This window comes from Melanotaenia boesemani, chromosome 2 (assembly GCF_017639745.1).
Source record: "Melanotaenia boesemani isolate fMelBoe1 chromosome 2, fMelBoe1.pri, whole genome shotgun sequence".
NCBI lineage: Eukaryota > Metazoa > Chordata > Actinopteri > Atheriniformes > Melanotaeniidae > Melanotaenia > Melanotaenia boesemani.
In genome coordinates, this window is record NC_055683.1 from 528,907 (window position 1) to 583,698 (window position 54,792).

General features: G+C 44.0%; 1 protein-coding gene and 1 long non-coding RNA gene across 2 annotated transcripts; one reads left to right on the forward strand and one right to left on the reverse strand.

Annotated features, from left to right (window-relative positions):
• The first annotated feature begins 13,214 nt into the window (after nucleotides 1-13,214).
• On the forward strand, nucleotides 13,215-34,392 carry LOC121650394. The gene is made up of 3 exons (XR_006012262.1): nucleotides 13,215-13,295; nucleotides 23,955-23,966; nucleotides 34,381-34,392. It is a non-coding gene; the product is annotated as an uncharacterized LOC121650394 (long non-coding RNA).
• On the reverse strand, nucleotides 16,725-48,219 carry rrn3 (RRN3 homolog, RNA polymerase I transcription factor). Its single transcript, XM_042001739.1, is given in 17 exon segments — nucleotides 16,725-17,262; nucleotides 18,373-18,457; nucleotides 18,794-18,946; nucleotides 20,960-21,068; nucleotides 21,624-21,811; nucleotides 21,898-22,028; nucleotides 30,942-31,067; nucleotides 31,187-31,321; nucleotides 33,859-33,942; nucleotides 34,027-34,125; nucleotides 41,690-41,759; nucleotides 47,036-47,099; nucleotides 47,186-47,245; nucleotides 47,323-47,452; nucleotides 47,538-47,627; nucleotides 47,697-47,753; nucleotides 47,852-48,219. Coding segments are annotated over 17 exon segments (1,818 nt in total). The 5' UTR covers nucleotides 47,948-48,219; the 3' UTR covers nucleotides 16,725-17,121.
• Nucleotides 48,220-54,792: the final 6,573 nt, after the last annotated feature.

Consider the following 54,792-nt stretch of genomic DNA (forward strand, 5'->3'; position numbering starts at 1 on the left):
GAAGCAGGGTGAAACAGGATGAAGCAGGGTGAAGCAGGATGAAGTAGGGTGAAGCAGGGTAAAACAGGATGAAGCAGGATGAAGTAGGGTGAAACAGGATGAAGCAGGGTGAAACAGGATGAAGTAGGGTGAAACAGGATGAAGTAGGGTGAAGCAGGGTGAAACAGGATGAAGCAGGATGAAGCAGGGTGAAAGAGGATGAAGCAGGATGAAGTAGGATGAAGCAGGATGAGCAGGGTGAAAAGGATGAAGCAGGATTAAGCAGATGAAGTCGGGTGACACAGGGTGCAGCAGGGTGAAACAGGATGAAGCAGGATGAAGTAGGATAAAACAGGATGAAGTAGGGTGAAACAGGATGAAGCAGGATGAAGCAGGGTGAAACAGGATGAAGCAGGATGAAAAAGGATGAAACAGGGTGAAGTAGGGTGAAACAGGATGAAGCAGGATGAAAAAGGATGAAACAGGGTGAAGTAGGGTGAAACAGGATGAAACAGGATGAAGTAGGGTGAAGCAGGGTGAAACAGGATGAAGCAGGATGAAAAAGGATGAAACAGGGTGAAGTAGGGTGAAACAGGATGAAACAGGATGAAGCAGGATGAAACAGGATGAAGTAGGGTGAAGCAGGGTGAAACAGGATGAAGTATTTCAGTGTCTGTCATAGGACCACCTAATAGGTCCGCCTGTTCAGGAGTCAATTTAGCTAGATTCAAATTGGTAAAAAAAAAAAAAAAACTGTAATTTCTTCCTGTTTGGGATTTATGTCTGAGGTGTACAATGCCTCATAATATTGTTGTAAAACTTTATTCATTTCTTTGGTTGCTGTCATTGTTGTACACCCTTTTCTAATGACTGCGATTAAGTTGCTGGAATTCCGTTGTTTTAATTGTCTGGCCAGCAGTTTGCCCGTTTTTTCCCCTTCTTCATAAAAGGATGTCCCCACCCTAAATAAAGCGTATTGTACCTTCTTGTTATATTTTTCCTGAAGTTCAAATTTAAGTTTACAAATGTTCTGATATGACTGATCCGGAAAATGTTGTGCCAGTTCCCTTTCGTGCACTCCAATTTGAGTCTCTAATTCTTTGATTTTGCCTATATCCTCCTTCTTCTTTTTAGATGCATATGCTATGATTTTTCCCCTAATGTATGCTTTTGACGCTTCCCATTCAGTTGACCTTCTGTCGACACTGCCCGTATTTATGTCTAAAAAAGGACAAAAGATCTTCTTTTATAGATGCTGTAAATGTCTCATCATGCAACAATGACGTGTTTAGTCTCCATCTCCCTCTCTTCTCTGTGTTGTTATTTATATCGATCTCCAGGTCTATGGTCAGACAGAGCTATTGCATTAATTTTGCAATACGCAACTTGTTTAGTAATGTTGTTTGATATCAAGAACATGTCAATTCTCGAGTAGGATTTATGACAGTGTGAGAAAAAAGTATACTCTCTTTCGCGTAGATCTGTTAGCCGCCTGATATCTACAAGACCGTTATCCTCACTTAACATATGGACCTGACCCAGACCTGATTAAAGTCTCCTGCAAGGATAATATCCCCCTCCATGTCCCCCAGTATTTTATTTACCTCATGAAAGAAATTGGGGTTCCCAATAGTTGGTGCATAAATATTACACAGTATAATATTGCTACCATTTATTTTGGCCTGAAGACAAATCATTCTACCCTCACTATCTTTCATTTGTTTAATTAAAGTAAAGTTGAGATTCTTGTGTATCAATATAGTGACCCCATTACGTCTGCTGGAGAAGGAGCTATGAAAAACATGCCCCACCATCCAAATTTCAATTTCATAGCTTCTTCTGCTCCGAAATGAGACTCTTGAATGAATGCAATATCTGCTTTGTGATGCTTAAGATACGCCATTATCTTCCTTCTCTTAGCAGGACTTCCACACCCCTTTATATTCCAACTTATAATTCTAATGCATTTTGTAACCATAAAAAGAAAGTAATAACCATACTGCAATAGCCCCAGTCGAAAATAACAAAGTAAAAGCCACTCTCTATCACAGATTTCTTTGTCATGTCTACGTTTCCTTTAGCACAAACATATATGCAAAAATAAGAACAAAAACTAAACTTAAAGTGTCCCCCTGAAACGTCAAGAGGGCCTTTTGGCCACTTCTTGGCCCAAAGAACAACAAAAATAAACAGGTAAAATGAAAAAGACTTAGGCTGTGTCCGAATGTGCACCCTACTCCCTACATAGTGCCCTATATAGGGGTCACGCCATTTTGTAGGGGTGTCCGAATGTCCAGAAAGAAAAAAGTAGGGCACTCAAAATTACCCACAATGCATCTTGAAAAGTAGTGAGCATCGATGGTCACTAGACGGGCTAATATAGACAACAATGCATTGCGAGCAGAAGCTCAACATGACACAAGGAGGCGAAAAAAAAACGAGGGGCGCGAAATGACCTATAAGCAAACAAACAACAAATAAAATACAGCATAAGGAATAAAAATAAAAATATTTACACACAACTTTGGATTGGATTAGTGTGCCTCTAGAGAGAGAGTGGCGCCATCTCCGTTCACTGCAATGGTTCAGTTTTTTCACAGCAATGGCGGCCTATGGAGCCCCTCAAAAGTTCCCGGAAGTTAGCAAAAGCTAAGCGACGGTCAATGTATTTCAATGGAGCAGATTGTCGGAGCTACACTTCTTCAAGGTAAGATGTTTTAATAGTCATATTTCCATATCAGTTGTGCACCCAAATCAACTTGACAGGAGTAAATAAATATGTTGACGGATTGTCACCGTCTAGATTAATATATTTAGAGATTATAAACCGATAAAAGTTTATGCTAGCACACTGATAGCAACAGATGCCACAGGCTGATGAATGTAAATTCTGTTCGTCAATATAAATTGATCCAACACCGTTGATAGCGAGGTTAATGTGTAGGGAGAGCGATTGTAGTTACATTTTTATTTAATTTTAATATATTTATAAGGCTGTGGAATTATGGACAAAGATATGAAGATGAATACACAGTATTAAATAGCACAATACTCTTAGTATATATGTTTACAATCTTTGCAACTATAAAACCTGTTAAATGTAACAAACATGTTAACCTTAAGAACTTAACAAAATATAAATATACAAAATAAGTGGCTGGTTGTACTTGAGTGCATTTGCTGCACTAGACAGCACTCGGCACTCTCCCAGTGTGCAGGATGAGAGCAGAGAAGCAGAGAGATGCTTAAGGGAAGTATATCAGTCTTCCCTCGTGCAGCATTGTCCTGAAGAACTTTCAGCAGTTCTGGGGTTGCCTGACGTTAACTGGGATACTGTTCTTCTTCACCTTCCTGGTTTGGCCACTTTTAAGTGTTGTTTCCTGTCTTTTTTTCTACATTCTGCAACCTCAACCATATAAATCTCCCTGTGATGTGTTCTCTGTGTTTAATTTAAAAATATTAAACTTCCCAATGATATGGTCTTTGAAAATGTGTAAATGCATTGTTTTAATATGATTACCTCACATATTTTTTTGTTTTCACAGTCCCTGATGGTGGTCAAATGTATCCTGCTGACTTTGGCCATCCATATTTTCCTTCTGTCCCTGCCTTTGGGGAAGCCATACATACGCCATCTTTCTCTGAGCGATTGGAGCATCCCCATGCAGCACAGCATACCATGGTGAAGACTGTATTCAAGGATAACAGAGAAAAGAAATGGCTAGACATGCTGATCTAGTCGAGTTTTATGCTATTGTAAAGGAATTCTTTTAGGTATTAAATGCATTTGGAAAACAAAGGGTGTTTGTCTGATTTATTATGTATATGTAGGGAGTAAGTCTTGGGATAGTTACAAATAGTGATAGAAAGCCATGTATTTTCCATGAATTGAAATCAAAATTTTATTTATTTGCCATGGATTTTCTGTAAGAACACATTATATTGTGAGTCCAGACTTGTGTAGTTATCAGTCTGCCTCAGTCAAAATAAGTCTTAAGACTTAAAAGCAATTCACACAAGTAGATACTAATAAGTAAGAATAGATAACCCATTTATTTGAAATGAATTGGGATCTAAATTTTATTTATTGGATATAGATTTCCTGTAAGAACAGTTATCATTATGCTATGAGCCTAGATTTATTGTGTAGTCACTTGGTAAATCATTGTCGTCACCTGTTGTTATGCCTCAGTCAAGTCTGAAAGATAAAGTTAAAAAAACAGAAAATATTACGATTTACATTGATGTTGATGTCATACAGGTTTAGTTAAGTTAACATGATTCATATCAATGAACACAACTATAAAAATATTGCAAAGCAAAGCCTTCATTGATCATTATTTGCCGATTATCGTAGTTTTCTTATTATTTTGTATTGGCCGCCAAGCACTTCCTGGAACTTTTGGAGGCTACATGGACCACGTGATCGGCAAGCGTTTTGAGCTTCCGGTGGCGCCACTCTCTCTCTAGAGGCACTCTAGATTGGATTTGGAACGACATCTTGACGCGGGTTGTGGTTGCCGTGGTGACGGCAGTAGTCATGTGATTTGCGGCAACGAAGAAAATAGGCAGCTCCGTGTCCGAATCGCCAAGAGAATGAGTCACTATGTAGTGTGCTATATAGTGCAGCCCTATGTAGTGAACGAGGGGTTAGGGAGTAGGGTGGACATTCGGACACAGCCATAGAACAGGTTATGGTCCGCGGGGTGTGCCCCGTTGCCAGGCAATAGACCGAGCCAGCTCAGCACTCACCCGCAAAGAGTTCTTCATACTGTCCACCCGTCCCATAGTTGTCATCGGTCCTGCGGACGAATATTATCCCGTAAGCCGTTCATCCGTTTTGACCGTGTCTGTTAATTAAGTTTTCCGCCTCCTCAGCGCTGGTGAAGCGATGTGCTTATTGATTTATTTTAATGAATTTAGCTCCAGTTGTTGTGAAATCTTCATCATTAAACAGCATCTTTATGGATAAAGTAGAATGAACATCTGTCCGTTCCCTCCACTCTCACCTGTTCCTCACTGTCAGCACCTACCTGAGGAGGAGAAAAGGGGGGGGGGGGGGGGGGGGGGGGGGGGGAGAGAAATAGTAAGAAAAGGGGGAGGAGGAGCGGGAGAAGGAAGAGGAGTGATAAAAGAGGAAATAGTAGAAGAGGGAGTATGGTAAGATAAAAAGGAGGAACAGGAGCAAGAGGAGAAAGAGGAGAAACAGTAAGAAGAGGAGGGGGAGAAAGAGGAGGAGAAGAAGGGGGAGCAGGAAAAGGAGAACGAGGACAGATAGAAGAAACACTAGAAAGAGGAGAAGGGCAAGATAAAGGAGAAACAGCAGGAGAATGAATAGGAGGAGAAAGATGAGGAGAAGGAGGAGGAAGATGAGGGGGAGGAGAAAGAGGAGGAGGAGGGATCAGAGGAGGAGAGGGAGGATGAAGCAAAGCTGGAGGAGGTCTGGTGTCCACCACCTCGAGCCCGACAGACCGCGAATACGCTGTGAGGATTTCCTGCAACACAGAAATCATTAAGCAGAAACTAAAGCAGGAAACACATCACACACACTCTCACTGCAGATTCATCACACTGACTGCAGACACAAACACATCACACACACTCTCACTGCAGATTCATCACACTGACTGCAGACAGAAATGCACAATCGCCAACCGCTGACCTCCCCAAGCTCTCCTGCATCCCCTGATTTTGGCAGCAGCCGCGTCCTGTATTCCTTGAAGGCACTGGGAATGACCCTGTGTGCCATCCATGTTGTGAACAGCCATGCGGGTTGTTCTCCGCGGGGATCCCAGTTTAGCAGAGCCTGCTTGCTAATCCTGTATGGGCCCGGCGCTGAACCATTCTTCATCTTATTGAGGTTTTCTGCCAGGATAGGGTAGGTGAACTCCCCGTTATCAGCGGTGTGCCTAGATTTAAAGCCACCGAGCCCTCCGAATGCCCCCCCACCTATCATGAAAGGTTTCATGAATCATTGAGATGGGAATCGCACACTCTGCGCCCTGGCTTCCGTTAAGGACGAGTGCTGCCAGTCTTGCGGGATCATTTGTGAACATCCGCTGGTGAACCCGATAATCCCGCCGCTTCTGAGAGAGCCGCATCTCCCACCCCTTCAGCACCCGTCCCGCTCCGTCGCCATTCCGCTAACTTGGAGCTCCACCACCCCCACCCAACCTCCTAATAAAATCTGAGGCTGTAGAGTCAATCAGACCAGGATCCTGATCTACTTCCCTCAATAATTCTGCGATAGCTCTCACCTCGTTCTCACTTTACTTGCCACCTCCCTCATCCAACGCCCTTCTTAGTTCAGTATGAACTAAGTGAGGAGGCGGCTGTGAGACGACCGATCTAATTAGCATAGCATTAGCATATTAGCATGTAATTAGCATAGCATTAGCATATTGGCATGTTATTAGCATAGCATTAGCATATTAGGATGTTATTAGCATAGCATTTGCATATTAGCATGTAATTAGCATAGCATTAGCATATTAGCATATAATTAGCATAGCATTTGCATATTAGCATGTAATTAGCATAGCATTGGCATATTAGCATGTAATTAGCATAGCATTAGCATATTAGCATGTTATTAGCATAGCATTAGCATATTAGGATGTTATTAGCATAGCATTTGCATATTAGCATGTAATTAGCATAGCATTGGCATATTAGCATGTAATTAGCATAGCATTAGCATATTAGCATGTAATTAGCATAGCATTGGCATATTAGCATATAATTAGCATAGCATTAGCATATTAGCTTGTAATTAGCATAGCATTGGCATATTAGCATGTAATTAGCATAGCATTAGCATATTGGCATGTAATTAGCATAACATTAGGATAGCATTAGTAGTGTAGTGTGGGTGGCGCTGGCGCTTGATGAGTAATGTGATCCACCTGTGGGGGGATTGATTGAATACAACGAGGGGGATTGAGAGGAGATAAACGAGAGGTGAGGGAAGAAGGAAGGAGGCAGGAAACGGGTGCAGAAAACTGGAGAGAAGCTGGTTGATTGTGAACTGGAGCTGGAGAAGCTCACCGTGGCGGGTGGGTGCTGTTCGCAGCTTATAGTGCTGCCGGCAGCGAAGACAGTTGAGCAGGGGAGCTTCGTCTTGCTGGCTAGGAGGGGAGGCTGGGTGCCTCCTTTAGACAGCGATAGGGACCGGGGATTAGAGTGTGCCTTGCCTGCGGGCTTAAGCTCCCTGCGACATCCTGATAATAGCTGCATGAGACACCGTCCAGCCTGCAGCCGATGTGTCCGACCTGACGCAGAGTTGATGACGCCTTCCTGCCCTGTAAGAAATTCCTGTATCTAGACCCTGTATCTAGTCTTGTCGTCAGACTGGGGGAGGATAAGTCTGATTCTTTTAACCATACCTTATTTTTATGTGTGTTAGTCCATTGGATATCCAAGCGATGTATTTTGATTATTTTGACTCTTTTAGGATTTATTAATTCACATCGTCTGAGTTGGCGAGTAGTCAAAAGAGGCAGCTAAACTGGATGAGCAGCGCTTTTCTTCCCCCTAGTGACCAAAGGGTTATTTTATTTGCTTGCTTATGGTTGTAGTGGCTCTTCTTGGGGTGGTGTGGGAGTGAATCCCCTGATTTGCAGTGTACTGCTGGCAGAAAGCCTTTTGTGCCGTGCCTTTTTGAGGGTGTGTGACCTGCTTTCGTTTTGTGTGCAGAGTTGGTGTACAGGATAGCGGAGAAGCTGCCTAGCCTGTTGAAGTGCCTCTGCTGACTCGCCAGCCCGGACGTCTTATGATAGATCTTGGTTTTGTGATGTTCAAATAAACTTTTGTAGTCAGTTATTCCAAGTGGGTTGTGGTGAGTGCTCCCTTTGCCTCTGAAACCGGACCAGACCGGAAAAACAAAGGTGGTGGCCGCGGAAATATTAAATACTAGAGAAAAATTATTACAGTATATTAGCATGTTATTAGCATAGCATTAGCATATTAGCATGTAATTGGCATAGCATTAGCATATTAGCATGTAATTGGCATAGCATTGGCATATTAGCATGTAATAGATAGATAGATAGATAGATAGATAGATAGATAGATAGATAGATAGATAGATAGATAGATAGATAGATAGATAGATAGATAGATAGATAGATAGATAGATAGATAGATAGATAGATAGATAGATAGATAGATAGATAGATAGATAGATAGATAGATAGATAGATAGATAGATAGATAGATAGATAGATAGATAGATAGATAGATAGATAGATAGAAGTACTTTATTCATCCCAAGCTGGGAAATTTAGGTGTTGCAGTGGTACAGTCATTTAGCAGTTGTGCTTCTTAAGGTAGGAAAAAAATAAAAAACAGTATAAAAATTTCAATATTTACAAGACTTATACAAGGAGATATTTAGCTATACACAGCAAGAGTGAGAATAGCCAGCAAATAATATAGTCCAGTGCAATGATTAGTAGTGAAGATGAGGAGTTTAACTGTGCAAGGTTGATCCAGTCAGTGCAAACATTCACCAGTTACAACTGTCACTCATATTGTTATCTCTGAGACCATGATGATGAGTTAAACAGTCTTATTGCGTGTGGCAGGAAAGATTTCCTAAAGCGGTCCTTGAGACAGCGAAGCTGTCTGAGCCATTTGGAAAAGGAGCTCCGCTGTCTGTCCAGCACAGGGTGGAGAGGGTGGTCCGGGTTATCCAAGATAGATAACAGTTTGTTCAGTGTCCTCCTCTCCACCACTGCTTCTAAAGTGTCCTGTCTGCAGCCAATGACAGAGCCAGCCTTCCTGATCAGTTTGTTCAGTCTGTTGGTGTCACTGGCTGCAATGCTGCCCCCCCAGCAGACCACAGATGAGAACAGGGCACCGGCCACCACAGACTGGTAAAAGATTTCCAGCATCTTGCTGCACACGTTGAACGACCGCAGCTTCCTCAGGAAGTAGAGTCTGCTGCACGCCTGCTTGTACACAGCTGTGCTGTTGGTCTTCCAACTCAGTCTGTTATCGATAGTCACTCCCAGGTATTTATATTCCTCAACTGTGTCCACATCACTACCCAGGATGCAGAGGGGCTGTGGAGCTGATCCCTTCTTCCTGAAGTCTAACACCATCTCTTTGGTCTTGTCCACATTAAGCAGCAGGTGATTCTTACCCGCCCACTCCACAAATCCGTCCACCAGCCCCCTGTACTCCTCCTCCCGTCCACCACTTATACACCCAACAACTGCAGAGTCGTCAGAATATTTCTGAAGGTGACATGACTCTGAGTTGTACTGAAAGTCTGTGGTGTATAAGGTGAACAGGAATGGAGAGAGCACAGTGCCCTGCGGGGCTCCTACATCACTCATCACCACATCAGACAGGACACCGCCCAGCCGGACAAACTGCGGCCTGTCTGTCAGGTAATCAGCGATCCAGGAGACAGAGGACCCGCCGACACCCATCAGCCGCAGCTTCCCACTCAGTAAAGAAGGCTGGATGGTGTTGAAGGCACTGGAGAAGTCAAAGAATGTGACTCTCACAATACCTCCACTACCATCCAGGTGCGAGTGAGCTCGCTGCAGCAGATAGATGACAGCATCATTCACCCCCACATGTGGCCGGTAGGCAAACTGCAGAGGGTCGAGAGAAGGTTTCACCAGTGGCCTCAGGTGGGCCAACACCAGCCTCTCCAGCACCTTCATCACATGTGATGTAAGGGCAACTGGACGGTAATTACTGAGGCTAGATGGAGATGACTTCTTAGGAACAGGAACCAGGCAGGAGGTCTTCCAAAGTTGTGGCACCTTCTCCAGGCTGAGGCTCAGATTGAAGAGGTGCTGGAGAACTACAGACAGCTGGCTGGCACAGGTCCTCAGTATCCTGGGGCTGATACCGTCCGGGCCAGCGGCCTTGTGTCTGTTCACTCTCTCCAGCTGTCTCCTCACCTGCCAGGCTGTTACAGTCAAGCCAGGGGAAGGGGTTGGAGCGGGGGGAGGTGTTATGGGTTGAAGTCCAGTCTGATCCAGTGGGCTCACTGTAGGGGGGGGGGGGGGGAGGGGAGAGCAGTGGAGCAGTTGGAAGAGGAGGGGGGAGGTGTGGGATGGCTGGAGTAGGGGCAGAGGAGACAGGGGCAGTCTGAGAGCTAAACCTGTTGAAAAAGGTGTTAAGCTCATTAGCTCTCTCCCTATTACCATCAGCCAGTCTGCCTCTCCCCCCACATCCTGTGATCTCCTTCATTCCAGACCACACCTCCCTCATGTTGTTCTTCTGGAGTTTGGCCTCCAGCTTCCTCTTGTAGGAGTCCTTACACTCCCTCAACTTGTCCCTCAGTTGGTGTTGCACCCTCCTCAGCTCCTCCCTGTCTCCAGACCTGAAGGCTCTCTCTTCTTGTTGAGTAGGGTCTTCAGGTCACTAGTGATCCACGGCTTGTTGTTTGGGAAGCATCTAACAGTCCTGGAGGACATGACAGTGTCCTCACAGAATTTGATGTATTCCGTGATGCTGTCCGTCACATTGTTGATGTCCTCCCCATGAGGCAGGCAGAGTGCATCCCAGTCTGTGCAGTCAAAGCAGTCCTGCAGGGCCTCCTCAGCCTCCTGTGTCCACCTCCTCACTCTCCTTGTGGGCACAGGCTGCTGCCGGACAATAAGCACATACTTTGGTGAAAGCAGAACCAGGTTGTGATCTGACCTGCCGAGGGGGGGAAGGGCGGTTGCACTGTATGCTCCCTGTGCGTTTTCATACAGTAGGTCCAGAGTTTTATTGTCCTGAGTGGAGCAGTCCACATACTGAGTGAAGTCAGTCAGTGTTCTGTCCATGCTAGCATGATTAATTGGCAAAGCATTAGCATATTAGCATGTAATTAGCATAGCATTAGCATATTAGCATGTAATTGGCACAGTATTAACATAGCATGTAATTGGCATATCATTAGGATAGCATCAGTATTTTAGCATGTACTTAGCATAGCATTAGCATATTAGCATGTAATTAGCATAGTATTAAAATAGCATTAGCATAACATTAGCATATTAGCATGTAATTGGCAAAGCATTAGCATATTAGCATGTAATTAGCATAGCATTAGCATGCAATTAGCCTAGTATTAGCATATTAGCATGTAATTAGCATAGCATTAGCATATTAGCATGTAATTAGCATAGCATTAGCATATTAGCATGTAATTAGCATAGCATTAGCCTATTAGCATGTAATTAGCATAGCATTAGCATATTCAAATTCAAATTCAAAGAGGTTTATTTGTCACATGCACAGTTATACAAGGTACAATTGTACAGTGAAATGTGTTGTTTTCAGTACAACCCATTCAAGACTAGACAAAACAACATATGACACAACAGGAACAGGCAGTCTGACGGAGCAGCCGTTTCCCCAGCGCTCCTTGTCTTAGATATAGGTGAAAGGTAACAGTAGGGAGTAAGATGTAGCTGGAGAGGATAAAAAAAGGCATCTCCACACTGGGCCCAAGGGCCCATTATTGAGATACAAAAAACACTCCTCAGTACATAAAGAACATAACTCAGACAATCACGACATCAGAAACACGTGGCGGCCAAGGCAGTGAATCACGGGGAGGTGTATCTGTAGTGGTGTACTTGAGTGTGGTGCGTGTGTGTGCGTAGAAGTGAGCATATGAACTTTGCCCCAGTTCTCCCTCACAGTCTCTGCCGCCTGATGATAGTGGGCATCCTTGGGAGCTGATCCAGGTTAAAGTCCATCGCCCGGGAGGAGGGAGGGGGGGGGGGGGGGGACTGAGCATCCGTCAACATAACATTCCAGGGAACTTTTAACCAGCCATCCAAGGCCAGTACAGGGAGCCGAATTTGATAACAGCATTTGTTTTGGTTCAGGCCAGAGCTGTTTCGTCTGCCTTGAGTCTCTCACTGGCTACTCCAATCATCCGAAATATGGGTCAATTTTCATCCAGCCGAGCCGACAACTTCTCCAAGTTGGTGACCATCTTACGTACAAGCTCAGAAATCGCAACCAGTTTGCCATCCAGAGCTTGAATAGCCTCCAGTTTACGATTCAGCTCCTGCACCGCCAAAGCCTGATTGTTCATAGCTCGGCACACACCAGTACAGAAATCCGGCAGCTTGCCAGTGACTGCCGACAGTGTCCGAATTTTGCGATATGCCAGGAAACCGCCCACTCCAAACAGCAGAAACCCAGTTATCATGAATCCGAATGTATAGATGTCTTCAGCGTCCTCAACAGAAAGGATCGACAGACACATGACTTTCCACACTCCCCAGGAATCCATCACATATCCAGCCGAAAACGTTCCGCCTGGACAAGCAGGCTCCCCTACACCTGTTTTCCGGTTCGAATAAATTTGGTCGATTGCATTTAGGGACCAGCTGATCAAATCCATATCTCAAGATTTGAGATGTAATTGGCATAGCATTAGCATATTAGCATGTAATTAGCATAGCATTAGCATATTAGCATGTAATTAGCATAGCAGTAGCATAGCATTAGCATAGCCTTAGCATATTAGCATGTCATTGGCATAGCATTAGCATATTAGCATGTAATTGGCATAGCATTACTACTTTCTTCCACCTACTCTATCCTCCATTTGGTCTGTCCTCCATCTACTTTGTCCTCATCTACTCTGTCTTCCACCTACTCTATCCTCCATCTTCTCTGTCTTCCACCTGCTCGTCCTCCATCTACTTTGTCCTGCACCTACTCTGTCCTCCATCTACTCTGTCCTCATCTACTGTCATCCATCTACTCTGTCCTCCATTTATTGTGCTCCATCTAATGTCCTCCATCTATTGTCTTCCATCAACTCTGTCCTGCACATGTTCTGTCATCCATCTACTCTGTCTTCCATTGTGCTCCATCTAATGTCCTCCATCTATTGTCTTCCATCTACTCTGTCCTGCACCTACTCTGTCCTCATCTACTGTCATCCATCTACTCTGTCCTCATCTATTTTGTCCTGCACCTACTCTGTCTTCCATCTACTCTGTCCTCCATCTACTTTGTCTTCAACCTACTCTGTCCTCATCTACTTTATCATCATCTACTGTCCTCCATCTTCTCTGTCCTCCTACTCTCCTCTGCCTTCTCTGTCCTCCATCTAATGCCCTCCATCTACTCTGTCCTCCATTTATTGTGCTTCATCTAATGTCCTCCATCTATTGTCTTTGTTGCAAATATTTTATAAGCATTCTTATTCACTTACTCATTTATTATTCATTTACTCATTTAAACATTATTGTTCATTTACTCATTTACATTTTATCCTTACATTCTAGTGACATTCATTAGGCTCTGCTTTTAATGAATAAGAGCTACATTATTATAGTGTTGCTGAGGTCAGACAGCTTAACTAACAACACAGCTTACAGACAGTGCATTCACAAACAGGACACAAACTCATACAGGGTTACTGAGTTCAATACTGGGAAAATAGCAAGGGACCTTGAAACTGTTCTGGGTGTTCAGCAAGGGAGTTGTTGTAAATATTGTTATATTCCCTTACTTATCTACTCACTCCAAGCAGAGCAGAATTTTCCAGTAACTCAGAAAACTTATTAAAGAACAGCCTTTGTGTAAAACTGTGGGAACAGGTAAAAGGGAGTCAGCACAGAAAGGCAGACAGATAACAGGGCAGAGCGAAGCATCTTCTTTCCTTTCAGCTCTGACGTACCCCAGAAGGAGGACCTGGAGGAATCAAATTCCCGGAAGAAGGAGGGACCACCTTGCAAAATACACATTCACATGAATGCGCACCACATGAACGCACATAGCCACAATGCATTGTATCAGTATAAATGAGGAGGATAACTTAGGTAGGCGGGTCTTTTGGCTGAACCAAAGGTCCCGACACTTCGTGTATTAGTGGACCAGAAGCTAAGCTAACAGACCTCCTCTTAAGAGATATGTATTGCTTTTTTATTACTGGCTCAACAAAGAATTGTCAATTCTACTCAATCTCTGGTGTTTTTGCCTTCTTTTAAAAATGTGGATTTTTGAACACTCTTCCTTCTGATACAGGTGGTGAACAAATATTTTTAAACCAAGAAAACCAACAATTTAAAACAACACCTTCCATCTACTCTGTCCTGCACCTATTATGTCCTCCATCTACTCTGTCTTCCACCGACTCTGTCCTCCATCTACTCTGTCCTCATCTACTGTCATCCATCTACTCTGTCCTCCATTTATTGTGCTCCATCTAATATCCTCCATCTATTGTCTTCCATCAACTCTGTCCTGCACCTATTATGTCCTCCATCTACCCTGTCTTCCACCGACTCTGTCCTCCATCTACTCTGTCCTTATCTACTCTGTCCTCTATCTATTGTCCACCTTCTGTCCTCTATTTACTCTCATCCATCTACTCGCTCATCTACTGTCCTCCATCTACTGTCCTCCACTTACTCTTTCCTATATCTACTCTGTCTTCCACCGACTCATTCATCCATCCACCTCATCTACTCTGTCCTCACCTACTGCCCTCCATCTACTCTCTCCTCCTACTCTCTTCAGCCTACTCTGTCCTCCATGTAATGCCCTCCATCTACTTTGTCATCATCTACTCTGTCTTCCACCTATTCTGTCCTCCATCTACTCTGTCTTCCACCTATACTGTCCTCCATCTTCTCTGTCCTCATGTACTCTGTCCTCACCTACTTTGCCCTCTATCTACTGCCTGCCATCTACTCTGTCCTCCATTCATTGTGCTCCATCTATTGTCCTCCATCTACTATGTCCTGCACCTACTGTCCTCCATCTACTCTGTCTTCCACCTACTCTGTTCTCCATGTACTCTGTCCTCCATCTACTTTGTCCTCATCTACTCTGTCCTTCATCTACGCTGTCCTCATCTACTCTGTCCTTTATTATCAATGATCTGATTTTAGATAATATCAATTGTCTCTTTTTAACTGAGACTTGGCTTGGTACAGATGCATCAGTTACGCTCACTGAGGTATCTCCCCCAAATTTGAAGTTTTTTTTTCTATAAGTGGAGGTAAAAAAACGCTGATTGCTCAACAATCAACATCAGCACAATAAATAACTTTTCTTCTTTTTAGCATCACTCATTTGTTTTATCCAGCACAGTTTATAGACCACCAAATTGTCCTAACCTATAGCCTGTCTATTGGTGCAGCCCTGGACCTGGTCCTAAATTATGACCTGTTCACTGGTGTGGCCCTGGAATTGGTCTTAACCTATGGCCTGTCCATTGGTGCAGCCCTGGACCTGGTCCTGACCTATGGCCTGTCCACTGCTGCGGCCCTGGACCTGGTCCTAACCTATGGTCTGTCTTGCCAGCACCAAGGTGCTGGTGCTTTTATTTCTAGTAGATTACATTACTGTAATGCCCTGCTCTCTGGTCTTCCCAAAAAGTCCATCTCAAACATACAGCTACTTCAGAACTTGGCAGCACAAGTTCCAATGAGGACCAGAGGGCAGGAACACATAAAACCAGTTTTAAAATAGCTGAATTAGCTACCCATGCATTTCACGATTGATTTTAAGGTTCTTTTAGTAGTTTATAAATGTCTTAATGGTCTTGGACCTTCTTATTTATCTGACCTTTCTCTTGCGTTTTATCCCAGTTTTTTTTTTTTTTATAAGCCAACAGTCTGATAATTCTCTTCAGGTTTTTATATTGGCATGACGTCAGAGGAATGTTCCTTTTCAAAAGATTTAAAGTAATTTCGCTCAGAGCATGAAGAAAGTCTGGTGAGCAGTGAGCCAGAATCTCCTTATGTTTCTGCGGCGCTGCGTGGTCTGAGTACAGCACATTACTTTTTATGCGTGCTGACATGTTGATGATGGTGAGTTATTTAGATTTGGGTACATAAACAGTCGGCCACTGACCTGGAAGAACGCAGACCTCAGCACCCAGATGACCCAAGAAGATTTAGTCCCCTCCCACCCATTCCCCCACCATCCACAGCAGAACTTGTAGACACAACGAAGAAGGGGTGATGGTGAGCAGTCCTGGAGTTGTTTATAATGCAAGAGCACTTTCAAAATGTAATTGTTTCCTTTTTCTCACCAATGTCCTTGTCTCACTTTACAGATGCTGTAAGACAACTGCGGGGGGGGGGGGGTCGGGACTTGATGTGCAGTGAACAGCTGACCCAGTTACTTCATATTTAACATTAACTTGGTCGGTGTTGGGGCGGGTCATGTCCTTAAATGCCAGATGTGACGTAAACATGTTCCTACCTTCTAAGAACCTCAATCAGCTGTTCATTAAGCTGTACAAGGAGACTAGTTCTCTTTCACAGGTTAAAAAATCCCAGGTGTTATGCTAACGTCCCGGACCTCTCTGGTTCCGTGTGTTGTTGTGTAGGTGAATAACTTCAATTTTCAGATTAAATGTTTGTTCTTGGATTTTGTGAAATAAATTTCTAAGTAAACGTGACAGATGTTTTCCTCGTCATGACCCATTTTATGACTGAATGGTAAATGGCCTGATTTATTTAGCGATTTTACCCTATTCAGTGATGCGACTTATAGTCTGGAGCAACTTCTAATCCAGATCATACGGTACTTATTTTTCATTTGTAAATTCACTTTTGCTACATAAACACTGCAATGTGAAATAGAAGCTCTGTGGCTGGATGTCGAACACATTTTAGGTGACTGGTTGGTTTTAATGGGAAAGTCTGTGAATGTAGGTTAAATCTGTGGAAACTGTAAAGCAGGTCCAAGTATTAAAGAGCTGACGTTTCCCCAAAGTTTTCAGCATAGTTTTCCTTCACATACATAACTACTGTTGAAATACAATTTTATTTCTACATTTAAAAAAAGACAGTAAAAGTCATTTACAGTGTTGATCTGTTAATTTTAAACTTAATGTGCAATCTCAGATCTCTAATTTAACCTAATCATCAGGTTAGAAGGATCAGGATCCTAATACCTGAAGTTTTCAATGTTTAGCTACAAACCACCCCCACGAGCAGTTACTGTTATAGCTCATCAGATAATCCTCTGGACACGGACTTCTCAGGCGCTCCTGGCTGCTGGTAGAAAGATGTGGAAGTACAGATTAATGTCTACACAGCCTGAAGCTGCTGTCAGGTCTGAGTAAAGGAAAGGACCGACTCTCCCAGAGCAGGCACTCCTGGTTAAACCGAGGTCTGAACTCAAAAGCTGGAGCCTGAACGGCTACTGGCGGGGGAAGGGAGGTGACCCGACACCGCTCGGACTGCAGATGTTTGAGCCGTAGGAGCTAGGCGTCATTCCTAGGATGCCATCGGTCTGCGGTGTGTCCTCACACAGGAAGTCATCCTCGTCCTCCTTTGAGCCCTGACACACAAAATAAACAATGAATCTTGATGCAGGTATGGAGACACCCAGGAAACTTATTTTATTAGTTTATATCTGCAGAGGAACGTGGACAGGAGCCGTCCAGAGTGAGTCCCTGAGTGCCTCCAACCAAACTGTTGTAAAGCACGGCGGTGAGGAAATCATACTGTTTCTCTAATAGCTGTTCAGGTGAGAATATTGAAATTCTGAAGAATAAAAAGTTATTTAGGAGATCTGGTAAAATTAAACCTTCCCTCATAACAAATAAGTCAGGACTCAGAACTCAGAATAATAGAAAATAATATTAATAATAATAATAATGACATTCCTTTAGCCTAAAAGCATAAATGCGTAATTTGCCCACTTGGAGAACCGCGTACACGGCGAGAAGCCACGCATACACGAGGAGAAGCCACGCATACACGGGGAGAAGCCACGCAAACACGGGGAGAAGCCACGCGTACACGGCGAGAAGCAACGCTTACACGAGGAGAAGCCACGCCCACACGAGGAGAAGCCACGCTTACACGAGAAGCCACGCCTACACGGCGAGAAGCAACGCCTACACGGCGAGAAACAACGCCTACACGGCGAGAAGCAACGCCTACACGGCGAGAAACAACGCCTACACGGCGAGAAGCCACGCCTACACGGGGAGAAGCCACGCTTACACGGGGAGAAGCCACACCTACAAGGGGAGAAGCCACGCAAACACGGGGAGAAGCCACGCAAACACGGGGAGAAGCCACGCGTATACGGCGAGAAGCCACGCCTACACGGCGAGAAGCAACGCCCACACGGCGAGAAACAACGCCTACACGTGGAGAAGCCACGCCTACACGGCGAGAAGCCACGCCTACACGGCGAGAAGCAATGCCTACACGGCGAGAAGCCACGCCTACACGGCGAGAAGCCACGCCTACACGGCGAGAAGCCACGCCTACACGCCGAGAAGCAACGCCTACACGCCGAGAAGCCACGCGTACATGGCAGTAACATGCAGACTCTACACAAAGGATGAATAATTCACAATCGCCAGAACAGAAATGGGACATGAGGCTTAAAATAAATAAGTAAAATAAAACCTCATCTATTTTTCCATCATCTCACCTGCTGGGTTGCTCTGCAGGGAAGCAGCTCCGAGTCTGCGACTTCCTCCCAGACCTGGTACAGTGGCTCAATCACCTGACCGGACCTGGGATATAAAAACAGCTTTGTTAAGGTTCGGGTTGGGGGTTATATGTTTAGTGCATCTGGAGAATTTCAGAAAAATCTGCAAGGATCATGTTCAGTGAAGTTCCACTGAAAGACTGTCAGCCTGGATGACTCCTCTTTGCCACATTTAAAGTGATTTCTGGTACCATGCAGGGAAGCTGCATGGTACACTTTCCTGTACAGATCGTCATGGTTTTAAAAAGACGAGTAAATGAGCGATGAGGAGGGCACTGTTGGATGATGAAGATATGTGGCTGATGGCCTGGGGTTACTGGTGGAACTGTTGACTATCTTCTCCCATAAACTATCTACGTACTTCTTAAGCAGGTAGGGGTCAAACGGGAAGAAGCTGTCCAGAGGGTTGGTGATGGTGGTCACCCCGTCCCCTCCTGCAGAGCTGCGAACCACCGGCAGCACCTGGCGGTTGTTCCTCTCAATGATAGTGTAGCAGAACACCACCTGATACTTCCTGAAACAAGCCCAGCAGAAAGGTGTTAATGTGGTTCGTCTCATCATCACTGCAGGTACACCAGCTCCAGCTCCAGGAAGTAAACGCTGCTCTACTTCCCTGCTACGGTTCTACTAACTATGTACTGAAGCAGTAGGATTCAGTGGATTCTGCTGATAATACCGACCTTAAACATGTTTATTTTAGGAGGATTTCACAGCCATAATGAGACAAAACAGATAAGCACAGGGTTAAAATCCATCTGAAGCTGTGCAGACACGAATAGTGGTCTGTCAACAGTGGTCTGAGAAAAATCACATGAAATGTTTAGTGTGTGACAAAAACAAGAGTAAATTCCTGATGTTTTTAATCCCAGTATAAACCAGTCTGTAGCAGCTTTTAATCCCAGTATAAACCAGTCTGTAACAGCTTTTAATCCCAGTATAAACCAGTCTGTAGCAGCTTTTAATCCCAGCATAAACTAGTCTGTAACAACTTTTAATCCCAGTATAAACTAGTCTGTAACAGCTTTTAATCCCAGTATAAACCAGTCTGTAGCAGCTTTTAATCCCAGTATAAACCAGTCTGTAACAGCTTTTAATCCCAGTATAAACCAGTCTGTAGCAGCTTTTGATCCCAGTATAAACCAGTCTGTAGCAGCTTTTAATCCCAGTATAAACCGGTCTGTAGCAGATTTTAATCCCAGTATAAACCGGTCTGTAGCAGCTTTTAATCCCAGTATAGACCAGTCTGTAACAGCTTTTAATCCCAGTATAAACCAGTCTGTAGCAGCTTTTAATCCCAGTATAAACCAGTCTGTAGCAGCTTTTAATCCCAGTATAAACCAGTCTGTAGCAGCTTTTAATCCCAGTATAAACCAGTCTGTAGCAGCTTTTAATCCCAGTATAGACCAGTCTGTAACAGCTTTTTATCCCAGTATAAACCAGTCTGTAGCAGCTTTTAATCCCAGTATAAACCAGTCTGTTGCAGTTTTTAATCCCAGTATAAACCAGCCTGTAGCAGCTTTTAATCCCAGTATAAACCAGTCTGTAGCAGCTTTTAATCCCAGTATAAACCAGTGTAGCAGCTTTTAATCCCAGTATAAACCAGCCTGTAGCAGCTTTTAATCCCAGTATAAACCAGTCTGTAACAGCTTTTAATCCCAGTATAAACCAGTCTGTAGCAGCTTTTAATTCCAGTATAAACCAGTCTGTAGCAGCTTTTAATCCCAGTATAAACCAGTCTGTAGCAGCTTTTAATTCCAGTCAGTATCATACATGCGAGTGAATCTCAGAAAATTAGAAAAGTGTGAAAAGGACCGGTGTTGTAGCCTTTAAGAGCCAATCAATCAACTCTAACCAGCTGATCCATCCAAACACCTGCAGAGACCTCCTGAGCATCTAGATGGTCTCAGTCTGTTCCAGTAGAGTCCAGCATCATGGGGAAGGCTGCTGACCTGACAGCTGGACAGAAACCATCACCTCCCTCCACCAGGAGGAAAAGCCTCAGCAGGTTCCTTTTTTTATTGATTTCATGTAATATTCTAATTTTCTGAGATTATGATTTTTGGGTTTTCATCAGCTGGAAGTTATAATCATCACATTTTTAACACAAATATCTCAGTTTGCATATAATGAGTATATATAACAGTTTCCCTTTTTAGGTTGAATTACTGAAATAAATTAGGTTTTGATTTATTTCCTAATTTTTTGAGTTTCACATGTAAATGCATTCACTTATAATATGTTAAATGCAATAAAGCAGATAACATTACAAAATTTAACCAATAATGTAATAAGTTTAATTAACTTTTGGCTGGATTTTACATCACTAGCCAAGGATGAAAAACTGGAGCCAACAATATAATACAGGACTGCAAGACCTGCTTCTCTGCCTAGTGGATCACATATCGTCCTCATATTGATCACGGATAGGAACCATGTGGTTTGATATAAATGACAGATTTTCAACTCTATTCTGCATAAATTTAAGACACAACGAAGGCGGAGTCAGAGCAGGATAGGGTTTATGTACCTGGTGATGGCTGCAAACATGCTGCTGACTGAAGGTAGACATACTTTCAGAGGATTCAGCTGACACATCACCACCCGCTCCAGGTTCAGGTTCTGCAGGTACTCCAGGCCTGACACAAACACAGAGACCACATTATGAACTCTAGCCGGGTGCCCTGAACTCTGGTCTATGGAAGACGGACGCCCTGAACTCCGGTCTATGGAAGACGGACGCCCTGAACTCCGGTCTATGAAAGACGGATGCCCTAAATTCCGGTCTATGGAAGACAAACGCCCTGAACTCCGGTCTATGGAAGACGGACGTCCTGAACTCCGGTCTATGGAAGACGGACGTCCTGAACTCCGTTCTACGGGAGACGGACGCCTTGAACTCCGGTCTATGGAAGACGGACGCCCTGAACTCCGGTCTATGGAAGACAGACGTCCTCAACTCCGGTCTATAGAAGACGGACGCCCTGAACTCCGGTCTATGGAAGACGGACGTCTTGAACTCCGGTCTATGGAAGACGGACGCCCTGAACTCCGGTCTATGGAAGACGGACGCCCTGAACTCCGGTCTATGGAAGACGGACGCCCTGAACTCAGGTATATGGAAGACGGACGCCCTAAATTCCGGTCTATGGAAGACGGACACCCTGTCAGGTCTTGTTTTTCATCATGTTTACCTTTCTTCATGTTGGCCTCCAGTATGCCTCTGTGCCTGAAGATGATAGTGTAGAAGACAGCCTGGCAGACGGCGTAGAAAGGTCCGTGGAGGCTGACGTCACAACACACCTGTTTACCACTGCTGTCCTGGCTGTCTATGTATCCGTGAATCCAAGAGAAGAGCAAGTCCAGACATGCCCGCACAGTGCTGCAGAACAAGTCTACGTCAGTTTAACAAAACAGGTTACATGTTTTACACAAGTTGTCTTCAACAGAAAGTGCACATCAACTTACGCTACAGGAACAAACGTGGCTCTGGCAAGAAAGCTTCCCATATATCCAGCGGCGGCCTGACGGAGGACAGAAGGCTGAGATGGGTTCTGTAGGATCCTCCACAGGTGATCTAAGAAGGCCTCTGCCAGTGCCTGACATAAAAATCAAGAAAATACAATAAAACCAGAACTCCCGGAACTGCACATCTCCACATCTATGCAAATCAGACAGCAAAAAAAAAACAAAACAAAACAAAAAAAAAACAAAACAAAATACTTGATCCTGTGTCTGCTATACAACCCCAGTTCTAAGAGTTGGTTCTCTGTATAAAATGTTAATAAAACCAGAATCTCATCAGGCCATATTTAGGTCTGGACTAGACTGCAGCTAGGCCAGTTCAGAAGCTCTTCTCCTGTGAAGCCATGCAGTTGTGATGGATGCAGGATGTGGTTCAGCATGGTCTTGCTGAAACCTGCAAGGCCTTCCCACCACTGCCACCTGTAGCTCTGGGGAACTGGCTGTTGGGAATAACTGTAAGTACGGTGTTATATTCCTGCCTAAGAAGCATTTTTCTATGGCTTTCAATGTCATTTAGTTAATTTGCTTATGTGTAAATGTTCATCCCTTCACCATGTGGCTGGTTCACGCTGTTAAGCTAGCTGACCTGTTATATCCTAAATAACAGTTAGCTTTGGACATTTTGGTATAAGCTAAACAGATTAGGAAGTGACAATGTAGTGGATATTTCTAGTTGTGTATTTATATTAGGTACAATTATGCACAATATGGATCGAATATAAGTAAATGAAACATAGAACAAATAAGCAGATAATAGGATTATCCATGTATAGTTCTAACTGTAAGAGACTCATTATCAATATTTCATAGTTGAAATGAGGTTATTTGCTAGAACGAACCTTAACATTAACTTAGCATTTCTTTGTTTATAGACCACACACAGATTCATTCACCTGCGGTTGCATTACTGTGCTGTTGTGTTTACGAGTGACAGTAAAGAAATTTGACTTTACCAAAGAGAACTTTGATCTGACCGACACCGCATAGTGAACATCTTAACCTTCTTACCAAAAGTCTTCCATGAATATCACACTACAGGGTGTGCAGAATTATTAGGCAAGTGGTATTTTTGAGGATTAATTTTATTATAGAACAACAACTAGGGCTGGGCAATTAATCGAATTTTAATCGCAATTACGATCTGGGTTTTTAACGATCATAAAAATGAAATGGTCCGATTATTTTTTGTCCTTTGATTTGTGCTGTTTTCAAATCGAGCGCAGCGCTTTGCTGCAGACTCCTCCCACTGCTGCGTTCATGCACGCAGACGCGCACACGGGGGCTTGCGACGTAACACAAAAAATAGAAAAATGTTCAATTTTTGAGAGTCGCAACTAAATAATCCAGCTTCCAGAGTCACAGAGCGACAAACGTTATAAACAAACAGAACTTTTTTCTCAGTTAACACAGTGAACAATCCGGGATTTAAGAACCTCATCAACACTTTGGACAAACGGCATCACTGCCATCTCACCACCATGTTAGTGGACTGTCTCTTTCTTCCCTGTATGATGAGTGTAGTGAGGGTGTGTGAAAGACGTGGTGACAGTCCGATGTTTCGCCACCGCTACGGACCTGTGGTAAAGCCGCAACAGAGCCGTATAGAAATGTTGCGCTACATTTTATTGACGCGGATTTAAACGTGAAAACGAAATGTCTCCAGACTATTTTTTCTAGATCACACCAGGCGGAACAGAGCTGCTGGTCTGAGACAAACAATAGTTATGGGGACCTGGTGGAAAGAAACTAGTCAGCATTACCACAGTAAACACTTCAAATGTCCCCCCTCCCAACCTCTTATCTATAATTGTGTTAAATAATCGAGATCTCAATTTCAATCAAAATAATCGTGATTATCATTTTTCCCATAATCGAGCAGCCCTAACAACTATGTTCGCAATGAACACAAAAGACTTATAAACATCAAAGCTGAATATTTTTGGAAGTTGGAGTGGGGCTTTTTTAGTTTTAGTATCTTAGGAGGATATCTGTGTGTGCAGGTGACTATTAATGTGCATAATTATTAGGCAACTTAACAAAAACCAAATATATACCCATTTCACTTATTTATTTTCACCATTTTTACAAATATACATTTCTGGCATTCAAAAACAAAACAAAAACAAATCAGTGACCAATATAACCACCTTTGCGAGGACACTCAAAAGCCTGCCATCCATAGATTCTGTCAGTGTCTTGATCGGTTCACGATCAACATTGCGTGCAGCAGCAACCACAGCCTTCCAGACCCTGTTCAGAGAGGTGTACTGTTTTCCCTCCCTGTAGATCTCACATTTGATGAGGGACCACAGGTTCTCTATGGGGTTAAGATCAGGTGAACAAGGAGGCCATGTCATTATTTTTTCTTCTTTTAGACCTTTTCTGGCCAGCCACGCAGTGGAATACTTGGATGCGTGTGATGGAGCATTGTCCTGCATGAAAATCATGTTTTTCTTGAACGATGCTGACTTCTTCCTGTACCACTGCTTGAAGAAGGTGTCTTCCAGAAACTGGCAGGACTGGGAGTTGAGCTTGACTCCATCCTCAACCCGAAAAGGTCCCACAAGCTCATCTTTGATGATACCAGCCCATACCAGTATCCCACCTCCACCTTGCTGGCATCTGAGTTGGAGTGGAGCTCTCTGCCCTGTACTGATCCAGCCACGGGCCCATCCATCTGGCCCATCAAGACTCACTCTCATTTCATCAGTCCATAAAACCTTAGAAAAATCAGTCTTATGATATTTCTTGGCCCAGTCTTGACGTTTTATCTTGTGCGTCTTGTTCAGTGGTGGTCGTTTTCAGCCTTCCTTACCTTGGCCATGTCCCTGAGTATTGCACACCTTGTGCTTCTTGGCACTCCGGTGATGTTGCAGCTCTGAAATATGGCAAAACTGGTGGCCAATGGCATCTTGGCAGCTTCACGTTTGATTTTCCTCAGTTCATGGGCAGTTATTTTGCGCCTTGTTTTTTCAACACGCTTCTTGCGACCCTGTTGACTATTTTGAATGAACGCTTGATTGTTCGATGATCACGCTTCAAAAGCTCCGCAATTTTAAGAGCGCTGCATCCCTCTGCAAGACATCTCACTATTTTTGACTTTTCAGAGTCCGTCAAATCTCTCTTCTGACCCATTTTGCCAAAGGAATGGAAGTTGCCTAATAATTATGCACACCTGATATAGGGTGTTGATGTCATTAGACCACACCCCTTCTCATTACAGAGATGCACATCACCTGATATGCTTAACTGGTAGTAGGCTTTCAAGCCTGTACCGGTTGGAGTAGAACAACATGCATAAAGAGGATGATGTGATCAAAATACTCATTTGCCTAATAATTCTGCACACACTGTAATACAGGCTCCAGTCTCACAGACAAACTCACTGGTAACTACTCTTCGACAAAAATTTAACTGGAAAATCTCCTTCATGCCTTCAGTTGCTTTTATTTTTCATTTTATTTTATTTATTTATTTATTTTTCCTTTTTTATTGGTTGAAATATGCATTCCATGTATAACAATACAACTTTAAATCCAAATAACACAACTATTATTTTAGGGAAAAAGACAAAAAAAAAAAGAGAACAAAATAACAAAAGAAAAAACAAAATGAAATCTCGTGTATAATCAAAAAAAAAGGTTGGGGAGAGGTGCAACAGGTACAAGTTTAGTTATTGTAGGGGAGGATAAAAGGGAAAAGCAAATTCCATTCTGTATATGGCTGTTGTCACGTCATTCATTCACTTTGCTCCATCCATTTTTTAGCTAATGTGTCCTTTCCTGCTGCCAAAAGCAAATTCCACAGATATCCATCTATCCCTTTCAAGTTTGGGGATTTGTACCCTAAATACATTATTTTGAAGTCAAAAGGAATTTTGATTTTAAAAATCATTTGCATCACTTCATGTACCTTTGTCCAGTAACTGCTAAACTTTGGACATCCCCAAAAAATACGGTATTGGTGAGCCTTTTGGCAGCCACAATTTCTCCAGCATTGGGCTGAGCCTCCTGAATAATGTGCGCTCTGCGATGGAGGTATAAAATAGCAAAACACATTTTTCCAACAAAATTCCTTCCATGTATAAGATTTTGTACTCCTCCATTGGGATATACACATATAGTCCCATTTGTTATAGCTGAGGCTCCTTCCTCGTCATTTTTCTTTAATATAATTAGTTGATAGATTATTTAAATTACAAATGTATTTGTATAACTGTGCTACTGTTCCCCTAGAGAGTTCGGATCTGTATGCATTTGTAAAGAGTTTTATTAATGGGCTATGTTCTTCTCTATTGGTTTGTTTAATTTCACTGTTATAATAACCCCATAATTGTAGATATCTATAAAAAATCTTGTTTCTCTAGATTAAAGTGCTCTTTCAGGTTCTGGAAACTTTCATTTCGTTATCCTGTTCGATCTGGAAGTAGGATTTAATACCTTGTGTAACCCATGATTTAAATCTCATATCAGTTTTATTGGGGTGAAATTTGAATCACAAGCACTCCGCCCGAGAATTTAATAGCTTTTTCCAATTTATACTCTTTTATCAAATTCTTCTATATAGTGACTGTTGATTTTATATGTTGCTTTTTGATTGTAGACGTTTATTGTTGGCCAAAATAGCTTGTATTGGGATATCTATAACCTTTGAGCTTTCCATATCTTTCCATTGCGCTTTGTAGTTTGGGTCACACCAATAAAGTAATACTTTTATTTGTGATGATATGAAATAATGTTGAAGATTTGGCAGGCCCCATCCTCCTCTTTCTTTTGATAATTGTAGTTTTGTAACGAATACAAGGTCTGCGTCCATGCCATATGAATCTTTAAATCATTTTATCCCATTCAGTGAAATATTGTTTTAAAATATTTATTGGTAATGTTTGAAATAAATATAAATATCTTGGTAATACATTCATTTCAATTCTTGCGCTTAGACTAAGGTAAGGAAGAAGATTCCATCTTTTAAGGCGCTTTTTAATGTTACCATAAAAAGGGAGATAGTTTTTTTTCCCCATTCATTTTGATAAATTTTTTTGTTAGGTTTCACCCTAAATATTTAAGGGATTCTGGGCTCCATTTAAAGGGATAAGCTTTTTTTTTTAAGATTTTCAGTAGGGTGAAAATAGGAGAGTATCTCAATCTTGTCTGTATTTCATTTGTATCCTGATAATGTGCCAATACTGTTAAGAAAGGTCATGACTTCTGGCAGCGAGATCTCTGGGTTAGTTAGACATTAAAGTACATCGTCTGCATAACTTGCATAATTATTTTATGTTACATTTGTTGTATTGTGACCCCACAAATTCTGTCTGCCTGTCTGATATACTGAGATATTGGTTCTAGAAATATGGCAAAAAGTAGAGGGGACCAGGCACATCCCTGCCGAAGTCCCCTTTCTAATGTTAATGATTTGGTCACATGGCCAATAATTTTCAATCTTGCTGTTTTTTTTTATCATAAATGGCTTTAATATTTTTGATTATAAAATTATTTGGAATTTTTCCAGTAATTTGTATAAGTATTGCCAACTTACCGAGTCAAATGCTTTTTCCGCATCTAGGCTAATTACCATAGCTTTTTCTTTAATAATAAAATAAATGAATAAATAAAGTAAAAAAAAATATAATTTATCCTACTACAGAGTGTGGGTTAGAGTAATGAGTATACTGTCTGGCGGTTGGGGAACATTTTCCTCCATACATTTATTATTCCTACATCCTTCAAAAGTCAGCCAAATTTGACATCTATTGCTTTAATACCACTTGATTTATTATATATGTCCTAGTTTAGGCTGTAAATGAATGTTAAAGTCTCCACCACAGAGTAAGGTTCCCAAACCGAGTGGTTAGGTGGTCTACATAGTTTATAAAAAGAAATGTCACTACCTGGTGGGGCATATACATTAATCAAACTGAAAACCTGCCCTCCAATTAATCCTATGATCAGAATAAATCTTTCATCTTTATGCTCCTGAGTCACTTCTAGGTTATTTTATTGAGATCAATATAGTAACTCCCTCTTATGTTTTCCCCTGTATGAAGCGTAATATACCTTATCAAATCCCATTTTATTAAGTTTTTGGTGTTCCAGATTATTAAATGTGTTTCTTGAAGATATACAATATCAGCCTTCTCCCTTTTCATCTTTGTAATATTTTGACCTTTTTATTTGGTTTAGGATGCCATTAACATTGAGTGAAATTACCTTTATTTTTCCCGTGTTCATGGTTTTCTCAACATAAAAAAACGTTGATTCGGATGCTGCAAAACTCTCTAACTAAACATAAGTACATAAGTTGCAAAAAATACATCATAAACCAAACTCAATTCAAAAATAGAAAAAGAAAAGAGAACTTCCAAAGGCAAAGGTAAGTTGGATGTCCTTTACCTGACCTAAAAGAAGAAATACTGGTCATCATTTGCAGGGAAAGCCTCTTTAAACCTTGTGAAAACAGGGCCCCCCCAAGGACAACTTAGAACATGCATATTCGGACATAAAATGTAAGTCCTTATCCTCCAAAGGATCAAGTCATTTAAGTCTTAAATTTATGAATGAGGATAACGAGAAAAAAAAAGAAAAAGAAAAAGGAGTGGGTTTCACCGTTCTCATCCGTATCTACTGTGGAGGTTGCCTTTTGAAGGTTTGGAGTTTGGCTCTGATAGTTGCTTGTCTCGTCAGGTCTCTGTCCGGTTCGGATATCCCTCGTCCTGCAGTGCACCAGAGCTCCTCGTCCAATACTTCCGTCAGGTTCCTCGAGGATGCACCATCTTCACTGTAAAGCCTGAGCTTTCATGTCTTTTGTTGCTTCATATCGCTGCTGTCGCACCAAAACCTCCTATGTCCAAATTCGTCATTTTTGTTTTCCTTCATAAATCTGTACTATTGGTCACCCTCTATGTCTGTCTGTTGTTGTTACAAATATTTAACCAAGAGATATGATTAAAACATAATGCAAAGTTTGATGACATTATGTCCAGTTATTACAAAACCATTCCGTTTTTTTTTTCATTTTTTGAAAAATGACAGTTTTTGGAGATAGGAGGTTTTGCCCGACAGCAGCGATATGCATTTTGGTTAAAGTTTTTGTCCCATCTTGCGTAGAAAACACAGAGCTTTGCTGGATATGGGTTTGTAATCTAATTTATTTTTCACACAGCACCCGTTTTCCTTCACTGTATCTTTCCGGTTATTTAGGATGGCAGCGGGTAGTCATGATCAAAGTAAATCCTTTGTTTATTAATTTAGATCGCTTTCTTTTCCCAACCTCTTCTCAAAATGAGCTCTTTTGTCCGGAGTTGCAAGAATTTAACCACTATCGATGTCAGTTTGTTTGTAGCTGTGGCTTTAGCGTTGGTGCTCAGTGAGCTCTTTCAATCTGGATCAACCGATTCAGAGATTTCAAATGACTCTCTGAGAAACTTCTCCACAAAAGTCTCCACGAGTTACGTTCTTCCCCTTTATATATACATTATATATCCTTAGATTTTGGCATCTTGCTTCTTGGTCATTTATCTTTTCTATATGCACCATTTGAGTTTTCAACATGTCTTTTATAATTAATTCCACTGTCTCTAGCTTAGCTTCCGCTTTAGCAATACATCCTTCAGTTTCCATGATTCTTTGATTTGTTTAATTTATTTCTTCTGTAATAACGTTCAATTTGTCATTATTTTCGTGCCTGAATTCCTGTATTCTTGTAGAATTCGCTCCATATTCACCTTTGATTTTTCTTTAGCTTTCCTCCACCGCTTTGCTGTTAGCATAAGCAAGGTTCACATTCCTCTCGACTCTCCATCAGTTTCAGGCATTCCTTCGTTGTTTTTTTACATTTCTCTCTCGTCTCCATCCGTTCTTTGGAGGAGCTTGCTTGTTAAGCAGGCATCTAGCTTGAAAGCGGAACCGGAAGCCTTCAGTTGCTTGTAAATACCCAGCTGCGGTGAACTGCAGCCTACGTTCTACTAGATGTCATCAATCTCCTCCAAACCCGAAGTTCGTGCCTCCTTTGATCATTTTATTTTCAGGGTAAACGGACTGCACTTACCTAAAGCTTTCTAATCACTCAAGCTCTTTACATGTCACATACACTTCTTGCCCAAGGACACTTTGTTTATGGAGTCAGGAGAAGCCCAGAATCAAGCACCAACTTTCGTCCTTGTTGTTGTCTCCTGGCCAGGGTCCGTCTTTGTAAACAAGAACAGATTCTCAATTGGACTCGTCTGGCTATAAAGAAAGGCTATTACCTCCTGAAAGAGCCGTCTGGAAAGGAGCAGACTATGTTGGTCTAAAAACCTCTAGTGTGAAGAGGGAAGCATGATTTCCAGTAAACAATCATGTCTGTTATATGCACAAGCAACCACCTTTTGCCTTGTCCCGACGCACACTAGAGATTCCTCCTGGTTCTCTGAATCTTCTGATGATATTCTACACTGTAGATGGAGGATCTTCAGAGTCTGAGGAACATTTTTCTGAAATTGTTCCACAGTTTTAGAACCAGTTTGTCTCAGATTGGTGAAGCTCTGTCCATCTTTCCATCTGAGAGACTCTGCCTCTCTGAAATGCTCCTTTTATACCAGTCATGTTACTGACCTGTTGCCAGGTAACCTGGTTAGTTGTCCAATGCTCCTCCAGGTGTTTCTGGTTTGTACCAGGTACTTTTCCAGACTTTTGTTGCTCCTGTTCGAACTTTTTCCATCAGATTCACTATCAGCTCATATTTCCATCACATGGTGAAACGTCTTCGTTTCATCCTCTGATGTGTTTGGTGATCTTCTACTGGGATTAAAAGATGATGATGGGATTCTGGATTTTACATTTTACACAGAGACCTGACTTTTTGGACCAGGGGTTGTAAAAGACAGACAGAAACATGATTCATAGAAAGGTTTCACAAAATTCTAATAATAATAATTTCTGGTTATCATATTAGTCATGAGTGAGAAAATACTGTGCTGAATACTGAGCCTGAGTGTGGGGAACACAGACCATTTTGAAGCTGCAGAGGTAAAAGAAGAGTGTGTACTGGACATAGGCTGGAAGCATGTGTTTGGCAGAATGAGCTTGTCAAACACGGTCAACAGAGTCTTTGTACAGCGCTTTCGTCCTTTCCATGTGAAAACGCGCCTACAGGAAAGAACAAAACAGTGCAGACCAGAAAACAGGATAAGCCAGCCCAGATATGACCTCAGACAGATGAATGGTGTTGTGGTCGTGATTAAAAGTGTTGAAATGGAGCAGGTGATTCACCTACCGTCAACATGGCACACATCCTTGATGTAGGCCATGATCACAGCCATGAGGGTGTCCAGCCTCTCGGCCACCGGATGGGTCATCACACCGGTGGAGGTATGGTCAGCATCCTCATCCTGACAGAAACAAACACAACCAGCAGGAAACTTAAGCTTCAAAAACTTCACAGCAACATAATCATATTTTTGTCTTTAATATAACTTAAAAGCAGATGCTACTATTTGCTTTAAAACTTTGCTTGTGGTCTCTGTGCTGCTTTTGTCGCTCCTGGTGACTAAAGGACAGGAGCGCTATGGAGGAAGCATTGTTTACGACCCACAGCCAGCTGATGGCGCTGTGCAGAGCCTGTGCTGCTGCCCGGAGCGAGGCCGGTCAACCTGAAGGAGCTGTGAGGAGACGTCAGGGTGCAGAGCAAGAGCCAAAGTCAAGGCAAAGAAGCAGAGGTACAAGCCAGCTGTGGTAGTGGTCATAACAGGGAAAGTGAGATCAAGCTGGCAGCTACCAGGCAGCCAGGAGAAAACTGATGGGTTTCAGGTCTCAGCTGCCTCGTTAAGAGACAGATGGAGAAACTAAACCAGAGGAAGGCTGCAGGTCTGGATGGGATCCGGTCCAGATCCTGAAGACCTGTACCACCCAGCTGTCTCATATCTTGCAATCACTTATTAAATGTGAGCCTGGGTCAGGAGAGAGTTTCCAGTTCTCTGGAAGACGTCCAGGTTTGGTTTCCTATCCCACGAAGTCCAGACCGTCCAACCTCAATGACCACCGTCAGTGGCCTCCCCTGTGATTAAGGTGCTTAGAAAGGCTGGGCTTGGCCAACCTGAGACTGCAGTGACACATCAAAAACCTGCAGCAAGGGTGGCCAACATCAGTCCTTGAGAGCCACGATCCTGCAGGTTTTCCATGCATCCCTGCACCCTAACCATCCTCTCCACCAACACTGTCAGCCAGCGGAGCTCCTTCTCTACCAGACTGAGACGCTCCGATACAGGAAACCTGTCACTGATCAATAAGTCAGCTCTGCTCAGACACCAGGCTCCACCCTCTGCTTCTAGCCACCACATTTATTCTACTTTTTCCATTCTAGTTGGTTTCGTGCATCGTTTTTCTTACATTTTGCACATCCTTATTTAAATGTATATACTTCTGTATTTGAGTCTTCTTATTTATTCTCTCTTGCTCTGTAGATTTCTAATTGTTGTACACAGATTTGTAGATTTGTTTTGCTCCTCTTGTTTGTGGTTATTTGAGTCTGTTGAGCTAAAACTCCTAATATCTTTCCTTCCCTCTTGTCTTTCTTTCTTTCTTACTGACTTTCTTTCTTTTTCTTTCTCTCTTTGATGATGAATGATGTTCTGACTGCTGTGTTGTGCCGAACACATTTGATTTGCCGAGAGGAGCTTTATAGGTATAAGGCTCCTCTTGATAATCAGATATTTTATTTATTTATTTATCTTTTTAATTTATTCTGAGTTAAGGAATTTATATACTCTTGCTGGATCTGATCAAAGGGAACAGAAAATAAGGAGAATAATGAAGAGAAGTAAAAAGGAAAGTAATAAAAGGAAGAGGGGACAAAGATCTAGTAGACAAGAAGCAATGAGCTTTAATCCAACCTAACACCAGACAACCAGCTGCTTCACCTGTACAGAAACACACACACAAACACACACATAAACACACACAGCATAAACACACTCACTCACCCACAAACCTCCAAGTCTCACCTCTAAACACACCCCAGCACCTTCCTCTACAATCCCCTGAACCTCACTCAGCCCCCCTTCAAATCCCTACACCCCTCCTGCTCTCGGGCCAAACCCTGGGTCTCGGGGTGACAACCAGACACCAGGGCATGCACCAACCCACCCCAAGGCAGCACATCTGGGTAGGGCCAGATCCCCCAGCAATAACCAACCCCTCCATCCCCAAAAGAGGGGGACACCCCGAGGCACCCAAGCCCAGAACCTCCACCCTGCCCACCCCCAGAACAGTCCGGCCACCCAAGTCGATACTACCACTCATATATACTACCACTGCAGAGTAGCCCAGGTCCCCCACCACAGGAAACTATCAAGCACCCAGTCTCCCTGCTTCCATTCATGTCTAAACTACTAGAGCGTGCCGTCTTCAGTCAGGTCTCACAGTTCCTCCAAGACAACAACCTGTTAAATCCATATCAGTCTGGTTATAGGCAAGGCCGCTCTACTGAAACTGCTCTCCTGTCAGTTACTGATTCCCTACAGGTTGCCAAATCCGCTGGTCAATCCTCAGTCCTTATACTGCTGGACCTGTCTGCTGCCTTTGACACGGCCAACCATCATATACCATCAGGGCTCGGTGCTCGGACATCTTCTCTTTTCACTATACACCTCCTCACTCGGTGCAGTATTAGCTCTCATGGTTTCTCCTACCACTGCTATGCAGATGACACTCAGCTTTTCCTTTCTTTTCCACCTGACGACACAACCGTCTTAATGTGAATATCAGCATGTTGCTGATCTCTCCGCATGGACGCCTCTTTAATTTTTAGCTTATAACCAAGTCTTACCAGTGTTAGGAAATCTTGTACAAACAGCAGCTGACATTTCCTGTTTTACATTAAACAGGACTTCAGTATTAACAGTGAAGCTTTCCAACCATTAAAACTTACCATGTCAAAGAGTCCCTCCTCAGGCCTCTGTCTCTGCACTGCGTTCTCCTCGGCCTCCTCGATGTCAGACCGAGACGCACTCACCTGAAACACACCACACACTGCTAACATACCAGGACTCACAGCTTTCATGTTTTCTGTGGGATCATATAATAATGCAGAGCTTACATCTAGTTTGAGCAACCTTCCGATGATCACCTCCAGCACATCCTGACGGATGGATGGGATGTACACCGTCACCCTCAGCAGGTTGTGGACGTAACATTCCTGCAAAGCACACCAGATAAATGATGCTCACAAACTGAGTCAGAGAAGCAGACTTTCCCTGATACAAGCTCTTAACCCTTAACCCACACTTGTTAACCCCCTCAAAGTTATGTTTCTTATATTTCTGCTCTGCCTGTTACTAATAAACCACTCTGTAGCAGTTGAAGCGTTTAATCCCAGTATAAACCAGTCTGTAACAGCTTTTAATCCCATTATAAACCAGTCTGTAACAGCTTTTAAATCCAGTATAAACAGTCTGCACAGCTTTTAATCCCAGTATAAACAGTCTGTAGCAGTTGCAAGCGTTTAATCCCAGTATAAACCATGAAGAATATTTTGATTAGGCTGCACAAAATACAAATATTAAAGGAAAGCATAAAAGTCTGAGCGTGCCTAGTTTGAATCTGCCGTCATCACTGTCACCTACAGCATTAGTGTCACTTCCTGCGCTGCCAGCAGAGGCGCGGATGTGCAGCAGAGACAGCAGATGTGAAACACACTGAAGATTACCTGAAGTTTTCCCAGTAATTCAGCATGTCAAGGGAAAGAAAGTAAGCTCTGTGGGGAAAAGTAGGCTGGCCCTCAGTTTATTTCTGCACCGCATCATCAGAGGGAAGCCAAAGCAGCAAGTATGGATCGGACAAAGAGGAGATTTTATTTCAAAGGCTTGGAGGATGTTTTAGATGCGTGAGTAATATTATCTTTTCCGTTTTACTGCATATACAATGCTGTACAACCGTTTTACTGTGATTATTGTAGACATGATCAAGTACAATGGATGCTGTAGGTTGGGCAGGCGGTGGAAGAACGATATAGAAAGAGTTGCTAAATCCCATGTTCAGTAGAAAGTACAGTAGTGACTCCATTTTGTGTCAAAATTAATGGTTTGGCATACAACTACAACTAACTAGCCCAAAAATGTTTCCAGTCTCACAGAAATAAGAAAAAAAGCATTTGGCACATTTTGGATCGGTTTGGTCACCTGAGACTAAAAAGTCTATAGCTCCCATTAGGTTTTACCTAGAAACCTAACATTTCAGCCAGGTGTAGCTGACCAAGTGTAGAGGATGTGTATTAAATGGTTTGTGTCGTGCATGAAGCACCTTAACATTTATTCAGTAATAGATACAAAGGCATGGGAAAAAAGGTCTGCAGCTAAATTTTACATGATGTGGGTCGGATTATATTTCAGCCACATACTAAAACTAAAAAGAAAACTAGAGCTTATTACCTTTAATTAAATAACTTTGACCTTTCAGTTCTTGAGTTATAATCTTTGAAACTTGGTAATGTCAATAGACAAAAATGATTACAGAATTAGGAGGGAATGAAGAGGCTGAAAAGGTTTCCAGCTCAGCAGGGTTTTCATCTGGTCTCTTAAAAACCTTTCTCAGCCCTGGATACCTTCCATCCTTCCAACATGCCATGGTTTCAAAGAAAAGAGTTTGCATCTCTTGGTTCTGTCTAATTTCAGGCCAAGTTCTGAAGTCTCTTTTTTTTGCAGGCATTTAGAGAAAGTTGTTTTCAACCAACTTCAAGAATTTTTAAAATGGGTCAACAAGGTTTTAAGCTTCTCCACAGCACTGAAACGGAAATCAGAGTCCAGACCAGAGTCCAGATCAGAGGCCAGGCCAGAATCCAGGCCAGGGTCCAGGCCAGAGTCAAGACCAAAGTCCAGACCAGGGTCCAGCCCAGAATCCAGACAAGGGTCCAGGCCAGAATCCAGGCTAGAGTCCAGACCAGAGTCCATATCAGAGTCAACTCCTCTCTTAAATCCGGTGTCTTTCCCTCTACCTTCAAGCAAGCTCAGGTTCCCCCGCTGCTGAAGAAACCCACACTCAACCCAGCCCAGGTTGGAAACTACCGGCCGGTCTCACTGCTTCCATTCATGTCTAAATTACTAGAGCGTGCTGTCTTCAGTCAGGTCTCATAGTTCCTCCAAGACAACAACCTGTTAGATCCATATCAGTCTGGCTATTGGCAAGGCCGCTCTACTGAAACTGCTCTTCTGTCAGTTACTGATTCCCTACGGGTTGCCAGATCCACTGGTCAATCCTCAGTCCTTATACTGCTGGACCTGTCTGCTGCCTTTGACACGGTCAACCATCATATACTGTTCTCCACACTCTCGGAGCTTGGCATCTCAGGATCTGTCCTCTTATGTCCTACCTCACAGGAAGATCCTTCAGAGTATCTTGGCGAGGGGGCGTGTCCAGATCACATGGGCTGACAACAGGGGTGCCTCAGGGCTCAGTGCTTGGCCCTCTTCTCTTTTCACTATACACCTCCTCACTCGGTGCATCATTAACTCTCATGGTTTCTCCTACCACTGCTATGCAGATGACACTCAGCTTTTCCTTTCTTTCCCACCTGATGACACAACCGTCTCAATGTGAATATCAGCATGTTGCTGATATCTCCGCATGGATGAAGGATCGCCACCTTCAGCTAAATCTGTCCAAGACCGATTCAAAGCTCTGCTTCTGGCTTACAAAACAAAAATCCAAATGGCTCCGGTCTACCTCCACTCCTTAATCCAGAGCTACACTCCCTCTCCACAGTTACGCTCTGCCAGTGAAAGACGCCTAGTGCTCCCACCACAAGGTGGCGCCACATCAGTAGCTAGACTCTTCTCCTCTGTTGTTCCACGGTGGTGGAACGATCTACCAAACTCCGTCCGATCCGCAGAGTACTTATCCACTTTTAAAAGCAAGCTAAAGACTCAGTTGTTCAAGGAGCGTTTCCACACTTAGCTTAACTCTTCTACTCAGAATGAGTTAGAAAGATTTGTCCAGGTCTTTGGCTCAACCAAGTACCGAAGAAGCTGCTGCACTTATGCCCAAGTTGATATTGTTTGATGAATTCGTGATCTTGTATTTAAACTAAATGACTTACAAAAAAATAAATAAATAAATAAAAAATTAGTACTGCCTCTAGCTCTACATGACAGCACCTTGGTCCAACTGGACTCCCAGCAGTCTGACTACCACTTAATTATGACGTCCCATCTTGTATGAATTCTTGTTTGTGTTGTTCTTATTTTCAAATGTAAGTCGCTTTAGATAAAAGCGTCTGCTAAATGACTGTAGAATGGAATGTAATAGAATCAATGACACTGTGATGAGTCTCTTTAAAGTGTATGCCCCTCCGGGGAGTAACTGGTCCTTTTATATATTGTTGAATAACTGATAACAAAAAGTCAAGGTGTTTTAATATACAGCAAATACGTTTATATCCAGCTAAATCCTGGAAGGATTCTTCAAAAGGCAAACTAGATACAAACAGTATTAGTAAAACATTTAACAGCTTGGGGGGCTGAAACAGGATTAATAAATGTGTGGAGAGCGATAAACCCAACATGCCGGGACTACACAGGTTATTCTTCAGCACGGTTTACTCAAGGGGGTGTTCCTGAGCTTTATTTGCTGCCCGGACCGTTGAGGGGGAAGGACCGGTACAACCCCCTCAACGGTCCAGGTGGCATGCACAACTTTTATCGTTCTGCTACACTTCGCAGCTGTGTTTATGTCATTTAATTATTATAAAGAATCATTGAGTGCCGCCACCTTATCGTGGTGGAGGAGTTTGTGCGTCCTGATGATCCTAGCGACTATATTGTCGGGGGCTCATGCCCCTGGTAGGGTCACTCATGGCAAACAGGTGTCTAGGGGAGGGACAAGACGAAGTGTGACTCAAATCACCCTTATGATGATGAGAAAGCAAGGACCAAGGTTTCCCTTGCCCAGGCGTGGGTCACCGGGACCCCGCTCTGGAGCCAGGCCTGGAGGCGGGGCACGGGGGCGAGCGCCTGGTGGCCGGGCCTTTGCCAAAAGGCCCGAAAGGGTGACATGGGCCTCTCCTCCCGTGGGCTCACCACCTGCAGAAGGGGCCATAGGGGTCGGGTGCAGTGTGAGCTGGGCGGCTGCCAGAGGTGGTGACCCTGGCGGTCTGATCCTGCAAAAGCTAGCTCTAGGGACGTGGAATGTCATCTCTCTGGTGAGGAAGGAGCCTGAGCTGGTGCGCGAAGCTGAGCAGTTCCGGCTAGATAGTTGGACTCACCTCAACGCACGACTTGGGCTCTGGAACCACTGTCCTCGAGAGGGGCTGGACCCTCTTCCATTCTGGAGTTGTTCCCTGTGAGAGGCGCCGAGCAGGTGTGGGCATGCTCATTGCCCCCCGACTTGGCGCCTGTACGTTGGGGTTTACCCCGGTGGACGAAAGGGTAGCCTCCCTCCGCCTTCGGGTGGGGGGATGGGTCTTGACTGTTGTTTGTGCTTATGCACCAAATAGCAGTTCAGAGTACCCACCCTTTTTGGAGTTCTTGGAGGGGGTGTTGGGAGAGCACTCCTTCTGGGGACTCCCTCGTTCTGCTGGGGGACTTCAATGCTCACGTCGGCAATGACAGCGAGACCTGGAGGGGTGTCATTGGGAGGAACGGCCCCCTTAATCTGAATTCGAGTGGTGTTTTGTTGTTGGACTTCTGTGCTCATCATGAACTGTCCATAACGAACACCTTGTTCAGACATAAGAGTGTCCACATGTGCACTTGGCACCAGGACACTCTAGGCCGCAGTTTGATGATCGACTTTGCAGTCGTATAATCAGACATGCGGCCGCATGTCTTGGAAACTCAGGTGAGCAGAGGGGCGGAGCTGTCAACTGATCACCACCTGGTGGTGAGTTGGCTCAGATGGTGGGGGGAGGATGCCGGTCAGGCCTGGCAGACCCAAGAGTGTTGTGAGGGTCTGCTGGGAACGTCTGGCAGAGTCCCCTATCAGAAAGAGCTTCAACTCCCATCTCTGGCTGAGCTTCCACCATGTCCCAGGTGAGGCGGGGGACATTGAGTCCAAATGAGCTGTGTTCCATGCCTCTATTGTCGAGGCGGCCACCAGCAGCTGTGGCCGTAAGGTCGTCGGTAGCGGTAACCCCCGAACTCGTTGGTGGACACCAGCAGTAAGGGATGCCGTCAAGCTGAAGAAGGAGTCCTGTTGGGCCTTTTTGGCCTGTGGGATTCCAGAGGCAGCTGATGGGTATCGGGGGGCTAAGCAGAGCACAGCTTCGGCGGTCGCTAAGGCAAAAACCCGGGCATGGGAGGAGTTTGGAAAGGCCATGGAGAATGACTTCCGGACGGTGATTCTGGTCCAATATCCGGCGGCTCAGGGGGAAAGAATTGCTCCGTCAACACTGTGTACAATGGGGATGTGGGGGTTGCTGACCTCGACTCGGGACGTTGTGAGGCGATGGAAGGAACACTTCAAAGACCTTCTCAATCCCACCAACACATCTTCCAATGAGAAAGCAGAGTCTGGGGTAGCTGGTGCTGGCTCTCTCATCTCTGGGGCTGAGGTCGCTGAGGTGGTTAAAAAGCTCCTCAGTGGTAAGGCCCTGGGGGTAGATGAGGCCTGCCCAGAGTTCCTTAGGACTCTGGATGCTGTAGGGCTGTCTTGGCTGACACGCCTCTGCAGCATCGAGTCGACATCGGGGACAGTTCCCCTGAACTGGCAGACTGGGGTGGCGGAGGATGTGCTCCAACTACAGGGGGATCACACTCCTCAGCCTCCCCGGTAAGGTCTATTCAGGGGTGCTGGAGAGGAGGGTACATCGGATAGTCAAATCTCGGATTGAGGAGGAGCAGTGTGGTTTTCCTCCCCGTCGTGGAACATTGGACCAGCTCTACACCCTCTTTGGGGTCTTGGAGGGGGCATGGGAGTTTGCTCAACCAATCTACATGTGCTTTGTGGACTTGTAGAAGGCATTCGACAGTTTTCCCCAGGGACTCCTGTGGCGGGTACTCCGGGAGTATGGAGTGCCGGACTCGTTTGTACGAGCTGTCCGGTCCCTGTACAACCGGTTTCAGAGTTTGGTCCGATCACAGATGAAGTGCGGGTTGGACTTCGCCAAAGCTGCCCTTTGTCACCGATTCTGTTCATAACTTTTATGGACAGAATTTCTAGGTGCAGCCGAGGTGTTGAGGGGATCCGGTTCTGTGGCCTCAGGATTGGGTCTCTGCTCTTTGCGGATGATGTGGTTCTGTTGGCTTCATCGGGCCATGATCTTGAGCTCTCACTGGAGCGATTCGCAACCGAGTGTGAAGCAGCTGGGATGAGAATCAGCACCTCCATGTCCGAGACCATGGTCCTCAGACGGAAAAGGGTGGAGTGCTCTCTCCGGATCTGCAATAAGGTCCTGGCCCAAGTGGAGGATTTCACGTATCTCGGGGTCTTGTTCATGAGTGAGGGAAGGATGGAGCGGGAGATCGACAGGCAGATCGGTGTGGCGTCTGCAGTGATGCGGACTCTGCATCGGTCTGTCGTGGTGAAGAGGGAGCTGAGCCAAAAGGCAAATCTCTCGATTTACCGGTCGATCTACGTTCCTACCCTCACCTATGGTCCTGAGCTGTGGGTAGTGACCGAAAGAACAAGCTCACGAGTACAAGCGGCCGAAATGAGTTTCCTTCGCAGGGTGGCTGGGCTCTCCCTTAGAGATAGGGTGAGAAGCTCGGTGATCCGGGAGGGGCTCAGAGTAGAGCCGCTTCTCCTCCACATCGAGAGGAGCCAGATGAGGTGGCTCGGGCATCTGGTTAGGATGCCTCCTGGAAGTCTCCCTGGTGAAGTGTTCCGGGCACGTCCCACTGGAAAGACACCCCGGGGAAGACCTAGGACACGCTGGATGGACTACAGCTCTCGGCTGGCCTGGGAACGCCTCGGGATCCCCCCGGATGAGCTGGTGAATGTGGCCGGGGAGAGGGAAGTCTGGGTTTCCCTGCTTAGGCAGCTGCCCCCGCAACCCGACTCCGGATAAGCGGCAGAAAATGGATGGATGGATCATTGATTCTGAACATTTAAAAATCTTAAATGAATCAGCATGAGGTGAATCATGATGAATTGATTAAATAGTGAATCGGCCCACCCCTAATCACAATCATCTTCATCCAGTTTCAGATTTCAGAATCGGATCGGAACTCCGAAAACGTACCAGCGCGAGTGGATTTACCAGTCTCTGAATTTATTTAGTGGCTGGATTGTAAACCTCCTAGACGGGATAGAAATGCCTGGAAAGTTTCCGTAGATTACCTAAAGGGTACCTATCCATTACAGTTTACTCTACAGAGTTATGGCTAATTTCCATCGATTCCGTGTGGGCTGCAGTTTCATTCCGACAATCACACTGCTAGTGCGCCCGACACGGAGCGCCCGCGAAGGCAGTCCATGTAGCTGGATCCCCTAGATCACAAAATGGTCTCGTCATCCATGATGAGAAAAAAAAAAAAACACTGAGACTCCCTGACCAATTAATGTACTGTTTGTTTACATGTTTACATAGTTTGTTGATGCCTGCTGATTCAGTCGTGAAAAGGTTTAAAACATCCCTCTCGATCAGACTGGAAATCTTTCCAATCGAGGCCGATCGGATCAGCTGACATGTTTACATTTTTATTCTGACTGGATGCTGGATCGGATTAAAAGTGCTCCATGAAAACGTAGCCACTATTGATGATAGAAGAGATAGACCTTGGGTGGATCTGCTGCAGTTAAGGGTTAACGAGGCTTCGGGCGTCTCTTACCAGAGTTCTGGAGGATTTCTGGACGAAGGGGAAGTTCTCCTGCAGGATGGGCATGAGAAAACGACTCGTGCTTTAAGAAAAAACAGAAAAAGGCAAATCTTTTACAAACTACAGGAAGCCACAAAAGGAAATCATTTCTGCTCAAACCCAAAGAAACGACTTTCACACATAAATCCTTTGAAATAAATTCTAAAAAATCTATTAATACAAATAAATATAAGTGTATTTTTTCTAAAATTATGTTTAAAAATGAATTTTTAACTTTTACTCATCTATAAAGGCACAGCGTTTTATCTTTTATTCACACATGTATTTAAATCAGGGGAATGACAAGATAAGTTCTAAAAGAGTTGAGAAATAAGCTTACACTCTGAAAGTTGATGAGAAACATGAGAGTTAAACCTGCTCGGTGTTTCAGAGCTGCAGACATCAGAAGCAAGGAGGCCATTTCAAACAGGCAGAAATACAGACACCTAAATCCACAGATGTGTGGATGTGCATTTGGGGCCTTTTATTTACAATCATTTTCAGAATTCAGATTTATCATTTACCAAGGACTACTGGCAAGGAAAACAATGTAAAGTTATTCAAGCTTTTACATCGATAAAAATGAAATCTCTTATGAACATTTAGGGTGAATCCCATTTCACCCCTTGGCCCTACCCCTTAGCCCTTCCCCTTCGTTTTGCGCGTTCACGTGAAGGGGTAGGGGTGTCCCAATTCCTTTTAGGACAGAGGGGTAGGGGTAAGGGGTAGGGCTATATACCCCTTCAAACGAAGATTTTTCAGAGGCACACTTGAAACGGAGGGGTATGAAAAATGTCCTGTTCTACATGAGAAAGCAAGTGTTTCTACGCACATCACGCTTTCTTGAGGTGCAGGGCAACACACATTCGCACAAAAAAAAAAAAAAAAAAAAAAAAAAAAAAAGCCACAGAGAAAAGAGCGTATACCAGCACACACGATTAATTTTAATGGCATGCAAAATTCGTACATTACGTCCCACATATGCCTGTCGATAAGCAATAAGTCAGTTAATTGCACGGTAACGGAAAAATGAGCGCAACAAGTTTGCCGCCGCGATAGTTTTCATTAGCCCCCCCCATCTTACTGCACCATGGACTGTGTATGACAACAGGTTTCACTATGCAGTATCTCGACTCAACGCTCTTGAGGAGTGATCTCTCTCATGTCATGTTTGACAGCAGCATGTTGCAGCACGAGACCGTGGTGAACCACTGTGCGAGCCGGTACGCTGCGTTTGTTTACAGGGCTACTGTCACGCATCGGCCGTTAGACTCGTGCATTTGAGTGGCTTCTTACGCTCTCACGCTAAACCTCTGATTTCTCACGCTGGAATACACTTTAAGAGCAATGCCGGCTAATGGAGAGGTTCTAGAGGATTCCCAGTGGGCCGCATTACTTTTGTGCCGGTGTCCCGGCGTATATGTCAAAAAGACGCAGCGTCGCGTTGCAGCAGCGGTTCGCTCACTGCTCATAGATCAGACTGACACGCAGTGATAAGGGAGATATTTCAGCTTCACAAACAGCAACGATGCACAATATAGTTTTTCCTAGTTTTTTTAAATACAGCCAGCAGTTTTGCTGGTTTTTCCTGTTTGAGCCCCATGTTTAATATTTTTTAATATATTTATTGTTTTTTTTTTTATTTAGTTTCTTCCAGTTCCTGCGTAAAATGTTCTTTAGTGACTACTGATGACGTATGTGACTGTTGAAGGGGTGTCCCAATTCGTAGGGGTTGACTTTTCAGCCCTACCCCTTCTAGCTCCGTTTTAAGGGGTAAGGGGCAAGGGGTAGGGGTAAGGGGTAGGGCCAAGGGGTGAAATGGGATTGGGCCTTAGTCTTTTCTATTGTATAAGTTGTACACAGTGGACACACCAGCAAGCCCCAGAGGTTCACACATCCAGTGGCTGCTCCAAGGCACTAGGTGAGGGGCGTTATTACTGGAGACATGAACAGGTCCTCACTTCAAATCAAACTTTATTTATATAGCACTTTTCATGCAGAATTGCAGCAAAAAGAGCTTTACATTATATAAACAATTTATCTGATGCATCTTAAAAACACCAGTAGTCACATGCCAAAGTTTATCACAAGAACTAATCAAAGCACAAACACACATAAACATGCTCTCCAGCACACACACATTAAATGGACATAGATCCCCTCCCCCTTCGAAAACAAGCTGTCTTTATAACTGTATAAACGAACATGTCTTGGCACCAGGTGAGGAAACGATACCCTTCCACACCAACAGCCAGCCTACCCATGACAACAGAGGCCGTCACCATGGGGAACCACCCAGACCCAGGCAGACTGAGCTCACACCACAACCATAAGGCTGCAGGGCAGGACCTCGACCACCCAGACAGGGACAGTCACCATGGCAACGACCCCGCAGTCAGCAGGGGTAGCTCCCGATGTGAAAGACCCCACCCATGAGAAAAACACTGGAGTTAAAACAATCTAAAAACAGTTACAACAAATAAAACCAACATGTATAAAAAAGTATAAAAACTTTATAATAAAAGATTTATGAAAGCTACATTAACGGACAGTAAATAATTAAATAAAAAACAAAGTAAATATAGAAATGGATTAATTTACAAGGAATAAAATTTTGTTATAAGCTCTTTTGTCCCTGCAGCCATTGCTCTGTTGAACAAGGACTTTTATTTTATTTTATTTTTTTAAATGTATTATTTTATTATAGTCCTTTTAAATATGTTGTGTCATTTGTGTGTTTGTGACTGATTGTTTTTACTGCTGGCTGTACAACAAATTGCCCTCTTTATTCAAGGAATAAATATTCCTTGAATCTTGAACAGAAAAAGGTGGATCTTGGACCTCTTTTTAAAACATCAACACTCTTTTAGGCCTCGAGTCAGACCATTCCACAGGTGGGGCCCATAATGGTGAAACGAGGAAAACCCTGTCTTTGAACATTACTAATGTGTAAAATAAAATCCATCTTACGGAGGAATTATACCGGGTGCGTGTGCTGCACGTTACGGCTGCACCACAACCTCCGCTGTTATTCGCAGCCATTTTAGTTAATGGTTTGTTTTATACCGTTTGCACCGCAGCACGTATCAGAAGCGTCCCAGAAGCACGTTGTCACAGTGCTCCGGTAAATTTACGCACCGAGTTTATTTTTGATGCTTCACGCACCCAGAATGCATCAATTCCGCAGTTCAGATAGGGGCAGACAGGAAATCAGACACGGGAGCAGTGTAAAAACATCCGGTCTTTTTCAAAATAAAAGCCCCTGTACAGATTTGCGCTGCTTAACCGTGAAAACATGATGTGTTTAACCGGTCTGGGGAGCTCTGTGTTTTTGTCATCACAGACGATGAGACGTTTATCCTGGAAGTGGAGAATCACAAGATTCTCCAATCTTCTTGTGATTTCGTGATCTCGCGGATTCTGTTAGGTGGACTGCACTCACGGGCTCTCCACACCTGACACGCTCCCAGTATAAAATGCAGTGTCGCACCCTAATGTGACGCACACGCACCCGGTATAATCCAACCGTTAGTCAAAACAGTTTCTTACAGACTGAGAGTGTTTAAAACTCGAGTTTGCTTGAAATGATCTCTCTCGTCTGCTGGATGTTAAAGAAAAACTTCAGTCTTGTCCTGGTTGAGCTGTAAGAAGTTCTCGGCCATCCATGACTTTATATCTAAAATACAGTTTAAAAGGACGTTAACTGGCTCCAGGTCATCAGGAGACATGGCAATATAAAACTGCATATCATCAGCATAGTTGTGGAAATCAATGCCATGTCTCCTGATGACATGCCCAAGAAGTAACATGTACAGATTAAAAAGACATGGGCCTAGAATTGATCCTTGGGGAACCCCACACTTTATTTCATGGATTCCTGAACATGTACCTGAGAGACACACCAGACTTCTGATTCTGTTTAATAAAATCTGGTGATCTGCTGTGCCAAAGGAGACGCTTAGATCTCCCCCACTGAATAATAAATGTGTGTTGACTCCTAAAAAATAAACAATGAATGTAATGTAATGCAAGGATCAATAACAACTTCAGAAATAGACCTAAAACTCAGCCATGGGTTTTAAGATGTCAACTCTGTACGTCTTAACACGAACATGAAAATAAATGTTTGGTCCATTCGACCTTCCATATGACGAAGACTTTCCTTGAGCGAAAGCGAAGATTGTCTTGCGGGTGCTAATGCTAGGAAGCACGTCAACCATACCATAGCATCATTGCCGAAATAAAGGAGGTACACACCAACATGAGAGAGTATGTTAGCAAAGCCACAGGAGAGATCAAAAAAGAACCTTCAGATTTCAGAGATGAGCTGCATCACGCACTCAACACCATTACCTCCGACATGAAAGAAATAGGTAACCGGATTGAAAAAGATTTCAGTGCCAATGTTAAAGAAGAGCTTTTTGGAGGCCCGTTCGAGGAGGAATAATATCCGCATTCACGGCATGAAGGAGGGCGCAGAAGGAGACATCACAGATTTTATTGAAGGATTCATAAAAACTGAACTGACCCTCCCTGACACCCCCCTGGGAATACAATGATGCCACCGCTCCCTTGGTCCTAAACCACCACAGGACTCTAGCCCCCGATCTGTAGTTATATGTTTTCTTGAGTTTAAGACAAAAGAACTGGTGATCCGGACCGCCTGGATTAAAAAAGACATCCAGTACAAAGGGAGACTTTTTTGTCTTTTCAAGGAAAGCTGACTGCAATCTGAGGTGTATTCCCCTCGTCTGGAGCAATGATTGGGAGAACTGGGGGAGGCCCCCGAACCACATGTTGAGAATCACTGCTGGAAAACTCAAAAATAAGGAGGACAGAGTGGTTTCTGGTGCATTGGGTTCACCGCTGTGACCAAGCACCTACATCTCTCAGAGATAACAGACCAGCAGGTCTATAAAGGACCACATGAGGCCAGTTAGGTGTCCCTGGGTTCACGTTCTAGTTAGCATGTTCTTTAGGTTGACATGCTGCTGGTAGTTTGGCCAGTAAAAGCAGCTTTTTATGTTTAGACTGATATTTATTACACAGAATTTCTGCTTTTTCCCTGTTTTATTGGCTTCTTTACCTCGCTGGTTTATACCTTTGGATCAGTTAGTCCAACAATTTTCACTAGAAATGGTTTTGATGGCAAGCTACAGTCTTGCTCGTTGCTCATGCAGCCTTTACCAGTTGCTAGTAAAACACTAGTTTACTGAGTTACCACCTGTATGACATGTTGTAAAACCGACGTAAATAACAAACAAACTGACCATAACTGCACAGAGAAGCAACACTGGAGGAGAAAAGGTGGCGACTTACGATGGGACGTATCTGAGGATGAGCTGCAGCGCTTGGTGACACTGATCAAAGACTCTGATGACGTCTGGAAAGAGAAGCCAGTTCATTCACCTGCTTTCTTTTTAAAGTAGAGAAAAGTTTTATCATTTTAACAAAGAAAATCCCACTTACTCTCATCTTCATCATCTGAGTCTGAGATATCTACTCCACCCTCACAGATGGTTACCCTCTCTGGAAAACAAGCACACTGTGATGCAACCAGATGTAAACTGAGTTCATAAAAACTTGTTACAGGAAAGGAAACGTACTGGGAGTGAAGTGGGAGACTACCATCTTGAGACAGGCACACAGGTAAACAGTTTGTGCAGACACCAGGTTGCCGAGGAAGGCCAGGTACTCCTCCACCACAGCCGGACTCCGACCAGCCCACGGAAGTCTCTGGAAAACAAGCACGACACAGTTTCCGTCACACAGATGCAAATACTCAGCTCCGCTGCAGATCCCACAGAAAGCCTCTTCTCACCAAGACAGTATAAATCAGCTGTTCGTGGTCCTTCGTTAGCTGAGTCACGCAACTTCTGAACTCCTGCAGCCAGCTGATCATCTGGGCTTCCTGTGGGATGAGACAGACCCTGAACCATGCCCGAAACACAAAGCTGGGCCTCACCATGTCTGACTGTACCTTTATGTCTGGATCGGCCAGCTGGTGCTTCAGCAGCTCATAATCTCCGGAGTCCCCCTTCAGACACACAAAGGCCAATCAGGTCACGTGCTTTGATTACTGAAAAGCTCAGATATTAGGAGCACATCCTCCAGGACCGCAACGTTAGCGCTCACCTGTCTGTGTTTCTCTAATGTCTCCGCGACATTTCCACCAAACCTCACAGTCTTCACAGGCGGCGAGTTCAGAAAGTCCCGGCTGCCTACCTCCATGTTTCACGGCGCTCGTGGCAGAAAACGCCGCTTTCCACACGCTCCTGTTAGCTAGCTTAGCCGCTCTAAGCTAAAAGATCGCGCTTCCTGTAAGCTACATCACGGCTGTGTTGTCACGCGATGTGACGTCACAGTACAGAGCGTTTCAGAGCGATGTTGATAAATGTCGTTAAAGTAAAATATTTTAGGAAAATAAACTTAACAGTTTACTGAAAAATAAGCGCGTGGAAGAGAATCTTTTCACAAACGGAAGTGAACTGCGTGTTTAGGGAAGTATTTGGGATGTCGGTGTCACATTGAAAGTCTCCCCCGAAGCACAACCCACATCCTACTATTTCCGGTGTTGTGTCGAGATCTGTTTCCCCTCCAGCCTCGTTCCGTCCACACGGGAAAGGAAAGCGTCCCACAGGATCTTAGCTCGGTTATTCTCTACCACCTTCGGAGGTGTTTCCCACCTTGACCTCGGGGCTTCCAGTCTGTACTCTGCACAGATGTTCCTGTACACTATACCAGCCATTTGGTTATGATGCTCCTTGTAAGCTTTCCCTGCCAGCATCTTACACCCTGCAGTTATGTGCTGGATTGTCTCAGGGGCCTCTTTGCACAGTCTGCACCTGGGGTCTTGTCTTGTATGGTAGATCTGGGCCTCTATTGCTCTGGTGCTCAAGCCCTGCTCCTGTGCAGCTATGATCAGTGCCTCTGTGCTGTCTTTCAGGCCAGCCCTTTCTAGCCATTGGGAGGATTTCTCCATATCAGCCACTTCAGTTATCTGTCGGTGGTACATCCCATGGAGGGGCTTTTCCTCCCGTGATGGTTCCTCCATCACCACATGATCTGTTTTCCACTGCCTGAGACCTTCACCGAGCACTTCGTCCGTTGAGGCCATCTTCCTGATGTATGCAAGGATGTTGGATGTTTCATCCTGGATAGTGGTTCTGACTCTCACTAGTCCTCTGCCTCTTGTCAACGATTGGATTCAGTTCAGCGCTGCATCACGATGCGTTGCATCCTCAGTTTCCTTTGTCACAGTTCTACTTTATTCATCGATGAATAAAAGCAGTCAGATAATCATGAACTCTGTTCATTTATAATTATTTCAGAAACAAAACTGAATGTCCTGATATTGACAAACATCATAAACACGTAAACAATGATGTCGTTTTCAGCTACATTATTTAACTTCATAGTGCCATTCTGGAAAATCCAAAAACATCATTACTTTATCTTCCCTGCCAACTCTCACACATTTCAGTGGCTTTTCTGATGCCACACCTCCCATTTCTCACGTTGAAATACACATCAAGTGCAACGCCCGTGTTCTGTCAGATCAGCATACATAGTGCAAACTGCCCCTAACCTGCATGCGTATTAACGTAATGTGTGCTACTGTGATGCATTCCGAGTTAAGGGAAACTCTGGGTTTTCGGTTTCACAAAGCGAGTTCAGTGTAACTCTGAGTCAGTTACCACGGCAACAGACTTGGTAAAGTTAACATGCTCGCTGGCAGGTTTTCTTCTACTAACCGGAGTTTCTCCTCTTTAGCTGCAGACTGAAGGAAGTGTTTGACATGGTGTGCCCTTTTCTTGAAGAGCCAGTTGACATCGAAGGACAAGACACTGCAGATATCGATGTGGTGGAAAGGGTGATCAGACCCTGCCTGGATGTTTTATCATTCCCTCACTGTGCTGAGCGTTACTTCGTTTTTTTTCCCAAAGGGAGTTTTCTTTATAACGTCGGTGATGCTGAGCATATTTCAAAGGCAGCAGTCTGTCGGACAGCGAGAACTGTCACTCTTACACTGAAACCTCTGCTCTACACTTTAGTGGTGTTTCCAAATCACAGACCAACAAGATACAAAGAACACATCAGTTAATCTGATATATTTTAGGGTTTCCGGGTGTGATTGGCTGCATAGATGGACTCAGGTTCCTATCACAGCTCCTTCAGTAGATGAAGGAGATTATGTGAATAGGAAGTCTTTCCACAGCATTAATGTGCAGGTAAATCATAGCCTTTAGAATCCCAGATACTTCACATTACAGCTACAGCAGCTAATTACTGTTCTGTCCTTTGAAGATCATATGTGATGCAGCCACATCGTCAGTAACGTGGAAGCAAAGTGGTCTGGGTCTGTGACGACCCTCCAGTCTTTCCTGAGTGTACACAGAGCGCTAGATCTGCCCGTGGTGAGTTATTTACATTAAAATCAATATTTTGTTCGACCTATCACAACTAAAAATGTAATATTGTGTCCTGTATTATAGGAGAGTTTGATGGTTACCTGCTGGGTGACAGAGGGTACCCCTGCCAGCCGTATTTGCTGACCCCTGATCCTGAGCCCGGCTTGGCTCACTGCAGGACTCCAGCCGGGGCAGAGATGACTATTGGGATGCTTAAGGCCCGCCTCCAGTGCCTTCGTAGGCTCAGAGCCGCCCCAAATAGGGCATGTGACATTATTGTGGCATGTGCTGTTCTCAACAACATCGCCACAATGAGAGGAGCAACGTCCGACTCAGCCACTGAATGCAGCTGATAATGAAGATCCTGAAGCCCTGCTGAAGCACAAGGTGGAAGAGCAGTCAGAGACACGACATGCCACCATCTTTCTGAGTGACGCAGCTCCTCGCAAGTGTCTAATAAAGACATAAAGACAGTGTGCTTCTTTGTTTTATGAAGTCTTCTTTATTCCCTGCAGGTACTAATGCAGTACAGTAGTTAACAGGTGATTCTTGTCTTGGTAAAACACGTTAAATGATCCAGCCTGACAAGGTGTCTTCATCCTCCTGTAACGCAAATCAAATGAATGCATGTTCTACTCTAACCCATCATTAAAAATCCGTGGAGTATGAAGAGTACGTACAACTGCATGGAGGTGTGTTATGGCAGAGGGCTCCACCAGACAGATTACACCATCTGCAACTGGTAGAAAATGAAGATTAAACCAGTTACAATTATAACCCCAGCTAGGAAAGTACCCAGCCTAATTAAAGTCTAGTTTTAACACATCACAATTCATCAAATATACAACTGTTACCTTAAAATAAATTCCATCTGAAGGACCACTTAGAATAAAAAAAGGAAACTACCATCAGTCACAAAGAACTGTCCTACAAGAAGACCAGCCATGTTGTGTCTGAGATGGATGTGTGTGCATCACGGAGTTGACCCTGGAAGAAAGGATGGACGCACATCTATCATTAATCTGAAGAACTAACCTCTCATGTAGGCCCTGGTGTCTTGGAGGCTGGTTGGATGAGCTTCCTCCACGTGTTCCCTCTGCAGTAGGACGCCCACTGTGTGGACTGAGGACCATCTCCTCAGCCTCTGAACCCTGCTGTTGGTGCACCCCCACTTTTATTCCGGCCCTCAGCCTTTTTTCTATTGGCTATAATGAAGGTAACATTTTAAAACCCCAAAGAAAACCTTTTACTAATTAGAAAATTTCAATTAACTAGATCATATGTTGGTTGTCTGCTGTATTGCTTTCCCCCCAAATATATGGTCATATTCTGCATGTGCATTCATTAATATTTCTAACTCCTGTAGATAAATTTATTGGGATACTAATCAAGGTAATACTCAGGTGTGCTGCTTATTTGAAGTTATATTCTTACTCTATTAGTCATATTAAATATTAATAAGCTTATATATTTTACTAACTGTGTGTTATGAATACTTGTGAAACAACGAGACTCTTCATAGAAGAACATGTGAGGGGCTGATTAATTGTGTTTGCTGGTAAAACAACATGTGAAATGTTACACTTAAAGGAAATGTCCGTCCGCACGATGCCGGATTGCAGCAAAAACACAAAAGTATTTTAGCAAACCACCCTTTCATCCCCACGAAGCAGGGATTAGCCTCCATGTCTGAAGCCAGGAACTAAGGTGGATCGGTTTGAGTCCTCTACCGTCTGCCGTACTGACAGCAAAGCCGCACAACTCGAGGATATGACGTCAACGTGACGAACATGCGCCGATTCCCAGTCCGCCTTCCTCAAGTTTTTATGCTTTGTACTCAAGCATTTTTTGAAGAAGAAGCTCATCTTCTTCATTAGTCCAAAGAAATGTTTCTCTTTTGCCTCGCAGTGAATCCTCAGCCATCTTCTTTTCTCTGCTTCCGATGTGAACTTCCTGCAACACACAGTGAGCCTTTAACTGCGCATGCGTTGTCTGCTTTGGCGTGTTACTCTTTAGCGCCCCCACAGCCTGTAGTATGTACTACAGCAGTGTCATGGGGATGTTGAAGCCTTTCTGCTAGTTTTCGCCACCGTTTTCACACCTGAACCGGCTTCGGTGCCATGTGGACATAGCCAAACTTAACCAGAGTCCAGAGGAAAGCTCCGGCTTGCCTGTGTATTTTCTTATTTTTACTGTTTTTTAGGACACAAGCGTTTGGGGTTCACAGGACCTGTGACTGCATCTGACCCGATTCTGCAGCTGCACCATTAGTCAGCAAAACTGTGTATAGAAAAGGAGGAGGAGCTTTAATATATAAGTTTCCAGAGACAGAGAGGGGGGGTCCTTTTTGTAGCGGCGAGCAGGACATTTCTTATGTCTGTTTGCCAGGGACAGATATGGACCCGGGGCTCTGTAATTTGCACATTCTCATACCTTGTAAATTAATAAATTGTCAAGTGAGAGAAGTAGTTTGTCATCTGTGCTCCATCAAAACGAACACGCAGGAGAAGAACCTAAAGAGAAAGGTAAAAAGAAATTTGTGTGGAACAGTACCTGATTTATTAGGAAAGTGGGAAATTAATACCTGCCTATTTTAATAATGTGGGAAGAAGAACCTGTTCTTTATTACTTGTGCATTTTTAAGTTCTTCTCCAACACTCCACTGGAGCAAAATGGGAGGAGCGACTCTTTTTTTCACCTGTTGCCACGGGGAATCATGTTATCCGTGTTCCATTGATGAGGGCTTTTTATCTGCCCATGCACGCGCTGTACTCAGTGGTAAATTAACTCAGAGTTGATTGAACTAATAGTTATCACCTGTTCTGAAACTGAAAACTCTCAGTTCAACAGCTCAGAGTTGGTCAACCCAGAGTTGCACTTCTAACTCAAAGTTTGTTGAACCCGCTTTCTGAAACGAGGCCCAGATGTGCAGTAATGAATATCAGCCACCCCGGTGTTGCTCTGGAATTATGCCTGTAGAGACAGAGTGAGGGCAGGGGCGTTGCTAGACACAGGGCTCTACAGGGGCCCAGGGTCCCATTACTCGGATCACATTTTTTATCATTATGACCTGCCTTGTTTATGAAATGAACAGTGTTATGTTCCATCTGTTTTCCTTTGCTAACCCCCCTGTTACTGTTGCTTCCAAACAACTGCTAATGAAACTGGAACAACAACAACAATAATAATTAAAGCTGCAAGCAGCGTTGGAGGCCCTCGCACCTCTGGCGCCGCTTCGGCCTATTGCACCGCCCCATCGGCCAAGAGCCTCCCTCCAGCAACACGGCCGATCTTGCCCACAGCCATAAACCCATTCGTCCAGAGTTTATCTCCATCAAGAGGTGATTTTCGTCATGAGAGGATCAACTTGCAGCTCAGCCTGTCCAGTGATGACATCTGAACCATTCATGACCTTGTTTCTTACAAACTGTGTTGAATTCCCTCAAGCCGGAGCATGATTTTATCAAGAGGAAAATTCCCCGTGGCCACTAGGTGGCGCTATTGTCGTTTTCATGTAGAACCATGTTCAGGTTGGAACTCTAATGAGAACAGGAAAATATCAGCTCAACTGGTCAACTGACAGCAGAGCTAGAGCCACTTCCTGTTTCATGGCGAATGATATAACCATAGGGGGCGCTATAGAGCCAAATAACCAACATATGTCTATTTGAATCAGTTCCAGGCCTGACCACTGTCCTCCCTGCCGAGTTTGGTGGAGATCAGGAGTACATTGGGTCAGTTACAAGTACTTCCTGTTTCATGGCGGTGGACGCCATTCGCCATGGTTTTGCTTGAGGAAGGAACTTGAGGGTTTTTTCTGTAGTATCATGAAAGGGTTTGACCTGATCTGAAGCACTTTTGAGTGTGTGAGTTTAATCCCTGAAGAGAGGGACCCCGCTGTCTGAAAATTGCACTTCCTGTTTCAAGTGGGCGGGGCTTTGGCCAAGACCAGAAGTAGTAACATGTATCTGTTCAGGAGCAGCCCCTGATTAATCAGTGTAAGTGTCATTTTAATTGGATAAAAATTGAGGGATTTATACAGATTAATGATGTCATGGCGTCTTATCCAAGCTTGTCATGGCGCCACGGTCTCGCCATGCAGCGTTGAGCAATGTCCAGATGACAACATCTGGACATGTAGATGTGGTCGGCATGGAACTGAAGTGAAACATATGCAGTTTGGTACAGAATGAGTGTTGTATTTCAGAAATAATGGATTCCGTGCTTGATGGCGAAACATCAAAACTTGATGAGGCGCCGCCGCTGAACGCCACCTCCTATTAGAAAATTTTCAATAACTTTTGACCACACATGCCTCTGGAGTGTTCAGACTGAGTTTGAGGTAAATACGATGAAATCTGTAGGAGGAGTTCGTTCAAATGCAAGGCAAAGAAACATGCAAAAATATCCCCAAAATGACACTTTTTTCCAAAATGGCCGACTTCCTGTTGAAGTTATCATATAGGTCCAAGAGGCTTTTTTGTACATCCTTCCAAGTTCTATCAATATACTGGATTTCAGCCATATCGCTCAATGTAGTGGGCAGATATGATCAATTAAATATTTGTAGGGGGCGCTATAGAGCCATATTGCAATTTTTCCAACATATGTCAATGTGGCTGAGTTCTCGGCTGGTCCGCGCTCCTCCCTGCCAGGTTTGGTGTA